The sequence below is a fragment of the Rhinolophus ferrumequinum genome, chromosome 6, assembly GCF_004115265.2.
Source record: "Rhinolophus ferrumequinum isolate MPI-CBG mRhiFer1 chromosome 6, mRhiFer1_v1.p, whole genome shotgun sequence".
In the NCBI taxonomy this organism is placed as follows: Eukaryota; Metazoa; Chordata; class Mammalia; order Chiroptera; family Rhinolophidae; genus Rhinolophus; species Rhinolophus ferrumequinum.
The window spans coordinates 72034072-72095019 of NC_046289.1; the positions used below are offsets into that span (position 1 = coordinate 72034072).

At 37.0% G+C, this 60948-nt stretch overlaps 1 protein-coding gene across 10 annotated transcripts; it reads right to left on the bottom strand.

Annotated features, from left to right (window-relative positions):
* Positions 1 to 9641: 9641 nt before the first annotated feature.
* Positions 9642 to 60630, bottom strand: HNRNPC (heterogeneous nuclear ribonucleoprotein C). Of its 10 annotated transcripts, XM_033107957.1 has the most exons (11): positions 60479 to 60629; positions 59815 to 59860; positions 55942 to 56102; positions 55589 to 55614; positions 32134 to 32412; positions 27390 to 27504; positions 26750 to 26797; positions 10924 to 11084; positions 10292 to 10405; positions 9892 to 10052; positions 9642 to 9792 (listed from the first exon to the last, which is right to left on the bottom strand). In XM_033107957.1, exons 5-11 carry the CDS (start codon positions 32372 to 32374, stop codon positions 9709 to 9711), a joined length of 924 nt encoding a protein of 307 aa, XP_032963848.1. In that variant the 5' UTR covers positions 32375 to 32412; positions 55589 to 55614; positions 55942 to 56102; positions 59815 to 59860; positions 60479 to 60629; the 3' UTR covers positions 9642 to 9708. The 10 variants fall into 10 exon arrangements, with proteins under 10 accessions (XP_032963848.1, XP_032963850.1, XP_032963854.1 ...); XM_033107959.1 differs by lacking the exon at positions 59815 to 59860 and having other exon boundaries at positions 60479 to 60630; XM_033107963.1 differs by lacking the exon at positions 55942 to 56102 and having other exon boundaries at positions 9892 to 10049; positions 60479 to 60630.
* Positions 60631 to 60948: the final 318 nt, after the last annotated feature.

The following is a 60948-nucleotide window of genomic DNA, read 5'->3' on the forward strand; positions in this document are numbered from 1 at the left end:
AAACGTGCTCTAGAATGTTCATAGCAGCTTTATTAATGATAGTCAAAACTGAAAAGTCCAAATGACTATTCACAGAATGAATAAATTGCAGTATATTTATATAGTATAATACTATACAACAGTATGAACAAACTACATGCAACAATAGATATGACTTGTACAATGCTGAATCAAAGAAGCCAGACACAAAAAACTACATAATATTCCATTTATTTGAAGTTAAAAAACAGGCCAAAACAATCTATTGTGTCAGGATAACAGATGTAGTTGGTGCGGTGATATAGCGGTGGGAAGAGGGCATACATGCATGGGGCTTCCGTAGTGCCGGTGATTTTCCAGTTCTTGATTTCTTGCAGTTTTTTGCGTGTTCGGTGTGTGAAAAGTAACAGCTGCACACATGATTTGTGTACTTTTCAGTATGTAAACTATACTGCAATAAAAAATTTACCAAAAAGAAAAGAAACATAAAATGAGATACCACTACACACCCATTAAAAAACCTAAAATTAAAAGGACTGAAAATAGTGCTGGCAAAGATGAGGAGTAACTTCAAATTTCATTTACAGCTAGTGAAAATACACGTTAGTACAATGGCTTTGGGAAAGTGTGTGGCAATGTCTATTAAAGCTTAATATACACATACCCTATTATGCAATTTCCATCTGACTGTATACCTAACAGAAATTGTACGTGTGTTCTCAAAAGACATGCACGAGAATGTTCATAGTATTATTACGAACTGAAAACAATCTAAATGTCTTTCAGTGCTGCTGGAGCCTTGTAAAACCAGTTACAGCCCAGAACCGTAGGGAAGTTCATCTTGTGGCGTCCCTCAGTCAATGGGGAGCAGGAGCAAGTAGATAATATCTCAGCTTCTTGTTCTCCCCTCCTTCAGACAATTCTGGGAAACACTATATACCCAGTGTCAACAACAAACCCTTATATTGCCTTTTCCTCCTTAACTGCCTCACTCCTCCTACTTCCTCACTCCTGTCTCCTGGAACCATCCTGCTGCATCCAAGTGTTTCAGGCACAGCCCAAACTTCAACAGTGCAACACTATCCCACCTGTATAGAGCACAAACACAGGCAAAACCTACCTCTGGTTGACAGGAGTAGTGGTTACCTAGTGGGATAATGATTGGAGGGGGCATGAAGGTTTCTGGGGTGCTGGTAATGTTCCATATCCTCAGGAGGGTGGTGTTTAAACAGGCATGTTCACTTTGTAAATCTTCATCAGGCTGTATACTTGAAATATATGCATTTTATAGTATATATGTATATTTGAATTTTAAAAATTAAAGAATGCAGGTGTTGAGAGGTAGGCTAGCTAAGGGGAGAGTGGGCTCTGTAAGAAAAACTGGACTTAAATGTATTGAAAGACAGGTGAATTGCAATGGGTACATCCATCTTTTTCGGATAGTGCCCCTTCTCTCACCCTTGGCAGATTATTGAGGGATTTGTTGGAGGCTGACAGTGAGAAAGAATTGTGCAATTACATTACAGTGCAAGCAGGGCCACTGACATTCACCTGTCAGAATGCACCCCCTTGAGGCAGGCACAGGCATTACAACACTCCTCCAGGTGTGGTACATGAGTTGAGCCTTGGCATTCCTGCAGCTGGTTTCCAGGACTGCCTCACCCAGGGCTACCATTCCCCCACTTCTTCCTGTCCCTTTCTCATTCATTCATATGCTTATGTTTCAGACACTATGTTAAGTACTTGGGATGTACTGGTGAACAGTAATAGATATAGTTCCTGCTCTCATTGAGTTCTACTCTAATAAGAAAAACGTATTAATCAAATAATCACACAAATTGTTGTGTGACTAATTAGTGCCACAGAGAAGATTCCTGGTTCTATGAGAGCCTACCAGACTGCTTAAGAGAGACAGGGTAGGCTTCCTGGAGGAAGCGGCACTTGAGCTCAACTCTAAGGATGAATAAAAGTTGACTAGGAAATCATATGGGCAATGGTGGAGGGGGAGAGAATGGGGAGGAAGAGGGACAAAGAAGAGTCCAATATGGCTGTGTTCAAAAGTTTTGTCATTATCCTAAGGGCAGAAGGGTTTTGGGCCGAGAAATGCCATGACTATATATGTATATATGTATGTTTGAAAGGATCACTATGGCTGTTGTGCGAATTGATTGAAAAAAGATCACAGTAGATGTGGGTACACAGGAGGCTACTGCAGTAAGTCAGGAACGAGGCGATGGTAGCTTGGACTGGAATGGTGGCAGTCAAGATGGAGAGAAACCAAACACTTGAACAGATATTTAGAATGCACATGAGCTTTAATCGTAGCTATACAATATGGTGTTATCTTTATTTCTGATCTGAGCAAATAGTCGCATTTATATCAGCTAGATACAGGAAAATGCATTTTGGTTGTCAGTCTTGTTTCACTAGCACATTTCTTCTTAGGAAAAAAGGTGTGTGGCCATGTTGCAACTGAATCGTGTGTGGGATATTCTGAGCTGCTAAGTGCAACATTGCTAAAGGACAGAATTGAAAATTCCCATTAAGATGCAAAAAAAGGCAGGGGTGTGTGTGTAATATTTTGAAGGAAAATGTGTTTCCTTACACTCAGGTGGGTGCTGAAGAGGGCAAGTCATCATACATTTCAGAGTGCTGCCATGTGCCTGATCCACAGACTGAGGGGGAGATACCGGTAGTAGAGTCAAGGTTATGGAGCCAGGTTGTTGCTGGGCCTCAAGAGAATGCATCAGGTTATATGCCCAGGTAAGAGGAAATACAAACACTGACAGCAAACACCCCGGCTATCTCCAGAGGCGGTCAGGTAACAGTGAAAAGGTGAGGATACTTCTAGACTTCCCTGGGGGAGCAGCTTCTTGCACGGGCTGCTTCTCCCTCTGACCAAGGCAGAGCTGGAACACCTGTAACTGGAACATCCCAGCCCAGGAAGGGGGACCTGGCAAGGACAGAGAAGGCCACCACAGCATTTCCAGCAGTTACGAAGACTTTCTGGCAACTAAACCCGTGGCTCCTACACCTTGGGGAATGACCTAGCTGCCACAGAAAAGCTCTTGTGGAGAGGTCAAGTTCTGGGGAAGGGGCAGGTTTGGCTGGATGAGAAAACTAACAAAAAATGGTAACAGACTCCAAGTAAGGAAATATGGTGGGTGAGATTGGGCCGGCAGTTGGCTCCTGGCCCCATCAAGGTACAAGCACTCTGTTTGGGAATTTCCCCGACTAGGGCCAAGAGGGGCTTTGAAATATCTCATACCTCTCTGGAGCAAGTATCCTTTAGGGCCGGGACAAAACGGGGGGGAGGGGAAAAAAAAAGGCATCAAACTTTACGTTCTATTAAGGAAGATTTCGATTCTGGATGGGTCCATTAACCAAGGACCAAAATAGAAATGGGTGGGAGTTTCGGAGTCATTGAAGAGGTAGATTTTCAGGCTCACCTGTTTTCCTACTCATATCCCAAATTCATACCAGATAATTCATTACCGTGGCTTGTGTGCGTCTGCAAAGGTGACTCAATCTGTCACTGAACCCCTTTCACATTAATTCTTTTGGCAAAGAGCAGTCTTTTTTAGGACACCTGACATTGGCAGGTGCTTCTAATGGGCCATGCAGGTGGCAAGATGCAGGGCCAAAGTTGTGTAATCAAGAGTGATTTTTACAAGATATTTGGAAAGCTTATATTGTTTTGAGGTAGAAGAAATGGTTTAAAATAGGGTGCTCCAGGAAGAGGTAAGGAAAATTGGTGGGAGTGACAGTATTCTGTTTTTGCTACACTTCTAAAGCCCAACCATGTTGTATGAAACAGCAGCATTTCAGCTCTTAGCTGGGCAATTTTCAATGTGCTTTTGCAACTGTTAGGTCTATCTAGTGAACCATTTTAGCACACACGAGAGAGAAAAATGGTGCGACGCTTTCCTCTGTTAAGACGGAACATGCTGGGATCCTAGTCTATACTGTGGCTTGGAAATAGTTTTTGTCATTTTCTCAGGATGTGGGTTCAAAGACACCATTTCCTCTCTTAAGGTCCAAAATCCATGGATGTTACATCAGATCACAGGTTGAAATGTTGGCTCTACCATTTAATGACTATGGGGATTTAAACTCTCTCTGAAACTCTTTCAAACAAAAGAATTACTACTTCCATACATATGTAATAGGATTGTGTGAGAATCGCGACTTTCTGTTAATTAAATGCCCAGCATCATCATGCTGAATGCATAGAAAACCTGCTGTAAATGGTAGTATTTGCCTTGGGCTTCAGGCATAACTGACAAGATAGGTTTCCAACAAAATGTTTCCAACAAAAATGTATTTTATCCTGCAAGAGGCATTGCTAAAAGGATGTGACCAACACAGACTAAGCCTGCAGTTGAGGATATTCTCATACTCAAGAAATCTTCAGTGTTCTAAGGCACGTCTTCAACGTTAGGTCTAGGGCCTAGAAATGTTATTTTCAATGAACTCAGTGGATAAAATATCTCAGAAACAGTCACAGTTGCTCATTGAAGGTTGAATTGGTAATCAATCTGTGCTTGCTTAGAAACTGCTCAGTATTCTCTAGTATACTGTCTAATAAGGTCTCCTCATGCTATTAATATTTAAACAGACTATTTAAATTTAAAATCCAATTCCTCACTCACACTAGCCGCAGGACTACTATACTGGTGGATGCGTTATGAAACATTTCCATCATCTCAGAAAATTCTATTAGACACTGAAGTAGTTTTAAGAGTGGTAGGCCATGGTTTTCTGCTGCCTGAGAACATTTCTTTCTCCCTCAACCTAGCTTTTCTCTCACCTTCCAACCCTACTCAGATGCCTCCTTTGGTGCTTTCTGTATTTTGGCCATAGATTTCAATACAGGTACACTCTCACCCTTTCACCGGATACTTTTCTTAAAGAAAGCATACCACTGTGCTTTCCCTTTTACTGTAAGCACTCGTCTTAACCCATTTAACATATTACATGGGCATTCTTTTACTAACTTCCGAGTTAGCCAGTCACCTGGAGACATGCTCTCTGAAAGCCTCGTCTTTTCCTAACCCTTCCCCCCTCCCCATGTTGGCAGCAAATTGCAATTACAGCATCTTGAAAAATATTGATGCCTGAGTCCCAATAGCTGAGATTTAATTGGTCTGGAATGCACACTTGGGCACCAGGATTATAATAATTACAGGATTATAATGCTCCTAGTAATTTTAATGCACAACCAAGGTTGAAAACCACTCACCTGCTAAACTGATGACGTACTAGTAATCATTCTATTGACAATTATTTTTTTAGGTTTGTGAAAGGTTTATAGGATTTATTTTTGCACAAGCAAATTTTTGTCAGACATTCAAAACGTATTTCCTCTCGAGCTTTTATTCCTGTGTGACATCTTAAAGAATAACCTGGCATGCTCAGAACTGGAACTGAGAGCAACATGCCTTCTTATCCCCATTCATCTTAGGTTTCAACTCCTTCCTATTAACTACTTTTGTTTTTTTGGTAATAACCCCGTGACACCCTTCCTTCTCTCTTCCTGTTGTTTTGTACTCCTAATTTAGTGGGGGGAAAAGTCCCAACCTAGCTTACAACAGGACTAACTCTAACACACTTTAAACAGGTCCTGCGTTTCATAATTGGGGTTAATTTTTTATTAACCTGAAAGTTACTAATACAACCACACTGTTTCGAGGCCTTCTCCTTATTTCAATAGGATTAATTTGATTAACAAAAATCCAAACTTGGAATTTTCAACACAATTTAGTCTCCTCTCTAAATATGTGGAATTCTCTCATCCCAGTTAAGGTTATATATCTTTATCAACTTGCACTTTTTCTCTGTAAGTTTCACTGGTCGTATTTTTTACTTGTCCCAAGCTCTTTCTAAACACTAAACATTCTTCAACATAGTGCCCCTTATTAGTCATTAGTCAAGTAAACACCATGCCTGCTCCCTGAGGTACAGCATTGATAAAGTAAGTGAAGTTCTTTTAAGTTACTTAGTAGCCCATACTCTGCATTTTACATGTAACTCATTTACTGGTTACTCTCATTTCCCCCATAGCTGTTTTTTACTCTTGTTAACTGATTTCTTCCAGTTATCAGGGTGCTTATTCATTTATCCCCCTAAACTCAATCGAAACGCATTTTTTGGTCAAGGTGGTTTGAACCAGGGTGCAGAAATTCAAACCCCATTTGGCATTGGTGTAACTGATTTTTCCTCATATTAAATAAAATGGTCAACTATCAGCAGAAAAGACCGGCATTCTCCCAGGCCCCAGTCAACAGTGAGGCTTCCTGGTTCTTCTGAAAATAAAATTAGTGTATCGGTGGTCAGTCAGTAAAATTAATGCATCACAGGCCAGCCACATATTCTCAGAACAAAGAGCATCTTTCAACCGATCTCATTAAATATACAGCTATTTCCTATTCCCCAATATTTCCATAATGCGCCCCATCATTTCATCTGTTAACACTAAACACACTAGTACCTGTGAAGTAGTTTGTCATCTGTTTACTCTCCATTGGGCTTTGCTTCCCCTAGACACTTCTTTTGAACAAACACACTGCTGTTAAATTGTTCAGTACATTCCTTCATTGATATTTTATGGTTACTTTATGACTTGAATGATGGTTATTTTTCTTCTACTCCTTCCATTATTCTCAATCCTCATTTGACTAGTTTATTCCCTTACAATTTACCATAATCTTGTTGTTTTTATTTGCATTATTATCCTTTTCTGTTACACCTAGATTCCTCTGTAGAGTCTTTAAAACAGGCACTGACTAGCACTAATCTTAAATCTTTGCAAGCTTCATGTTGGGGTAACATCTGAACTGAAATCTCCTGGGAATGCTCTTTTCAAGCATTCCAAATCTATCATCCATCAAGCATTCCAAATCTATCATTCACTTCAACCTGACAGCTTTAAGTTAGCAGCAAATTAGAAAGTACCCTAGCCAGACCTCCAAAGAACAGTTAGTTTCTCAATGAAAAATGATGTAGCATCAGAAACAAATGTTTCGAAGGAATTCCTTTTTAAATCAATCACCTTCTCTCTTGCTTTTCAACCGTGGCCTGGAAACTGTATTTTTAAAAGATTCCAGGCAATTTTCTCAGATTTCATGGCAAATTGAGAAAACCTATTATTCTGAATTTTACACCCCAAAAATGCATCACCATTTTTTACTTGGTCTTAAACCTGTCACGAATAGTGAGGAAAAGGTCCCTGTCATTGAGATTTCATGTTACCCAGAATTCAACACTCATTAGCTTACTCTAAAACTATCAAGCCTTTCACCCTTGCCCTCACTGCCAAACCTACTGCTCTGCCTCTATAATTTTTATTGAACCTACTCCTATCTCATTTCCGGGTGCCCAGGGTTAAGTAATGTAACAGTGACTATAAGCCTACTAATAAATGGTCTTTAAGAACACTAGCCTCTTTTTTCAAAAGTCTGTAACATCTGCATTTGATCAGATTTGAAAAGATTTGAAAACGTCATTTTAATCATGTTTCCTTTATGTTTTCCTCTGCTACAGTTATCACCTAGGAGCCTGAATTTAAAAGTATTAAAAGAGTAAACGTGTGATTATGCAAACCTAGAATATTCTTAGTTACATGAGGACATTTAATTCATAGTAGTCTGAGATCTAGAATGTAAAACGACACTTTCCCATAAGACAAACTAAAGACATTTTGGTATTTTATCAATCCAGCGTGTGTACGTGTGTAGATTTTCTTTGAGTACATGATCTCATTTCTCTAATTATTAAAAAGGGCTTTTCCTCAATTTCTTTCAACACTCAGTTTCATATGGAATTAAAAGTAGACACTTTCATGCCTAGACTAACTAACTGGTCCAGTACACCTTGTACATATACTGGTGGCTAACAATCTTAAGAGCATCTTAGAACTCTGACCCTTCCTAGAATCCAGTTTCTTTCTTGTCATGAGTTACATGCTTAAAGTGACTCTGTAACATGAAATCACATGATCAGAAAACAGAGTGGGTAGAAGTATTTTTGATCAAATTAATACAGAGAAAATACTTTTAGACTGTGGATCTGAGATCCAAGCGTAGTCCATAGTTCAGTCTCTTTCTATTCTGTTTTGTCACCTGTTCTATAAGATGACTTATGAGATCCTTATAAATTGGACATGACTTCTGCCCATTGTAGGCTGGATGTAAACGCCTTTACTGCCAGCTATTAAACAACTATCCAGGGAATTCAAGGTTTGTGTGAATAACAGCCAAACCATGATTTCTGTCCTGCTCTACTAAAAACAAAACTAAAGTATAAATCATAAATAAATTGGACCTTTCAGGACGAGGCAAGTCATCCCAAATCTGAAAGCTGTGTAATAAATCTGTCCTTAGAATTTGGGTGCTAATAACTAGTACCATGCCTAAAAATCACTGCAATTAATCAAGTTGGGAGCAGTGGTGGTACAAAAATTAGTTGATATGTATGGATTGACCTGAAGGTAACATAAATACATAACCTTCACTATGTTCTCAATTACCTAGGAAAGCAGACTATAGAAAACCAGAAAACAAAACTTTTCTCTTTTCAGTAACACTGAGGCACAGACTCAGAATCCAGAAGGTAACTAGAGCTATAAATAGCAATTTTAAGGACAAAATGAAAGAATACAGGTTTCATTCTCCAGTTGTTTCAATTTTCATAAAATCTTGACATGTCTGAGCCTCTTCTATTTAAGGATGAATTTAGCACACAATGAAAATCTCAAAAAATGGGTGCCAACTGGACCACAAAGCATTGATAAAAGGGCTTAATGTATTTCCCAAATTTTTAAATTAGAACATAAAAGCCATTTTTCAAGACTCTACTCCACATCAGTTACTTGTCTCCTTAATGCAACACCCACCCCCAATGAAATATAATTTGACTAGTGTATTGTATGTTGGTATGCATAATGATTATGACTGAAAGAAAAATGTATCTAGTACGTTCTAGAGGTTTTGTAGAAGCCGCTGTGAAACAAAGAATTTGAAATAAACACTTAAAAAATACAAAAATAAAAAACCAGGTTTTTCCTTCAAATTCCTGGTTTAATAAGGACGTGTTTATTTTGAGAAAAAAGGTCCCAAACATCAGGCTGTTCACAAAAATAACCCACAATATCAACTTTAGAAAACAAATCTTAAGACTATTACACTAATTATTTTCCTAGAGGATGCATTTGACATGCCAACTCTCGTTCACAAAAATACATTGTTACATTTGTGTTGAACAGCCCCACACAGCACGCTCATGTGGGGTATAACACACATACCTCTAACTCAAAGCTGCTCTCAGGTGCTACTCAACTAATGAGACTGCCTTTGCAGGTAGGGAAGCAACTAACTACTGAACTCATGTATGAATGGAAAGAACTGTACTCCCTGCATAACAACAGATTATTTTGGAGACAGTTGATAAAAACCATACATCCTTTTTATTGTTAAGTCATAAAGAGGTATCAAAATTAAAAGCAAAAATTACAGGATAAGACTTAACATAACTACTGGGAGCATCAAAGGAAGTGAGAATGGGACTAGGCGCAGGGCAGTATGAATGAATGAACGTGGGAAGGGCAAGGATGGGGTAACAGTGAGCATGTGCTGAAGATACTAGGGGAGAGGATCTGGTGAAAATTTTGATCTTAGACAAGCGCCTAGGTAAAGAAATAATGGGACAAGATTTCTAAACCCCACTATGTGCTTAAGAGTCATCCTCGCCATTGGCGCTGTCTCTGTCATCCTCTCCTTCCTCAGCCTCTTTTTCATCATCCTTGATCAACTCCAGCTGTGAGAAACAGACACAAACAGGATGGAGTTAGAGGCACTCCATGTGTCCCTGCTCCCCCCTCCACCACCTCTTTCTCTCCTTTCCCGGGGTTTTCACCTGGTCATCCCCCCGATCTTCATTATCATCATCATCCAGTAGGTCCCCCTCCTCAGCAGAGTCATCTGCACCCCCCTCAGACTCCATCTTCACATTAGTCTCATCTTTCTTCAGGGAGCTGCTGCTCTGCTCCTCTTCTGACTTATCATTCTTCATCTCTACTGGGGATGAGAAGGACAAGTCTGTCTAGGGGCACGTCATGTCCACGGGACGTAGACAATCCCCTCTAACACTCAGAAGTGCAGCACGAGTCTAAATCCTCCCACAAGGTGCCCTTCCCAATTCAGACTCCCCAAGGCTCATAATCAATTGCTTTATATCCCACTGTTCCAACCAGTATTTTCAACTATCTTAGGTAACTAACCCAACTCTACACAAAACAAGCAGCAGACCCATTTACCTCCTTGTTTGCTCTGTTCCTTTTCAATTTTTTCCAGGCTTTCCAGTAGAGAATCCACTTTTTGTTTTATCTGGGTCAATTCCTTCTTAATGGTCTGAAGGTCATCTCCTTTCACTTTTAATATAAACAAAACCCTAGATGAGAATCAAATGTACCAGAAGCTACCAGTTATCAAACACATTCCCACTAGACTATACACCGTAGGCAACAGGAGCTGCCTGGGGGGAAATGGGGACAGTATCAGACTGTCCCAATAAAGGGGACCTTCAATCTTTTTGTTGGTAGCTGAAAACTGCAGCTCATGTGCCTACTCCCTTAGCAGTAGATTCTGACTTTTATAGGCCTGATAAAGACCTCGATTCCTTTTTAAAGTATTTTCTGTAGTTTTACTGGCTTCCATATTTCATAAATTGAACAGGTGTCTCTACTCTCTAAAGTCTGATAACTTTATTCAAATTACTGAGGATAGAAGGCAGTCACGAGTTGGTCCCTCGATCACTATCTTCTCCTTTCATTATTTTGATTATGCAAAGGCATTTGTACAAAAACGGAACATAATTAACTCCATTAATTCCCCTATTTTGACACACAAGAAATAGCAGAATCACAAAGCTGTTAATAGTAATACATACACTTTCCAGACTTGGAAGAAGATCCTCGCTGTCCACTCTTAGAATTGAAGCCACTTTTGCCCCTCCGTGAGGTGTTTCCTGAGACACGCTGGCGTTTGGAGGGCACTACAGCCCGAGCAATAGGAGGAGGAGGAGGAACACGTGCTGGGTAACTGTACATCCTATCGGGGAAATGGAAAACAGGATTCCTTTACCACTAAACCTAAGTCAGCAAGATCCAAACAATGACCTTACAAAATAATAAATTAATGTCCACTGTCTCTCAATCATTTCTTTTTTACTAATTTCATCCAAAAGGCCAGTAAAAACTTTTCTTTTAACACCATAGGTACTTTTCTTTAAGGAAATAGTACATACATATACACAAATATATCCAATGATATTACTGGTTGGCCTTAAAAGGTTCCTCTGTACTACGGCAGTAATTAATAAAGCATTTTTAAATAATGAATGGCCTTTATCTTGACTTTATTCTTTTCATATATATGCTACAATAAACAATTTATATAAACCAAACATAGTACTCTCAAAAAAGGATTGCATTTAACTGGGTCTGCAAACAGAGGTACGTATTTATTTTTAGCTAAATCCCTGATCTTTTTCACCCACAGAAACATACAAAATCATCACTACTAATGATACTAGGTTGAACCACATAAACTCACCAACATGAACCATTTTGGGCCTACAAAAACAACCATTTCATATGTGTTAGCTGGGTGTAAAATACCACTACCAATTCTAACAACATTTAAGCATAAGCTCCACTCAGAGCTCCAACAGGGCAGAGAATATTGTCTATCTTGTTCACGATTCACTGCTGTGTAAACTCACTGCCCAGCACACATTTAGCTCTCAAAAATCACTGGTTGCTCAACTGCCACTTCCACTGGGTAAGTATCCCAGTGATTACTAAAGAGACACCAAAGTGATGGCATTCTCTGAAAATTCAAAATAACAAAACTTCTTACACGGACATCAGTTCTAGAAAGTCTCTTGGCAGCAGCCTAAGATAAGTCACACCAGCAAGGGGAAAAAAAACTTACAATTCTACCTCTGCACCTTTGTAGCAACTAACTTAACTCCAAGGCCCAGGTATTCTTCTATTAAAAAACCCGCCAACTACTGCTCTAACTTCAAAGGATTTAAGGAACAAATGGAATGTATTACACATTGAAATTTTATAATTCATATATAATGTGAAGTTGAGTCTCCTTCTTATATATCTTGTTAATGGCTAATCTTCTATATAACATTATCCCCAACCCTCCTGACAGTGAAAACAGATTTTACAGGCTTTCAGAAAAATTCTTCTACTCAACCCAACTTAACCAAAACTGTTTCCATCCTATTTTAACAAGATCATATCTTGTCTTTTCCTACTATGACAGCAACATTTTCCTTTCTTTCCTAAGAGCATAGATACACTGCTAAACAAGTGGGGGAATGACTTACTAGTCTTCACTTAGCAGTTGTTAGTCATTGACCACTCACCACCTTCCGTCTTAAAACACAGAAATTGATTTGCCATGATTTGCCAAAGAATCAACAATGTGGTAACAGTAAAGTGCTCATATTATGTTCTTGTTTTAAGTAAGCCACAATAAGGAACACTTTTAAGTTTGAGTCCAGGAAATAATTTTCCTAAGTATAATGATTCAGATACTAAAAAATATCAGCATTCAGAAACTACTCTCCTTTGTTCATGATGATACATCTCAAATAATTTCTGGAGTAAATGAAAAATGAGTTATCCGTATCTTTGGGCATGAAACAGCTCATGCCCCAACAGAGATCTAACTTACCTCCCAACCCACTCGCTCTCACTGGCACCAATATCCAAATCAATGAGCTAGTCCTTCCAGGTTTCCTGTGTTTCATGGCACTGGAATTTCCTTTTGAACCCTACTATTTAATTTGACACTGGTAAACAGCCATGATTAAAATGAGGCAAGAAATGCAGTTTGTTTTGAATCTGTGCAATGACCCCACAAACATAAATGGGAGTCAAATGCTACAGTTCTTGGAAAAAAAATATATTCAAAAAGATCAACTGGTAATCCTAAAGGGCTCTTAGTGCCATAGAACTTAACTGCTGCTCAAGCAAAAATGGACTCTGAAAAAACTCACAAAGATCCCTTCAAAGAAGTTTTAAGTTGACCTTTCCTTGAAAAATGTTCAAGCGCATGGTTGTTACGAGAAAAAGCACATCTATTGTGGTAACTCTTAAGGGATAGCAAATAGGAAACTCAGTATGACAGCTTCAAGAACCAGCTACTGTGTTTCCCTGAAAATAAAGACCTAGCCAGATAATCAGCTCTAACGCATCTTTTGAAGCAAAAATTTATATAAGACCAGTCTTATTTTACTACAAGACCTGGTATAACAAAATATAAAACAAAACATAAGGGCCGGCCCGGTGGCTCAGGCGGTTAGAGTTCCATGCTCCTAACTCCAAAGGCTGCCAGTTCGACTCCCACATGGGCCAGTGGGCTCTCCAACCACAAGGTTGTCAGTTCAACTCCTCAAGTCCTGGAAGGGATGGTGGGCTCCGCCCCCTGCAACTAAGATTGAACACAGCACCTTGAGCTGAGCTGCCTCCCGGATGGCTCAGTTGGTTGGAGCGCATCCTCTCAACCACAAAGGTTGCTGGTTTTGACTCCGGCAAGGGATGGTGGGCTGCGCCCCCTGCAACTAGCAACGGCAACTGGACCTGGAGCTGAGCTGCACCCTCCACAACTAAGACTAAAAGGACAACAACTTGACTTGGAAAAAAAGTCCTGAAAGTACACACTGTTCCCCAATAAAGTCCTGTTCCCCTTCCCCAATAAAAATCTTTAAAAAAAAACACAAAATATCAAATTTAAAACAAACAAAAAACAAACAAAAAAAACCATAATACCGATAAACTGATGAAGCCCAAGTCATTAAAAGTCTTCATGAAAATTTCATTATCACCAAAGGAACAAATACTTAAGACTAAAAGAATTATGACTGCACCCTAAATCAGAAAACTGGACACTAAGTGTTGATAATAAAATCTAGTCAGAATAAAGGTAATTAAAATACCATTAAAAAGAACACCATTTTGAAGAAATTAAAACATTTCTGAACACACATTAGCTAATTGTCTCAACAGATAAGACACAGGACCTCTATTAATCTCCAAACTAAATCATAAGCATCACAAGGCATTTATTAAAAATAAAGGTTTTCAAAGGCAAGCTTCTTAAATGATTAGATGCAACACAATGAACTTTGTTGGGTCTCAAAAATCTCGAGTACTAATAATCACTACCAAAGTAAAAACAATTAGAATACATTAGGAAAAATATGTATTCTTCTGAATTCATTTATTTAATGTACAATAGATGTTCCCTGTCTTAAAATTTTGGATATATTAAAAATAATTTTAAGCATATTATCAAATAGGTAATTCAGGAAACAGACTAGTTGTCAGATATTGTTGCCCACAAAAAGTAAACAGCACAACGTGAAATAACTTGTAGGTGAGAGCAATCTAGTAAGATTACTTCCCCCCGTATAATTTTATCAAATTCAGCTTACATATGCAATTCCATTATAATTTCATTAAAGTGTTAGGAGGTATCATCTTGTTTCCCTTCGTTCTTTTTTATCTACAATGGAAAATTTTCAAGATGAATTTTATTCCAGCTTGCCTTTGATTTTCCTCGAAAAGGAGCTTATTTTCCAGGCTGATATTTGAGCTTTAGAATGTCTGAAATCCCTGAAATTGCTAAAATTCTGTGAATGTACTCATTCACAAAAAGTTAAAAAGCACCGATCCAGAAACAAAAGGAATATACCATTCTATTTGAGCTAATCAGGACCAAATCTAGAATATTATGTGCTCATTTCTGAGTAACATGCTTTATATTTAGAAGGGTGCAGAGAAAAACTAGTACAAACCCATGTTACACAAACTGATTTTAAGATAAACAAGATCCCAATGAATAAATCAGTAAAATGTAGTTTGTGAGACATATACACAGAGAACCATGGAAAATAATGACACAATTGTAAAAAATATGAATTTTAAGAGCCAAAAGAGCAAGTCTTTCCCATCCAGCTCCATTCATTAGTAATTAAATAAACCCCCAAATGAAGACAGAGCCCTGCCCCAAATTCTGTAGCCACCAGGACTACCTGTAGATGAAACCAGCGTACTAACAATTCACTAGAGTTTAAATTAAACCAAAGCACTGAGTGAAGATCTGCGACTATAACTGTTTTATAAAAGTTTGGTCCCTGCCAGTGTGCTCCAACGTGTGACAATCTACAACTTCAACTATAGGTTTCCTAACATTATCACCCAGAACAAACCTTCAGAACACACACCTATGTAACATTCTTCTGTATTTTGCAGAAAAGGACTTTGTCTATCTTTAGCCTTGTGTGGATTGAAGCTAAGCAGTTATATTGCATGAGCAGAGTATCAGCTAATGATATTCATAAATGCCAGAATTTTTATAACTGTTCAAGAACTAAGTCCTTCAATACCTGGTATGTTTGAACAATATAAAATGTATTTCTGGATATGTCTTTCTTGGTCTTTATAAAAAAGACTTCTGTAAAACCATATTTGGATGATTTAGATAACCATTTTCCAATCTTTTTTGAAACTACCAAAACATTTTCATTTTCCATTGAACTATATAGGTGGTACAACCCCTCAGTAGACTTTTAACATCTTGTCATCTCTTTTAATGTGGTAATTAACACAATGAAATTATCTTAAATGCATTAAGGATAATGCAAAATTCATTTTAACATATAAAAAGTTATTAAAAGGCCCAAAATTTTAGAGTTCACCCTAATGTAATTTTTATAGTATATATTTCGTTAAATTTCAAATCTTTATTTTACAAGTAACTATTGCCTTTGCTTTAATTATGTAAGAAAAAAACGTGCCAAATGACAATGTAACATGTTGAATTCATATTTACATCAAAATATAAATATGAAACTCATCAAAAAAATGCCACAAAACCCCCATTTTCATGATGTAGTTGGAATTCTTGTTTTGGTGCTTAAAAATAAATCATCTGGCTTAATTTGTATAAATTGTGTTTGTCTCTAAATGTTATTTGGGGGTACTCCTTCACAAACATGCTGCCATGGTGAATCTGGGGGAAGCCAAACTGGATACAACTGTTAATTTACGCTTGTTTTGCTAATGTAATTTATGGAGAATGCCAATTCCCAAGGTAAATCTGCATACTCGCACTTTAGGGTCCTTAATTTTCTTCCTGTTGCCTTTATCCAATGGTCCATTAAGGCTACAGATTATCTGTATGACAGTTAAAATTAAAAACAGCAAGCACTGCTCTTTTTTATTACTTATTAAATGATAAAGGGAACTAAATAAACCAGCATGATGTTCAGGATCATTCAATATACATGGGCACGCAAACTATTAAATTGTAAAGAAAAAACAACTTTGCAACTAAAAAAAAAATATGGAAACAGATTACTACCCTTGGTAGCTTTAAGAACCTTTCCCAAGAACAAAGATTAAAGGTGAGGAACACCACATGCATTTCTTAAAAGAGCAGGAATCAATAGCTCCTGTATGTAGAACCAAAGGTGCCAATTACCAATAAGTTCTGCAATCTCCTTTCAGCAAGAATTGTTGGTATTAGTACTGAGAGGTTATTTTTGCAAATTCAAAGACACATTGGGTTGAAAATTTATTTTTACAACAGCTTTCCAAGAAAGGAAAAAAAAAATTAAATGATAGATTCATTCGAGAGCTATGTTAACAAGAAACAAACTTCCAATTGTTTCACTGGCGACAATTTGAAAATTCACCCCCAAACTTTCTAAAACAAAAAATAATCTAGGTGGTAATATGTAAGGTGCTTTAAGTCCTAGATCACTCCTTTCAGAAAGGGAACTGGATCCAAGACTATGTCAAGAAGCATAATTTTTAATTCCTGGCTTTGTTTCTGTTCATAAAGCTTTCCATTCAGGTGATAATCTCTTCTAAACTCCTCAATTTCCAAAGATGTATAACATCAGAATGTTCTCAACATACATCCTCCAAAATGTCAACTTTGGATCTTCTCTGAAGATAATGTCTTAAACTGTTACTGTGGACCAATTTGTATTTAAAAGAAAAATCATAAAAGAGTATTTATGAAGAATATACATTAAGAACATGTAATACTATTCATTCCTATAGTCTCATATGTTCATCAAGCCAGGTCAGAAGCGTCCACTTCTCTCGTTTCACTTACAATAAAATTTTTTTTAAGGTGCTGAGAAAACAGATTTGTAGTTGCCAGGGGACAGGGTGGAGGAAGAAGCTGACTTCAACAAAGGAACTTCTTGATGAATTTTTGGGAGATACGGAACTATTTGTATCTTAATTGTACGGGTAGGTACATGGCTATGCATGTCAAAATAGTTCACCAAAAGCATAAATCTTATTGTATGGAGAAAAGTTTTCTATACTGTCTCCAATTTCTCTTTCCATTCTCTTCTCTTGAATCTCCCTGTAAAGTGTCTACCCCCACCATTACCAAACCCACCCCTGCCAAAGCCACCAATGTTCTCCATGTTGCTAAATCAAGTTCAGACATTTCTAAACTTTCATTTATTACTTAAACTACAAAGGCTTGTCAATCCATCCCTCTACTCTTTTGACATATATTCACACAGCTTCCAGGACACTTCATACTTCTGGTTTTCTGCCAATTTTTTTCTCTGTGGCATCTCAATCATCTCTGCCCATTCCTCCCCTCCCCATTCTTTAAAAGTTGTCGAGCTACAGGAATCTATTTTTATCTCCACTCATCTAGTATCAGGATTTGATGACCTAAGAGCAGAAACAACCGCCTACTTAACATCTCTCAAAGTAGATGTCTAATAAGAAGCTTAAATTAGCATGTCCACAATGATTCACCCTAGTTCCTCTTATGTCCCTTATCAGTGTCTGTAAATTCCAAATCTCTAATTGTCCAGATCAAAACTTTGGTGACTTCTTTGATTCCTCTCTTAGGCTTCACATTGATCTGAAAGCAAATCTGTCTCCAATTAACTTCAAAATTCAACCGCTTCTCACCACTCCCGCTTCCCTGGTCCTCCCACAAACGATTTACCCATCTGGATAATTTCATCAACCACTTTTCTATTCTCAGAGTAAGTAACCTTGTTAAAATACAATTAAGATCCTCACTCCTATGCTCAAAAATCTTCAATGGTTTCCCATCTCATTCGGAGCAAAAGCTAAAGATACACAATGCCTTAATATGCTCTGTATGTGTTCAACCCATCCATCTATTCTTACGTCATTTTTCACTATAGTACCCCTTGTATATACAACAATTCCTCATAATAAGATCTTAACAAATATTTGTTGAGAAAATAAATGACTTTCCTAAACTGGCTTTTAGGAAAGAATTTATCACAAATCACATGACCAACAACAGATAACAACCAAACCTGTCCTTATAGCTGGAAAACCAGGAGGTCTAGTCTGCCTTTTTTCTAGTGTAAAGACTAGTGGGAGTTTTACCTTAAGAAAATTAGACAAAAGTTAGTTGAATAATGTATCACAAAATTGAACTGTTTATCAAGTACTTATTACAAAATAAAAACTAGATCTTGCACCTATAACAGATGTGATGACACTATCACAAGTCATGCTTACTGTGAGGAAATCACAAACACAAATTTCCATAGGTGAATTTCTCTTATATTTTTGTACCCTAGTAATCTATTCCCCTCACTAAACTCCACTAATCTCACAATAATAATACAATGATCATTGTAAATTTATAAAGGTCCTGAAAAAAAGTTTATTTGCCTGAAAAATTAAATTCTATTCGGTAGACTTTATTTTTGTGTTCCTTGGATTAGTTATTAAAAGTGTTTTAACAAAATAAAATCTTATCCTATTTATCAAAAGCATACCTTCTCTTTCCCTGAAAAACAACATTAGTTTCCTGGATAAGTCTTTGAATATTCCTTGCCATCTTTGTTCTAAACTGCTGGGTTCTCTAATTTCGTGCCTGAAGAGCATTCATTACAATTCTCATACTGAACATTATTCAAAATTCATTCACCCCATTAAGACTGACTTTGCCGTATTCTAGACCTGCACGTCCAACTGAGTCACTAGCTACATGTGACTAAATTGCATTGAAAATTCAGTTTCTCAGTTGCACTAGTAGCCACATTTCAAGTGCTAAACAGTCAAACGTGGGTAATTTCTACCATATTCACATTGTAGATATAGAATATTTACATCATTACAGAAAGTTCTTTTGGACAGCATTATTCTAGTTTGATGTTTCCACAGATACCTATCTACTGCCTATATATAATTTTCAAAGAAAGCCTAGAATTCTGTACTTTTTCAGTCTATAACAAAACCATAATCCTCATAAATCAGCCAAATGTTCTTAGTATAAACTGATAAATTACACATCTACGATCACAAAGCAGAATGGTGAAACTATAAAAAACTGAGACCAGTAATAAAACTTTAAAACTGTCCATATAAGATACCGTATCCAGAGACATGTCTAGAATATGTGAATAAGCCTTACACCTCAATGACAAAAAAACAACCTAATATAAAAATGGGCAAAGGACCTGAATATATTTCTCCAAAGATAAACAAATAGCCAATGGGCACATGGAATGTTCAACATCATACTTTTAAGAAAATGTAAATCAAAAATGACATCATAAAATTACTAATCCTCTAACTAGAATGGCTTAAATAAAAAAGATAATAAAAAAAATACTGGCAAGGATGTGGAGTGATTGGAACCTTCATACGTGTATGATGGGAATGCAAAAGTGGTATCGCTGCACTGGAAGACAGTCTGGCAGTTCCTGAAGGCCTAACACAGAATTATTGTGAGACCTCACAGCTCTACTCCGAGGCACATACTAAGAGAAATGAACACATATGCCCATGCAAAAACGTATATACAAATAAATGTTCACAGCAGGATTATTCAAAAGGTGGAAACATCTCAAATGTCAAATAACAGATGAATAACAAAATGTGGTTAATATCCACTCTATGGGACATAATTCAGCAGTAAAAAGGAATGAAGCACTAATACACAGTACAACATGGATGAACTGTGAAATATTATTCTAAGCGGAAGAAATCAGTTACAAAAGACACGGACTGTGTGATTCTACTGATATGAAATGTCCAGAATAGGCAAACCTACAGATAGAAAGTGGATTTGTGGTTGCTGGGCCTGGGGAAAAAACAGGGAATGACTGCTAATAAGGTGTTTATTTTGGGGGTGATGGAATGTTCTAAGGTTAGATCATGAGCATGACTGTACAACTCTGAATATAAAAAATTAAACTGTATACTTTATAATGAATTTTATAGTATGTGTATTATATCTCAATAAAACTAAGTTTTAAAAAGGGATGAGAGAATGTCCTCTTAAAACAGCAGAGGCTACCTTTTGGACTAGATAATACAACCAGTATACGACTTAATTCAAAGTCATATGGCAGGTTCTCTCATCCAGGTTCAAATGCTCATTTATTATATACCCCTCAAAAACTCTCAAACTATTCAACTAGAGTCCAAAAAACAGCCCTAAGTAAAATAAAGATTATTGCCAAAAGTTAAACTCCAATAAATATCAAGTTCATGTTGAAAGTGTATTTTTACTAATCTGTGTCCTCATCTAAAATCCTCCTGGTAACTATAACATGATCAGATTCCCACAAGAAAGATACAACCAACAGAGTGACTCTGGGCAAATACAACATTTCCTTATATATCTAAAATGTCACTTTAGGTGATACCTAAAAAGGTATCTCTTAGCTTTTCCGAGTAGCCAAGAACCCTCTTGTACTCTGAATCACATGCCCTTCCAAGCAGGTAGTCTCACCCAATTCTCCAAAATATAAGTATTTCATGTACTGTCCCTTCGTACACATACATACATACATACATACATACATACACATCCACACCCATCTCTTAGGTCCAGAGCTACGCAAGAATATTAGAAAAATGGAAAAAAAGAAGGGAGGCAAGATGACAGCTCCTCTAGCCGCCCTCGAGGCATAAGTTTCGACGCACTGCTTCTGGTATTGAAGATCCCTGCCTTTCCATTGGATGGCACTTGACAGCAGCATTCACGGTATTTTGTGATCACAATGGAAAGGCTCACACATCGCTTCTGGTACAGAACTTTCTGCCAAATAAAAAATTATGGTGTGTCCTCATCTACCTTATTCACCGGATCTGAAACAGTTTGACTTCTGGTTCTTCTCCCAAGTCAAAATAACCATGAAAGGTAAACGTTTTGAATCAATTCAGGACATCGAGGCAGGCACAACAGCGCAAACATACAAAGAGGACTTTCAGAACTGCCTCAGAAAGAGACAAGAACGGGATACGTGTGTTAAAAAAAGAGGGGTGGGTATTTTGAGAGGGATTAACGGCAATGTGTCTTTTATTGTAATAAATTTTAATTTAAACATTCACCATTTTTGATCACCCCTCGTACTTCTCTCCCCACAAAGCACCTACTTTCATAACTTTAAGCCAATAAATCACAACAAGACCAGCCTGCCTTACCCCTCCATTCTAACATTTACAGTGGTAACTACTTACATCTTTTTGTCCCTCCATTTTCTTTTCTAGCCATTGGGTTGTTTCTAAGATATTCTGCATACAGGACACAACTCCTTAATATGCCATACAAAGCCCTTTACAACCAACATTCTTTTTAATTGCAGCTGGCTGTTTCCCCAAATACACCAGAGATATTCACAACATGGAATCTTGATTAGAGCTGCACCTTCACCCTACCTGCCTAAAAACCTCCTACTTATTATGAAGGAAAATTCAAATACAGCCCTTTGTGAAACCAAATGGGGCTCTTCAAATCTTAACTGGGGAGCAAAGGGCAACACAATTCATCTTTTTGTAAGATAATCCTGTACAATGCAGGGCCAATAAGAGCCCCTGTTAATTCTAATCATGGTTTGCTGGCATATTTACTTAATGTACTACCTATTAATTATACAGCTTTCTAATGATCAATAATTTCAAAAGCAAATGAATGAAAATCAAGGTGGAAAAAATTTGAAATAAATTACAGAAATAAGTTTAAGAGCTTGAAATCACTGCAAAGTATTTCAAAAGAACTGCTCACACAAATAAAGTCCTCTTGAAAGAACTCCTCCAGCAACAATTTTCCTAGAAGCAACAAGATTCTCAACAGGACACAAACGGAAGTGGATCTTTGTCAGGAGCTTACAGGTTTATCAGACTTTCATTGTTGACAAATAATGTTTTGCATATAAAGATGACTTACACAATATGCCCTAGTTTTCTACAGACTCCATGAATATTCATCCTAAAAGAAAAAGCTGCTATGGGGCTTATTTTCCTACCAGAAAAAAAATGTGTTATAAAGAATCTTTTGGTAATTATAAACTATCTCTGACAGAGTTTACAGCATATTAGAAACAGTTGACAGTGCATCAGTGTCAGATATTAATGGTAGTTTCACGTCAACAATTTATATTAAACTTATCTAAGAACTTCCACACCTACAATATTAGCAATGGGCTTAAAAATTGGAATAAAAATTCTGTAAGAACAAGATGGCAATAGCAAAAACTTGCACTAAAAAGTCTTTCAAACTAAGGTAATCTTTAATGACTGCAGTTGGACAGTTCTTAAACTCCCAACCAATGAAAATCAATAACCTTACTGCAGTGGAGGCAGCAGCATTAAGGTCACAGAATCCAATCCTTTATTGTCTCTTTCTCAGAATAAGGCGTATGAAAACATAAGACTCATCAAATATATGGTGATGGAAAGAGAACTGACTCTGGGTGATGAACACACAATGTGATATATATAGAGGATGTATTATAGAATTGTACACCTGAAATCTATTAACTTTACTAATAACTGTCAGTCCAATAAACTTTAATTAAAAAAAAGACTCAGTTGTTTTTATCATGATTATCCTCCAGTTTTAGAGTACTTACAATCTCTAGGATTTGATCGCTTAACACCCATGAACACCCAAGCAAAGATACAAACCACTATAATTCTCCTAACAAAACATCGATATCACTTGTTTCCAGATATTTAAAATGTTTCCCCTTACAAAACACAGTGTCTACATTTCTAAAGTTTTATCAAGTCACGCTAACCAATGTCACCCCAATAAATTTAATAAAAAATATATATTTTAAAAGTCAGGGCTGGCCCAGTGGCTCAGGAGTTTGGAGCTCCGTGCTCCTAACTCCGAAGGCTGCCGGTTCGATTCCCACATGGGCCAGTGGGCTCTCAACCACAAGGTTTCCAGTTCAACTCGAGTCCCGCAAGGGATGGTGAGCAGCGCCCCCTTGCAACTAAGATTGAACACAGCACCTTGAGCTGAGCTGCTGCTGACCTCCCGAATGGTTCAGTTGGTTGAAGCATGTCCTCTCAACCACAAGGTTGCTGGTTGGACTCCCACAAGGGATGGTGGGTTGCGACCCCTGCAACTAGCAACGGCAACTGGACCTGGAGCTGAGCTGTGCCCTCCACAACTAAGACTGAAAGGACAACAAACTTGACTTGGGAAAAAAAAAAAGTCCTGGAAGTTCACACTGTTCCCCAATAAAGTCCTGTTCCCTTTCCCCAACAACAACAACAAAAAGAAACTACAGAATCTGGAAAAAAGGAAAAAAAAAAAGTCAGGCTAATCGTGTCTAAAATGAATAATACCATTATGGAAAGGAAGGTGGATTAAAAAAAACAGGGGTGGGGAGAAAACAAAAACAGAACCTGAATAATGCATCAAGCCTTCTATAACCGAATTACCTACCCATAAACAGGAAATATAGGTGGCAGAAGAATGTGCTACCAAAATACAAATACAACCTGGGAAATAAAGTCTGCAAACTGATGAGATTAAGGAATTCTATTATTTTAAGTATAAATGCTACTGTGGTTATGTTTATAAAAGCAGTCTGTATCTTCTACTGACATACTAGTCGTGTGTGTGTGTGTGTGTGTGTGTGTGTGTGAATTGAAATGTTCCATAATACAGAGTTTTTTAAAAAGTTGAAATAACTATTAAGAAGGACATCTAGAAAACAAACACCAACCATCCTTCATTTCACTATGCATTAGAGTTTGGAAAACTTGACACACATAAATAAATAAAGAACTAGTTAAGCTAGGGAAATTATTTCCTGGGGTGAGGGGTGGAAGAGTACCCACAAGTCCCTTCATTTTTATATTTAATATAGTGTCAACAAAATAATGCAGTAGTAACAATGTATGTCAATATTAACAGGGTTAATAAAATACTAATTGAAAAGTGTAATTTTAAGTAACATTAGAATATAAGAATCAGTGGAGTTTGATAATAAATAGGGATCTTCATGCTCTAAAAAAGATTCGGAATTCTTGATTACAAACAGTTATAATAATATTTTGGGGTCATTTATAATGAAACTTCCTACGTTTTATGTTTCGGTCTGTAAAACTATTATTTCCATTTTAGGGGTAAGAAAACTGAGATTACATATATGACTTTCGGTCATGACCTTCTTTGCTAAGTGACAAGTCTTTGGATTCCTCAATTGTTCTTTTCTCTGCTCCTTATCAGCTGCCTCCTCTACGATAGCAATCGATATTAGGTTGGTGCAAAAGTAATTTTAAGTTTAAAACGTTAAAATAAATTGCAAAAACCCCAACTACTTTTGCACCAACCTAATAGTAGACCTCAAGATCCCCAAAGGCTGGATAATAAAGAAATGATCTAAAGAAATGCCAAATCTGTATTGAAACATTTAGGATGTGATTTCATGTTCTTAAGGGCATGACTAAAGTGACTTAAGTAAACACTGCTTTAACTCCCATTTACATAGGAAACCCAGTTTTTAGCACACCACAGAGCCAATTTCCCATCTTGTTTTAATAAAGAATACAACATCGTTGATTTAGGATCACTATGTTACTAACTAAGATAATAACAAAAATCTTAACCTTGCAAATAAAGTACCTCCAGAATGACTTCTAAAAAGAAACCATTACCATTTTCCTTAGTAGCTTTTCCATTCTTGACTCTAAACCTGTTCACTTCCCTACACATCTCAGTACTATACTTGAATCAACTCTTTACCAGCTACTATGTACTTGCACCATTTAGTTTTCAGCAGTCTTTTTCTATTTGCTGAGATTAGAATGAAGAGGAAAGACACTACTTTTCATTGACATTCTATAATATTAAACAATACGGAGAATAACTAAAGGTATCGTCTTGCCAATTTAAAAACTGAAAAGTGAGGCCAACAGTGGGGTTGCCTAAATTTTTAGGATCAAAGAGCAGTAACCAGAAATTTGAAGATATTTCTGCAAATATCTAAATTTCTTCACTATTCCTTGCTCTCTGTATCTCTTTGTATCAGTTAAACCTTGTGAAATTACTCACTTAAAGCAATTTTTATCAAACATATTTACAGTGAGCTGATAGGGATGGTCAAAGTTTACCTGCCTCACCAACACAACTAAAACTTGAGCGGACTATTCACATGAAGGTAGAATTGTATTAGGTTGGTGCAAAAGTAACTGTGGTTTAAAGGGTTAAAAATAATTGTAAATTATTAAACATAATTGAATGACTTCATTCCTTTACCCAATTCCCTTTGCATAATCAATCAACCCAGACCAAATATTTCTCTTCTGCCTAATATTCTTCACATCAAGAGAATTACTTTTATTTCAAAAGCAAGGACTGATCTAATTATAACTTTATATATATATATGTATGTATTACATATATATGTATGTAACATAGACATACTCATGATTAAAATACTGGAATTCTAAGATGAGAAACAGCAAATAAAAATATCGATTTTCATCATGTCCAATGTATGAATATTCTCAAACACATATAATGCATAATTTAAAACGCAGAAAATCAAATAATACTTAATGTTTCCTTAACATTCACTAAGACCAGTATCAGAACACCAATGTGATACTAATATGTATTCTGTGCATAGCATACCATTCCACAATAACTAATTCCTACACCGGATCTAAACCCATCTTTCAAACCCATCCATAACCTACTCCCCTACCCACATGTTCCAATTTTATTTCTCGTGACTCTCCGATAAAAACTAATGGAGTTCTGAAGGCACAAGAGGAAATCATAACCATTATTCCAACCTCCTTGCTTTTCAGAACTTTCCTACAATCCCCAATCTTTAACACTAACTCCTAGAGCAAACTGATTCATTATATATGCTGACTGAATCCTATTTTGTATTAGTTGGTTTGCTTACAGGTGACTATAGGATTTTTAAGGTTTGGGATCATTTTTATACTTTTGCTGTAATCCCATACAATGCAAAGTCAAGGGCAAATATGCAATAGGGAAATAATAAAGAGAACATGGAATGGCAAATTAAGTTCCATTTCATCATTAGGCAAACCAGTTATCTTTTATTTGGCACACAAATTACAACACACACACATAAAAATCTGACTTGTCTCAAGAAAAGCCATTAGTCCAGAAAATACTGGTCATGTCCCCATATGCCCTAAAGATATATAAACTGATTCCGTGAAATTAAGAGAAATGGCACTTTATCTAGTTAACCTGACAATTTGCGAGCAGGAATTTTTCATTATGTTTTGGCAGAAACAGGGGACTTTATTTAAAAATGTTTGTTGTTCATTACTACAAAAGGGAAAGTTCATCACTACAAAACAGAAAAATAAAATGGTTCTCACTGGACAGCTTTTTACCAGAATAGGCAAAGCAAAACACCTTTAACATACCTGTCATAATAATCCCGTTGAAAGTCATAGTCCAAGTCAAAAGAGGAGCTGAAAAATAAATACCGAAGACTATTAATTTGGAGCTGTTAATGTAAATTCACTACAGCAGACGGGGGAAAAAACCCCAAAACCCATGCCAAATCAACCACAAAATATATCGATAGGTTAACATGGAATAATCCCCAATCATTCAAACAACAGATCACTAAATTTCAAACATGTCAGGCCACTGAACATGCAATGGCCAAATTACAATTTTAGGCAAAAGTTTGCGAAAATTTCAACATACAGCATAATAGTTAAAATAAGAGCACTGAATATTATAACAGTAAACTAAACATTCTTACGCCATCCCCTCTTCCTTTTCTTAATCCCCAGCTTCTTAGAAGCAAAACAGCTCTTGAAGGATTTAAATTTATGCTATAAATACCCAACTATTCTTTAATAGGAAAAATCTCAGGGAATTCTAATAATTCTCTGGGAAATGGGAGAAAAGAAGGCATATTAACACAAAATTAATAAAGCTTTACTCTTACACAGATAAAACATACTACAGTTAACCCTCCCCACATCCAGAAAACAGATAGAGAAGATGCCCACTGATGGACACAATGCAGTTATAAATAATAAAGTTCCGGACCTGAGTAGAGGGGACGGAGAAGGGTGTTCTGGTACTGACCCGTACATCTCCGCTGCAGATCGTTTCACACCTGCTTTTCCTCGGTTCACTTTTGGCTCTGCAGCCAGATTAATATCTGAAAAAACAAAAACAAAAATTTTTATGACAACTCTGTTGGGGGTGAATCTCAAACTACAGCTTTTAAAAGTATACATAGTCATGTATATCAACAAAGTTCAAACACTGTATCTCATCTTGTCATATAAAAATGCTCAAGAATTTCTATACAGCTGACTTTCTTTTATTCCTTTATCCTCTGTTCTGTACCAAAGAAGTGTTCATTACATATGAAACATCAGGTTTGTCTTTGGTACCATCTATCTTTAGCTCCTACTTCAATGAAACTCTTATCATTCAAAGGACCCACTCTGCTCACTGAGTTACTATAGTAGGAGAAAAGTATCAATGACTATTGGTTGCCTTTCCAGGAATGATTCTGTACATTTTAAATTAGCACAAATATATCAAAGATACACAAATACACGGCAATTTATTAATAGGGTTGAAGTTCCCCCTTACATATAGGATCAGCTGTAAAGTTGCACCAAAAAATCCTTGTTAAATACTACGCAGACAGTGAATTGCTTAAGTAAACAACCTTTACATGCCGAACATAAACTCACACCAAAAAAAGGGAAATAAAGGAGCAAAATCCTGGTTTCCATATACAACATATTTTAAATACCTGTTCCAGTGGCCAGCTACCTACCTTGCCACCCAATGCCTACCAAATAAGACTCCATGTTCTCTCTTGTTAAAAAAAAAAAAAAAAAAAAAGAGCCAATTTGCCAAAAACCAATTAGTCAAAGGCTAGCTCTCTAAAACTCAGTTCATCAAATGACCATTTAAAAAACAGATTTTTAGTACATGGTCTGTTTGCTAAACCCTACTATATTTATGAATAATCATCAGAATCCTGGGTTCACTAAACTGATTTCTAATACTTAACATAAATATAATGTTTATGTTTATAACAACCTTGCTTGTACAGTTTTGACTTTGGAATCATAAACTTTGATGTAGTTTAGTTCTATTTATTTTAAAATTGCTTTTTAAAAATTTTAATTCTATCTTTAGTTTTATAAAAGTGGATTACAGAACCTTATTAAAGAAGTAGTTCGTGTGATTCTAAACTATAGTACTGAGTTCAATATTCAGAATATGTATTAATAAAATTACATTTAGTAATCTTAATTTTAGTAAAAATACAGGTATGGTTATTTTCAAACTATGGCACAAAATGCACATAAAATTGTTTTCTGTTGTTAAAAAAGTGCCCCTACTGCCCACTGAAACTAAACAGAAGCAATTAAAATTCAATAATAAGGGGCCGGCCTGGTGGCTCAGGCAGTTGGAGCTCCGTGCTCCTAACTCCGAAGGCTGCCGCTTCGATTCCCACGTGGGCCTGTGGGCTCTCAACCACAAGGTTGCCAGTTCAACTCCTCGAGTCCCGCAAGGGATGGTGGGCTCCGCCCCCCCTGCAACTAAGATTGAACACGGCACCTTGAGCTGAGCTGCCTCCGGGATGGCTCAGTTGGTTGGAGTGCGTCTTCTCAACTACAAGGTTGCCAGTTCGACTCCTGCAAGGCTGCGCCCCCTGCAACTAGCAACGGCAACTGGACCTGGAGCTGAGCTGCGCCCCTCACAACTAAGACTGAAAGGACAACAACTTGACTTGGAAAAAGTCCTGGAAGTACACACTGTTCCCCAATAAAGTCCTGTTCCCCTTCCCCAATAAAATCTTTAAAAAAAAAAAAAATTCAATAATAATAAACATTCCAGGGACGGCCAGTTAGCTCAGTTGCTTAGAGAGCAGTGCTCTTAACAAGGTTGCTGGTTCGATCCCCACATGGGTCACTGTGAGCAGCACCCTCCACAACTAGATTGAAACAACTACTTGACTTGGAGCTGATAGGTCCTGGAAAAACACACTTAAATAAAAAAGTTTAAAAAATAATAACAATAAACACTACAGATATACAGATAGTGGTTTCTAAGTAATTCCCATTAAAAGGAGCCAAGGCTTTTAGGAAACAGTGGCAAATTCCAGGATTAGGTCAAGATATACACCAGATGACCTGTAATATCTTGTGGTTCAAAATATTATGAACTCTAAGAATTATTTCCAACGGTCTAAAAACACACCAATTTAAAATAAAGCAATGATTATATTTAAAGGTTGACATGGTGTCAACTATTTATACCAAACTTTGAAAAAAATTTATCCTGCCTTTTCAGTGTGAACAGTATTGCAGAAAAACCAAATATTAAGGAGCTCTCTGTGCATTTTAGAAAAATTACTTATGCGCAGAAGAAATTAGAAAACCCACTCTTTTGCAACCCCTAATGAATTATCTAAGCAATGATCATCAGTGGATGATCACCATAAGGTGAAAAATTGATGGTGAACTTGATCACACACAGATGGATCAGGATATAAAACTTAAACCCACAAATTATTCTTAATATCACTAAAAACGGGACAACCGTTAGGCCATCTGATGTGATAACAGTATGAAGTACATAACACAATCCATCAAATATTTTCACCAAAATAAATAGAATCTGAATTAAATCAAGCCTTTAGATCTACACAGTCCAAGATGGTAAGCTGCTAGCCAAAAGTGGCTATTGAGCATTTTAAATGAATTGGGTCTGAATTCAGATGTGTTTTAAGTGAAGAATACACACTAGAATTCAAAGATTTTGTATGGGAGAAAAGTAAAATACCCTGATATTTTTATATGATTACATATTGAAATGACAATATTTTGGATATACTGGGTTAGATAAAATATATTAAAATTTCAGCTGTTTCTTTTTACTTCTTTTAATACATCTATACATAAATTTAAATCACACACATGGTTCATATTCTATTTCTGTTGGACAGCACTGCTCCAGGTCATTACACAAAATAGGCGGTAGAAAAGAACGATACAAGGAAGCTATCAGTACAGAGTGGGAAAATACTAGCGATTTCTCCAACAAATTAAACGTGATGAATTTTTTAAATGGGAAAGGGATGGAGAAACCCAAATTTAAAGACATGTAATTACATACATATGTGAACATGGACTGAATTCTGATTAAAAGTCCTTTGTCTGCTAGGTATACATGGAAGTCTTAAAAATACTCAGCAAAAAGGTAAAAAACAAAAACAACACTGACAGATAAAAAATAAAATTAGTCGGGGTTGGCCCGGTTAGAGCTCCATGCTCCTAATTCTGAAGGCTGCCAGTTCGATTCCCACATGGGCCAGTGGGCTCTCAACCACAAGGTTGCCAGTTCAATTCCTCGAGTCCCGCAAGGGATGGTGGGCTGCGCCCCCTGCAATCAGCATGGCAACTGGACCTAGGGTTGAGCTGCGCCCTCCACAACTAAGATTGAAAGGACAACAACTTGACTTGGAAAAAAGTCCTGGAAGTACACACTGTTTCCCAATAAAGTCCTGTTCTTCCCTAATAAAATCTTAAAACAAACAAACACAAAAAAAGACTGAATACAAATGTTGAAAACAAAAATTTAAGCCACCACAGGAATATTCGAAAAACTAAAAAAAATCTCATTCAATTATGAACTGCTTATAAATCTAAGGTTAAGTAATTAGTTAAACTGGTAAATACAACATATTATCATCAATGGAACTAGCCATTCTTGGCACAAAACATCTGTGTGCTTTTTCTTTTTTATTCATAAAAAAGTACAAAGAAATGGACTTGTCTTACAAACCCTTCAGCTTCCATTAATTCACCTCCCAGAAAATATAACCATATCAAATTACATGATTGACAGCAAATCCTATAAACTGATAATTAGAAATCCTATAAACTGTTAATAGCTGTCAAGGAAATGACATTCTACAGTCATTAGGAACATACTGATGAGTTCTAACAGTCTTTTAAAATATAATAATATGTAATGAGATCTTCTCAAGTTTATCTTCTCAAGATCTTCTCAAGAATATAAACCGTTATCTGAGCGGTGCTCAGATCTCATTTCTCAACATTTAACATGCTAGATCACAGAGAAGACTCCTATTAAGAAAATTAGTATCTAAAACAACATAACCAGAGTTTACGCTGCTAGAAACAGATGTAACAATAAGTACCTTTTATTGAGTTAAGTAACATGCTGGACTTCTACTAGAAGCTTTTCATGAATCATCTCAATTACTCTTCAATTTATCTAAATTCTCTTGATACCCCAAAGTACTATTACTTCAGATAAGAATAAATAATAAACTGAGGTACTATTACCTCCATTTTAAAATATGAGAAAATTTAAGGCTCAGTCAAGCTACATAGGCTGTCCAACAAACAGTTGTGAAGCCCCAACGCAGAGCCAAGCAATCTGACTTCAGAGCTCATGAGTGACTAAGCCATGCTGCCTTCCCTCAGTGTAAGCAGTAGGCACAACCATTTAGGCAGTAAGTGCACCTTATGAAACATTCCTACCTCCCCTACCTTACTCAAGACTGCCAAATGTGGGTTATCTAGTCTCAACCACACAAAGCAGCATAGTAAGTAACATCCTTATTTGGCCTATTATACCTATAAACCCAACATATTTTTATTAGGCTGAAATCAGTCATATTCAGAAAATCTAAGACTATTCGCTTCATGGAGAGGAGAAAGACGAACAGAAAAATTCTCGTATTTGAATCATGTAATCAATGAAAAAATTAAATCAACCCAGACCTTACCTAAAACCTGGCCAGCAATCATTCTGCCATCCTCTCCTGCCACAGCAGCCCGGGCATTTCTCTCATTAACATACTGAACAAAGGCAAAGCCCTTATGAACAGAGCAACCCACAATTTTGCCATATTTTGAGAAGATTGCCTCCACATCAGATTTCTTGACCACAAGAGTATTGAGATTTCCAATGAATACACGGGAGTTCATGGAGCGAGGATCTGTCTTGTTGGTAACATTGCTGGCCATTGTCTTTGAAGATAAGGTTCCTCACAAAGCCAAAAAAACTGCAAGGAAAAAAAACCGCATTTAGGTGAAAAAATGGTAAAGACAAAATATTCCTTGATGAAACTTCTTTTATTTTGAACCACTATGACTACATAAAATGGTTGTTATCAGTCAACTTAAGCAGATCTCACGGCATTAGAACCCCTAAATATATCCTTATTTCTTCTTCTCTATTCCAACAGCACTAGACTATAATTTCAATGGAGGGGGAAAAACAATCTTCAAACTATTGGCAACTTCTTGGACATGTTTAAGTGACCCCTCTGTTTTAAAGCAAATTAGAACCCCCTAAGCTCTCCACCACCAATTTCTCATTTTTCACGTTCCTAGCTGTGCGAATCTAATCATTGGTTGCTATCAATTTCACCTTCTTGCATACTGCTTTTACTAAAATGAGTCTCACTCATTTCCCCAGATATTAAAAACTCCAAATTATAAAAAAAAAAAAAAATAAAAACCCACTCCAAATTCTGCCAACAATAGGGGCAGCCAGTTTGCTCAGTGGTTAGAGCGCCGTGCTCATAACTCGAGGGTCTCTCCAGTTGAAGTTGCACAAGGGCTCGTGAGCTGTGCCCTCCACAACTAAATTGAACACAAAGGCTTGAGCTTGGAGCTGAACCACCGGTGGGTTGGTGGCTGGCCGGCTCAGTGGTTAGAGAGCTGTGCTCATAACACCAAGCTCACTGGTTCAATTCCCACGTGGGCCAGTGAGAAACAAGGGCTTGACTTGGAGCTGAGCCGCCGGTGGGTGGGCAGCCGGTTGGCTCAGTTGGTTAGAGCGCAGTGCTCATAACACCAAGGTCGCCAGCTTGATTCCCACATGGGACATTGAGCTGTGCCCTCCACAACTAGACTAAAGACAATGACTTGACCTGGAACTCAGCTACGCCGTCCACCCACAACTAGATTGAAAAAAAGACTGGACTTGGAGCTGATGGGTACTTGGGAGCTGATTGGAAAAACAGTTTCCCAATTCAAAAAAGAAAACTTCTGCCCACAAACCATTCTTTTAGCTAGATTAATGTGGACAACTAATACTCTGCCCTTCAAGTATAATTACCCTTATTATACAAAAACAATAAATAAAACCATTGTCTCTGGAAATATCTATTTCCAGGTACGTCAACTGATTTATAATATGCCAGATACTTTAAGTATAACACCATCTTTTTATAGAATGCAATGACTCTTTACTTCCTTTTTACGTGATAACCCACAAAATATAGCTGGGACATTTAATAATACTGGATGGTGATGATGATAAAACTACAAGGTAGAACACCGCATGAATCAAAAGAGGACTATAGGAACTTTCCTCAGATTATTATTTCAAAACAAAAATTATCTTTATGTTAGAGAGGCTCAATCCTATTATAATTGCATGAAGATTCACAATGTCTTAGGTCTTTTTAAAGTGAAAATGTTTTGACATTAAATAATAGTTTTTTTAATCATCCTGCTGCCCCTTACCATTCCAAGCACCAAATTTAAACAGTTACTATGATGTACCTACCTTAGGTTTAGAGTAACATTATTAAGATTAACTTATCTCCCATTCATCCCTTTGAAAGGTACTGAAGAACCTCATATCAAAAGATACCAGTTTCTATCGTGTTATTTTTCCAATCCTATTTTTCCAATAGAAACATGAGACTGTAAAAATGTCTTATATATACATATGTAATAAAACATGTAGTATACATCATTTAAATATGACCACTACCATTCTGACCCTTAAAATACCTCGTCGGTATCATAAGCAGTACCAATTTTAAAGATATTAACTGCTTTTCACTCCTAGCCTTTCTGAAATTCGTAACTATCTGTCTTTATTATATTTTGGTTTCTAAATTGTATCTTTACTAACAGTAACCAATGAAAATTTACCAAATAGCAGCCACGGAGAATCACCAAGTCTTTCAACTGTAAGTGTGAATGCCAGAAATCCTTGGAACACTGAGAGGAATTAAAATAATAAACCTACTAAAAGGCCTAATCGGTTTCAAGTAGTACTGCTGACTATTAAGGTGTGCTATTATTATAAATGTGGACATAAACCAGTTTTCAGCAAGTGTTTTTCACCAACAATTAGCATCAATAATAATTAAATATAGGTAAAATCTCCCTGGGTTTCATAAGAAATTACCTGGGGGGGAAACACGGTGGTTCTACATGCCACCAGCATACTGACTATGAGGTGAAAACACAAAATAAGACATTAATGTCCCTTTCTTGTATATTCCTTTAAACCACAGAACAGAAATGGATTTTAAATGACTTTTTTTCAATTTGTATAAGGATGATACGTGTCTAATACCATCAAGATATACAGAATTCATTATATACAAAGAATTCCTTAGGGTATTAGTATGGCTTAATTTTCTCAAGGAACCCCATTTGAGAAAACTGGTAGAGAAACATCTAGGTACACAAATAAAAAGGTGCTGAAAATAGTTGTCACTTTTGAGTTTAAAGAAGTGATTTTATTTCTCATTTTCTTTGATGTGTGGTTTTTAAATTTGATACAAAAATCACGATTGTTAATGGTTAAAATAACAATGATGGCCGCTCCAAAAGCCTGGCTAAGATAAATGGAATAGCTTTCAATGCTCATACTTTAAGGATTTAACTAAGGTATAAGCAACAGTAAAAACAGGTGAACCCACAAAGAGCCATTAATCCCATTCCTAGGAACACATCCTAAATAATTAACAGTAACTACAAATTAATCCATATTTTCATTAAACATTTCCTGAGTGTCTGCTAAGTACTAGGCACCAGGGATACTTAAAGGAACAGATGTGATTCTAAATGGTACTGCTGTGTGAATCTCGCATAAAAGCAACTAGATAATAAAGCCAAAAACCCATGGACAGCATTTACAAAACTTGGTGTCAAGGTATCCCAATCAAAACTCCCAAAATGCATGTTGGTTGTGGGCAAGCCACCATCTAACACGGACAGTCTCACTGAGAAAGAAGCAACTGGGAGTCTAAATGATCTAGAAATTAAAGAATCCCAAAATATCCAGCCGGTATTAACTGGAAAGCAAAGAACCAACTTTAAGAAAAGCAGCTGAACTGAAACTGGGAAGGTTTTGCTTGCTCCAACAGTGAGTAGTACAAGGTACTGTATTTAATAAAAAGGTCTGAAGGGTCTAGAAGCAGCTTGTCTAAACTCAGAAGCCCCATGTGCACTATTCCATCCTCAGTCTCTCTCCCCCAAAAGCAACTACTCCACAGTAATCACTTTCCTTTTAAAATAATTCCATTACCTAAACGTGTATTCCTAGACAGTATAGTCTTACCCATTAAAACAAATTTGATGTCTTTGAAGGTTTTTAGATAAGTTCCCCTTCTATCCCTGTAACTTAAATTTTGTGTTGAAGAATCCAGGGCATTTCACCGGCAGTTTCCCAGTCTGGACTTTTTTTTTTCCCTTAAAGACGGCGCAGCTCACTGTGGCTCATGCAGGGATCGAACCTGCAACCTGGGTGTTATAATGCTCTAACGAAACTGAGCTAACCGACAGTCTGGATTTTCTGAAATTTCATACTCAGAACAATTCCATATATTCTTCTGCCCTCTGTATTTCCTGAAATTGGAAACTGGGCCAAAGGCTTGATTAGACTCATGCATGACCCTTTTGCAAGACTATGGGTAGGTAGGTGGCATTGTCTTTCTGCGATGTTATTAATGTTTAAATTCTACCTCATCTCTACAGTGTTCCAAGCTTATCGTTAACATATTACTTAGAACTCATAAGAACAGTTTCTCAGTTTTTGCATGTTTACAGTTTCCCTGTGCCCTTCATATTTATTTGTAAGTCAGTTTTGCTGGGTATAAAATCATTGGATCACACGTTCTTTCCTTAAGTATGCTATGCCACTTACTTTTGGACTGTCACAGGATCATTCCAAAGTGTAAACCTTGCTGGCAAAGTTCTGTTTTTCCCAACTTAAGTAGTAGTTACAAGGGCTTTTGCTTTGTAACTCATTAGTGTTTTTTGGAAGACCAATATAAATTGAACAGGTCTAAATGAGTGTATTTGAGCTTCATGGGTCACAAACATTTACACTTGAAAATAACCTACCCTCACAGAACAGGCAAATTTCTCTTAACTTTTTAAAGGCAAGTACTAGGGAAGAAGAAATGAGAGGGTTGCTGACCAGCTTAAAAATCCAATCCAAATGGTCTAGTCTTAAAGAACTACATCAGATTTCAAGTGTAAAAATTGCAAAAAGTGTGCTCGCTTCGGCAGCACATATACTAAAAAAAAAACTGCAATAAGAATGGGTCAATTTTTGCTTTTTACCTTACACAGATCTGTGGCATTGTTATAATCTACATGCATTTTTTAATGGATCTTTAACAACTCAGTATTCAAATTATCAGCAATTGCAGCCTTTAGAAAACTTATAATCACTTTAAGTGCTGTAGAAATTATGAAAAAAATGTTTAAGTCAAAAAGCTGTATACACATTTATTTAATACATAACAGGAGGTATATATAAACTACATAGTATATACATATATAGTGTATGTGTTTAGGAAAGATAGGGCAGAAATATTTTAAAACATTGTGTGGGTAATCTGCTTTTGGTTAATTAATATCAATTAATAATGCAGGTCTTAAAAATTTGTTAAATAAAACCATTCAAATGTGCTAATAGATGTACTAAGAGCCTAATAATACTGTTAAATAAATGATGTTAATCTGCATGAATTAGTTTTAACTTTAATAATACAGTTTAGGGTATCGGGTGGCTCAGTTGGTTAGAGTGCAGGGCTCATAACACCAAGGTTGCTGGTTCGATTTCCACATGGGCCAGTGAGCTGCGCCCTCCACAACTAGATTGAAAACAACGACTTGACTTCAAACTGAGCTACGCCCTCCACAACTAGATTGAAAAACAAGACTTGGAGCTGATGATGGGTCCTGGAAAAACACTGTTCCCTGATATTCTCCAATAAAAATTAAAAAAAATAATTAAATTGGGAAATTTTATTTAAAAAAAAAATTTAGTCTAGTATCGTGAAGGAGAATAATTCATGAAGTTCCAGTTTATATAAATCCCAACATCTTCCATTTTTTTGAAAATCAGAAGTTTCTGGCACATCCTAAATACTCCGTAATTCCTCCAAGATGAAAACAGTCGGGTGGCTGGTTAGCTCAGTTGGTTAGAGTGTGGTACTAATAACACCAAGGCTGCCAGTTCAATCCCCACATGGGACAATGTAAGCTGCATCTTCTTTAAAAAAAAAAAAGAAAATAGTCTATCACAGCCTTTAAAAGTTTTCTCAGCAGAATAATTTGAAGTCAGGTTAAGACAAATTGTTTCTTAAACTCAGTATTGAACACTACACTACAGAAGATCTAAGAAATAAAAATACATGAAATTAAAAATAATGTTCCAGGGGCTGACGGTTAGCTCTGTTGGTTAGAGCGTGTGCTCTTAACAAGGTTGCTTTGCTGGTTCGATCCCCACATGGGCCACTGTGAGCTACGCCCTCCACAACTAGATTGAAACAACTACTTGACTTGGAACTGATGGGTCCTGGAAAAACAAACTTAAATAAATATAAGTTAAAAAAAAAGAAAAAAAAAGAAATGAGAACTTAAAAAAAATAATACTCCTAAAATTGGGTTCAGAGTAAAGCCAACAGGGAAAAGATTTCTTTTCTCTCTTTTTTTTTTTGTAAAGAGAATAGTTTATTAAAAGCAAAGGGTGAGAGCTCCCAAGTGGGAGGGGGTCCCGAATAGGGGCTCCCCAGATTTCTTAAATTACTATGTTCCCAGGCTACTCTGAATCCTGTTTAACTCACTAGGGGAGATCTAGTGGATCTGGTTTCCAGACAAACAGAATTCTACCAGAGTAACAGAAAAAGACCAAATATCTTCCTACAGGTTATTTATTGGGTGGCAGCACTCAAGTCTCCACTGTATGGATGCATATGCTTGCATGTTTCTGTATAAATTTATTTCATCCCAGGTTATTTCCATGATTTTTATCATCAAAGGATCACTAAGGCTTGTGTTACCTGGTGAGTAAATGTCAAAACCAGGAATACTGAATTACTTTTGCTTCCTTACACCAAAGGATCTACGTGTCCGTTTAATCATATGTTTTATGCTGAAGCAATAAAAGCAACAAGATTTTGATGGCAGTGTAAAAGAAAAGCAATGCTGAAGATTTGTGGATACAGAAATGTATTTCTACTTCTACCACCCTGGTCATACATATCTTAAAACCAAATAAAATCTGCATCTGGTTGGGATGCAAGCACACTGTCAATTTTATTTCCATCTGTTAATTTTACTCGTGAAGTCTGAGCTATCATAACTCTGCCCTCTTAAGAGAGGCAAACCTACAGTGGATTGTCAATCTAGATAAAAATCTGGGAGATGTTTACACCACGTTTCCCCGAATACAAGACCTAGCGGGACAATCAGCTCTAATGTGTCTTTCGAAGCAAAATTCAATATAAGATCCAGTATTATATATTATATTATATTATATTATATTATATTATATTATATTATATTATATTATATTATATTATTATACTGTACTATGTTATATAAGACCCGGTCTCATAGTAAAGTAAGACCAGGTCTTACATTAATTTTTGCTCCAAAAGATGCATTAAGAGTCGACTGTCCAGCTAGGTCTTATTTTCGGGGAAACATGGTAACAACTAGTCCATTTCTTAAGTTCACATTAAATCTCAAGAAAATTCTGCTGGAAGAAGTATACCACGGTAGAAAAGGCAGACTTCACTGACAATTATGAGAAATACAAGGTTCAAGTGGTCCAAAAACACAGGTTATGAAGGCCCTGAAATTTGCTGGGAGCTGGGCCAAAATCAAATTTACAGTGGAATCAAGCCTTCAGCTCTCTTGCCTGTATGTCCTGGCCCCTAAAATTCCACCTTTAATGGAAAGGAATCGAGGGGATGGAAGATAAACATTTTTCAAAATAGTGCCACTCAGACTGTGCTCAGTATAATATCTAGGCAAATTACTGCCAGAAAAGGGGAGGGGGCAGAAAATAAGTAAACAAGCCACAAGATGATTCTCTTGGGCATTTCAGTCAGTCTTCTAACTGTTCACCCTATTCACGTAGGCTAATCATATTATACTTAAGCATATCACATCCGTTTATCAAAAAAAAAAAAAAAGAAAGAAATCAAAGATGGCACCAAGTATAGCTTATCGGATGTCAAATCATACAAAGAAAAGAACGGACTAGGAAATTCAGAACCCGACCTTAGAATTTTCTTTATTATAATCCCTAAAACCCTAAGGTAGCCTCTACGTTCAATTAAAATTAGATAAAACTGTCATGCCTAATCTGTTTCTCATGAATTTTAAAGACAAAAATGTCACTAGATGGCAGCAATGAGTTGGCAATTTCTTAAAATGACAATCTTGAATCCAAAGGTTTTCTATTTCAGTCTTTCACAATTTCTTGTCAAGTTTCTCAGTATCTTTTTGATACTATGATCTCAAGGTAAAGACTATCATGTGAAAACTACAAAGCATGAGAAAATAGTACATGGTAGTATTTTAAAGACATTTTCAGACCATGAATTAACAAAGTTGGCCACTTTTAGATCAACTATGCTAATTCTAAGTATTAAAACTAAGACAATACTCAAGGTATTGTAAGTAAATATGGAGAAATGAGTAATTCAACAAAAGGTAGTGTAGCCATCTAAAAACAAAAACTAGGGACCAAACTCACTCTGTACACAATTAATTATAGATGGATCAAAACTTAAATGTAGAGGGACAACCCAGATGGCGCAGTAGGTCAACTGTTTACCTTCTCTCACAACCATATCAAAATTACAACTCATCTACAAAACCACCATTATTGAGAATCGCCTAAAATCAAGCTGAACTGAAGCCTTTCAAATGACTTGCAGAAGCCACCTACCAGAGACCCGCATCAGGCTGGTCCCACACTCACATGTGACCTTTAAAGATCAGGAAGGGTATTTCAGCTGTGCAGACCACCACCCCCCCAACCCCTAAAGGAGCGAGAGATCCCAGCCCAGGGTTTCCAATGCTGAGGAGAGAAGTACCCCTAATTTTTAATTGTGAAAACCAGCAGAGATTGTAACTGAGTGCGACTGCACTCACAGGTGCTCCTCTTAAAGGGACTGCGCGCAGACTTACACACCAACGGAATCACTTGCTCTGAGCTCCAGCGCTGTGGCAACAGCTGGAAAGGCAGGACCAATGGGGAATTGAGTTGTCTGGCTTGGGACAGGGGCTGGAGATGAGGCTTTCTCCTGGATGGGGAGCTAGTGGAGGCCATTGTGTTTTTTGTTGAGACTTCCCCCTTCCCTGCTTGTGCTGTTCATTCACCCTGCCCTGGTGATTGGAGACCTGGCCCCGCCAACTTTTGGACACACCCAGGCTGCTTTCAGTGGCTTTTTCGTGCAGAACCCCTGCCTTGGCTCAAGCTTCACTTTCCTAGAGTCTCTCAAAGGTTTGCGGAACTGAGACAAACAGCATCTGGGTGAGCAGCCCTAAGCTGGCATTAGAAGCAGCCAGCTTTGGTTTGCGCCTTGCCCTCTCAAGGTGCTTCCAAGCACAGCACAGGCAGCAGCAGCCATCTGCAGATTTGTTTCTGGCTACTGCTAGGTGGCCCGAGGTGGGGCATGGGCTGTGGCTGAAGTAGACCTACAACAGATCCACTCCGAGGTGGTCCTGGGGCTGGCGCCCCCAGTGGCCAGCTTCAAAATGAGCTGGAGCATCACCCAGCAGCCTCCAAGTAGGACTCACCCAAAGGGCAGATTGGGAAGGCACAAGAGTCCTGCTGAGGCAGATCCTGTTCCATAGGATGAGACCCTGCACAACTCTTCCCTGTGTAGTCAAAGCCAGTCCTCACAACCAGTGATCCCAAGGGTGAGTCCCTCCCATTGATGTGCAATTATCAACGAAGGCTCAATTACAAGAGGAGGGCACACACAACTCACACAAGGGACACACCTGGAGCATGTGGCTCAGGTGACCCGAAAGACTGCGCCACTGAACCAACCCCACTACGCACCTACTACATAAGGTCATACCATAGTCAATGGTATTTTTAACAGCTATATTTAAGTTGTCAGAAAGGTAGTAGTTTGGGAGGTGGGTTATCACTTTATGAGGGGTTTAAATGCCTATTACATTGCTTTGAACATTTGTTATAAACATTATATCAATTTTGATATAGCATGTCATGTAAACACTCAACCCTCCTCCCCGCCCAGTCACAAAGCACCTGCCCAGAGCCTTCTTCCAAAGCAAAAATACCCACTTTTTCTTTTTCCTTTCTGGACAAGTTTGAAAAGAAACCAGTCTAAGTAAAAATCCCACCAGCCAGTAAGTCCCCTCCCTCCCACCCAAACCATTTTTATTGCTTTTTGGGGGAAAAACACCCACAAACAACAACAAAAAACCCACACATAACACACAAACCAACCCACAAACTGCTAACCTGAATACCAGAGAAGACATTCAGTTGAAGGGGTGTGGGGAGCAGGTAAGGAGCAGTCTGCAGAGGAAAGGGGAGAGATGCAAGGGCATCACCAAACACCAACAACTAAAAACTTAAACATAAAAAAATTACACAGGCAACTGTCAAAACCTAAATAAGACAAAACTCAGTTGTCCCAAAAAGTGTAACAGAAAAAGGCAAAAATCCAAACCAAATAAACATGAAAAACTGTTTCAAGAAAAGGATAGTGGGCCGGCCTGGTGGCTCAGATGGTTGGAGCATCGTGCTCCTAACGCCGAGGTCACCGGTTTGATTCCCACATGGGCCAGTGAGCTGCATCCTCTACAGCCAAGATTGTGAACAATGGCTCTCCCTGGAACTGGGCTGCCGTGAGGAGCCAAAGATCGGCGTGTGCAGCCAGAGGCGACCGGTGGCCAGCGTGAGTGGCCGGCAGTCATTGTGAGCGGCCAGCAGCCGGCGAGGGCTGCCTGAGCTGCTGTGAGCAGCCTACCGACTACCTCAGCTGGGGGGAGCGCAAGGCTCATAATACCAGCATGGGTCAGGGACCTCTGTCCTACACAACTAGACTGAGAAACAACAGCTTGAACTGGAGTGGGGTGGGGGCAGAAGAAGGGAAAAAAAGAAAAAATTAAAGAATATTGACATTAAAAGATTTAAAGATACCACTTTTTAAAACTGTTAGATTGGTGAAAATTACATCAATAGTAATTCAGAAAAATGTCAATGTATGCTAAAAGCACTGAGGAAAAGCTTGTTGGGTGGGAAACAAATTATATGGTCTCAAAGTATTACCCAACAGATTACCCACTGATCACAAAAAGATAAATGCTATGTTTACAATGGAGACATGGAAGTCACCACTTAAAACAAGTAATAGGACATATGTCTCCTGATGTGACAAAATAACATACATCACCCATGCAATATTCTTGGTGAAATCTGACTTGGTGAATATATATACAGGAAAACAATCAGATTTCAAGTTTGTGGGGACATCACACAATCGGTTGGGACTCCAAAAAAAAGTAGGGGGCCTTTTCTAGATTAACAATGTGTGAGACCTTGACTAGATACTGGATTAGTGGAGAACTTTTTTTGTGACAACTAGAGAATTTTAATGATGGACTCTATACAATATTAATGTTAATTTGCATTGTTTTGATAATTATTGATAATACTGATTACCTTTATTCTTAAGAGATGCAGCCATGTTGAAGTTCCTAAGTAAAGTTCTTACCTATAACTTTAAAATCATTTAAGAGGGGGGAAAAAAAGAACACAGACCTAACGTGACAATGTAGACAGTTCCTACCAGAACAAGAACAGGAAGGCTGAAGCACAGACGATGTATTTTATACATGCACATATCACCTGTTCATTTTTAAAAAGACCCTATTATAGCAAATTGAAAAATGATATATGCCAGGTTACACAATTTAACAGGTTTCCAGAAAATAGAAAAATTACATTTTTGGGGGTCAAATTCGTTAAAAGGACAATCCCATAAGGACTGTCCTTGCAGGAGGGAGGGAACTGACACTTCCACTGCTGTAACTAAGCAAAACCAGTAAGTACATGTTTCTGTAGGTTCATTTGAAAATTATTTAAAGTAAGTGCTAAGCAATGGGTAGATCTACGTATTTGTATTAATCAAGCAACTGAAGATGTTAAATAAATTTCAAGTCATCCTATGTTTGGCACTGAACAAGAGACTCTGACCGTCTATTATAAGTTTTATAAATCCCTGTGGCAAAAAATTAGAAAGCCATTTAAAAACATGTTGTAGGGGTGGCCGGTTCGCTCAGCTGGTTAGAGCATGGTACTAATACGATACCACCAAGGTTGCCGGTTCATCCCCACATGGGCCATTGTGAGCTGCACCCTCCTTAAATAAATGAATGAATGAACGAACGAAAATAATTCCTACCATCTTCTATAAAAATAAGAAATTGTGTCTTATAACAAATACAACTTAATCTGTCAATGTCCCTTTGACCACAGGAGTCCAAATTTGGTTGCTCTTGCAAGAATGGAACACACACTGCATGCTCTCCAGAAGCTATTATTCCCACTAACTTTGGCACTGTCAATTCATGCAGAATTCACTGTTAAGTAAAACTGCTAATTCCTATTCACTCATTAATATGATGCTAACTTCCTGTATTTGGACAACTATTTCGTTGGTTTCTTTACATTGAGCATAGGGCTTTCCATTTTATACTACTTCATCCTCTAATACCTAGTTCATATTCCCTGGTTTCAGCCTGAAGAAAGTTTCATTGTGTGAAATGTTAACAATCTCTCCCAGTTATATATCTGTCACTGATTTGTTCAATATACCCTGAGTCGTCTCACCAAAGTCACTTTAAAAAATGTAATACTGTCAATTTTCCTTCAATAGCATAAGATTTTTTTCATGTTATGTAATAGTTTTTGAACAATAATTTGTAAAATCAATCTCAAGTGAGCAGCCCTTGTACACATTTTCGGTACACTGAAAGGCTCTACCCTGATGTAGCTTTGAGCAAGAGCCAGGTTAATATTTAAAAAATTCTAAATCAAAAGTTTCAGGAAAACCTATTGAAAAATTAAAGGTATATACAAAACTGCCTATTCCCACAAATTCATGCCATGTCCATCACTACCAAACTTCATTTAAAATAGTGACTAACCTTAAGATGAAAATTTCCTAAACAGAATACAATATATCTCCACACTAAAATATACCATAAATAAAAAAACAAAGAACTGACTAATGTCTGCAATACATTCGTCCATAATAATTCAAGTCTTTAATACTACATATAAAAATGAAAATACATAAATACATCCTAATGGTTAAGGGCTCAGAGGCTTTGTTTGGAGTCAAGACTGACCTGTTTCAATTTCAAGCTCAACCACTTGTGTGCGCACTTCCCTACCAAAAACCAGATTCTTCAACTGTAAAATGAGTATCACTGATACCATCTGCCTCATGGATAGGTCTCAGGCATAAATGAAGCAAGATACAGAAAACACTGACATGGTGCCTGGATATCACAAGTGTTGCTGCTATAGCTGCTGCTGCTATTACATCATTTACTATTACTGGTACATACCACAAAAACTGGGCCAGGGACAAAAATCAGGTGATTAACAAGTAATATTAAAGCTTTTTAGAGATTTAAAGAAATTCAACATCAGTATAAAGAAAATATAAATTAAGCCAAATACCAAGTTCACCTACCAAATAAAAATACTTTCAATTGAAATGGTCGTTTTCATACATTATTTCTGACAGTATGAACTGGTGTATTTTCAAAGGACAACTGGCCTATTTTATTAAAAGCCTTAAGACTGCATATTCTTCAACTCAATAAATCTCACTTTTGAGAACTCGTGTGTAGGAAAAAAGGATGCAGACATATTAACAGTAAAAAATTAGAAAACAAATGCATGACAATGAGACTGGCTAAATGAATTTCAATACATCAATCCAAGCCGCACTGAATGACGTATTAACATTGCGAGATGTGTAAGATGTTACAGAGCATATGCAAACAGGTTATCTAGATGATTATACACTAAAGTGTGAGACAGCTCCAGATGTGATAGGACTGTGAGGTTTCTAAGTATTCTTTTTTCCCATTTTTTTAGTAACATATTGCTTTTATAATTTTATGCTACCCTAGAATGTAGTGATTATGATATACAGCTTGGCAAAGAGTCAGCGAAGCTTTTCTATAAACTCCTAAACATAAGCTGGAAAAGTTGAGTACTTCTCTTCCATAAGAGCAATTCAGAACTATATAAAATCAAGGAAATGGGCCATTTCCAAGGCAAAAATTTTCACTGGATATTCTGTTCGGAAATTTGGGGTTATTATTCTCATTCATTGGAAGTCCCAACAGATATAGTTTCTGTACATTTCTCTCTACATTCTCAAATTTCAATCAGCTGTGCCATTAATTAAATGTTAGTCCTGCTTTAAGAGTGTTGCATCATACTTAAGGGGAAAAAAAAACAGCATACTCATCATACTCTTACTACAGCAGCTTCTACCCATTAACGTTTATCTACTCTCAGAACATTTATGCCATCTGAAAAAAGAGATTCCTGCAAGTGTCAAACAAGCATTAGAAATATGTAAAAGAATGCTTCTCACAGGGATAAACTAAAAATCAACATTTCAAAATTATTTCAGTAAAGCAATAAATCTTGACTGGGAACTGAAACATCAAGGGCACATTCAATATGCAATAATAATCAACAAAAAATATACAAAGTATTTATTATTTCTAATATAACTAAAAACCTATGTTAATGTGGGTAACAAAATGGTTAGTGTATAAACCCCTGGTCAGGAGAAAAGCAGTATCTCTGTACTTAACTGATTCATGCTTAAGAATTTAGGGGGTCTTTGTCTTAAATCACCAATTGCTATTATTTATCACCATGGTCACATTATACCAAAAATATGATTTGCCAAAGAGCACAGATCATTCAAAATACACCTATTTCAGGATAGTGTGTATTTCTGATTACCTACTTAAATGGCATTACCATTTATCCAGCCTACCTGTTCAAAATACTTGATTTTTAATTTTATTTGCAATTTGGGGGAAGTCATTAGTTCAAAACTTGCACATAAAATGGTCATTTTTAAATATTTCAAATTTACAAAAACTATGGCTACACTGTGATCAACTACCCCCCCACCAAAACATCAAAAACACTCGTCAGAAAGTCCACCAAAATTTCTAATTCCCAAGGAATAAAAAGGAGTAAAATGGTACTGAGCAGTGTCTCTTTATGTGTACTCGTATGTGCCCATAACAGTTCTAGGGTAAGCTGCGAACTTCTGTCTTTCTATGAAGCTCCACATGGTGATGATGCTGCTGGAGCACAAACCATATTCTGAATAGCAAGAGGCAACAATAGTTATTCACAAGACTTCCTTTCCTCACTATCTTGTAGAAAGCTTCAATTGCATCCGTAAACTCAAACTGAGTTCAAAGTATACTTTTCAAAATATACCAATATCCCTTGGAAATATGTGTTTGGAAAATCAGGATTTTTCAGATTTTACACAAGTAATACTGTGCTTTTTTGCTGTAGTACCCTAATGGGACCTGGGGAAACACCCAGCTATCAAATCAAATATATTAATATTTCTGCAATAATACATATGCATAGTCACTAAATATAACAGATACTGGGAACAATCTCATGTCAATTGAGGCCAACTTTTGCCACCAAGTGAGTCTGTCAAGTTAATGAAAACCTTTCATATATTTTTAAATTTCTGAATTATGAAAAGACTTTGGACCAGTATTACAAAAATTTTATAAAGAAATAATTTTTAATAAGGAAATGTGACTTAAAGCTACTATGTTTTCCATCACTCAGCCCTAAACAGTAAGGTATATAATTATACCCTAAGTTTGAGAATTTAACAGTAAAAAGCATATAAAATAGAATCCCATATTTTGTTATCCTGAACTTGATTTTTATCACAAATGAAGATAAACTATGCCAAGATTCTATCTCAATTTTTTAAAACCTTATCTCTAATAAACAACTTCCCAAATTTCAGAAAGGACTAAGCAAAAAAAAAGTAAGCAAAAACAACCATCCATGTTACCACTCCCAAAGAAATAAAACACAATTGGGTAATACCTCAATAGCATTGCAGGGTCTTAAGATACTTTTGTGTGATGACGACTGTGGTTCTTTTTAAGTCCTTATCATTTACAAATACTAAAATATAGATTAAATATATTAAGGATTTATTTCCAAATAACAAGGAAGAGGATAGATACAGGTATAGATGAAAGAAAATTGATTACCCAAGGATTGGTGAAGCATGGATATATTCTCTTTTGTGCATGTTTGCTATTCTTGCACAATAAAATTAAGCACCAAATATATGCGTACACATATCTGAAAATAAAAATTCCATGTGAATCTCCAACTATACACAGAAATATTCAACAAGATAGTAATTTTTCACTCAGCAAATCTGTAACTCTATAAATATTCCTATTCTTTCATTTATACTTATTAAAACATGACACTGAAACTCAGTGTCCAAGCCTTAAATATAATACTAGCAAAAGATCCAGGTAATTCACAAAATTAAAAACTAATTAGTAGTCACTTACACTGACAGAAAGTAGATAAACTGTTATCACCTTTTGGAGAGCAACCCAGATTGAAAAGTTTTTAAAACATGCATGTCTTTGAACAATTGTATTTCTGGGGATTAATTCTTTTAAAAAAATTTTTAAAAATTAATGGTATTTTAGTTCTAAGAGCGCTCAATTGTTTATAAACCTGTTATAAAAGAGAAAAATTGGGCGAAACCCTAAGGACCCAACCACAGACTTTTGGTTAAGTAAAATATTTTATACATATGCAAGTAACACCATGAGCCTATTAAAATTTTTAGATCTTTATTTACTAACATCTTATGTTCAAGTGAAAAAACTTAAAAAATTACTACTTAAACGTATGTGATATATGTTACGATATGACTTCTTGAAAAGCCTGCTTATACAAAAAAACCTGGACACACCAAACTTTCATTTTGACTGGTTGAAGTATGTCTTTGGCAGGATAGGGGTAGGGCTGGTTTGCATTTTCTCTATGTTATATACCCGGGAGCCAAAAATGTATACGTGACTTGTATTCATCTTTTGTTATTTGTATATATTGAGTATTACAATTTTAATAGTTTTTTCTTTCTTAAAATGTATATACATATTTTGGGCACCATGTTTCTGGCACCCTCTGTATGAGCATACATTGCTTAAATGGATTAAAGGTAAAAAACAGATGGGGTACCTTCTCTTAAAAACCCACATCAATTAAATCATGTCATTTGTCTACCTTTTTAATTTCAATAAAGCTACATCTTAAACAGCACAAACAAATGCGTAATTCCAACTTAAGAAGCCAACAAATTTTCAAAGACAAGGGAAAACATTTCTTTGGGAAGCACACTTTCCTGTATCAATTTTAGCCATAAAGTTTTTTAAGTTAACACCAAAATCACATTTAAAGGATTAATATAAGGAATGACGGTGTGCAATAAATGTTGTTTTCAGAATACAGAATTTTAGTTAAAAGGACTAGGGGAAAATTCTTTAACATGTATTCCACTAAATTATTCCTAAATGTTATTCTGCCCTAGCCAGAAAAACCTAAGACCAGTTTGATTAACTTCCAGAGTTATATTAATTCTAAAATCAACTCAAAAGCCATAGGTTAATCTAAATGGGAAACAGGAATATTTCAGACTGGTAAAATTGGAATCAGATTAGGTAGGAAGAAAAGTCAGATGTCCTCTAATCTGTTAATGGCTACCTCTTAAAAATAGCTTCATATTCTCACTGGAGAATAATAATGTTTAGAAATGATAGTTTTTCCAAATTTTGATTACAGCTCTATCACAGGCAACATGGACGCCTACGCCCTCAAATGCTAACTCGATGCATTTCATCACAGCCAAACCCATTTTAAGGCTGATTTTTCAACTTATCAAAACTTATTAAACTACTCCACAGGCTGTAGTCATACCATACCCAGACAGTATTAGAAGAATTGAAATATATCTACAATAAGTTTTATTAAATTAGAGACCAAATAATACTGTGTTGCTCTTTATAATACTGTCTTTAAGCACATAGAACAAGTTTCCTTCCACCTTCCTAAATCCCTCTCCCTTGCCCAGAGGTGATCAATTTTGTTTCGTATGTATCTTTCCAGATTTCTCTATGCCTTTACATAGTAGAAAATAAAGTTCTATAACAGATGAGCTAGTGAAAGAGCTAGAGTACTAAGGCGGGGAAGTGCTTGAAGGCCTATGAGGGAAAATATTACTGAGGTAGTGGCTTTTGAGTAAACACCTAAATGAACTGTAGAACCTAACCTTATGAATGCCTGGGGGGAGAAAAATACAAGGAAAGGCTTTGAGGTAGAAACATCTAGGATATTGAAGACAAACTAATAAGTCCAGTGTGGCTGGAGTAGAACGAGGTGTGCTCCAACAATGTTTAAATAAAAAATAATTTATTACAGTAAGACACATTGCCATTAAGCACTCTCGCTTCTAACATTTATCCCATCGTTCTTGCCACTTTCTGAAGCAGTTCTGGAAGTCCTCTTTCGTGTCTTCAGTTGCACTGCTGTGGCTGCCTTGATGTCCTGAATCATTCTGACTTTGGGAAGAGTCAGAAATAGCACGGAGTCAGATCTGGTGAATAAGGACACACTGTAATTTTTTTTGACAGAAATTACCGCATACCAGAAGCGAAGTCTGACACAGTGGAAGATGATATACAGCACACTTTAAAACATCTCAACCGTAGCTCATACCCGGACTGACTGCACCGAACAAGCTGAAATTTGTCAGTTACTAAAGTTTGACATGTGTTCCAACTCTTGTATTCAAGATTTCTGCTTTTCCATTGGATGGCACTCGGCAGCAGCATTCACCATAGCAATCACAATGGAAAGGCTCCGTGTCACACCACTTCTGGTACAGCGATTTCTGTCAAATAAAAACATTATGGTGTGTCCTCATCCACCTTATTCACCGGATCTGGTACTGTGCGACTTCTGGCTCTTTCCCAAAGTCAGAATGATTCAGGTATCCAAGCAGGCGCAACAGCGCAACTAAAGACACTCACAAAAGAGGACTTCCAGAACTGCTTCAGAAAATGGCAAGAACGATGGGGTGTGTTCGAAGCGAGAGGGAGTATTTTGAGGGGTCTTAATGGCAATGTGTCTTTTACTGTAATAATTTTATCACATCGTGTATTAGTAAGGGAGAGGGGCACAACAGATCACAAAGGGTGTCTTGTAAGTAACAGTGAAAATTTTGGCTTTAATGCTGAAATAGGCAGTTTTAGGTGAGCTTCAAGCAGAAACTCAGGCAATACAATTTTCAAGCATTACATTTTTTTTTTATTAGGAAAGGGGAACAGGACCTTACTGGGGAACTGTATTTCCAGGGCTTTTTCCAAGTCAAGTTGTTGTTCTTTCAATCTTAGTTGTGGAGGGCGCAGCTCACCTCCAGGTCCAGTTGCCGTTGCTAGTTGCAGGGGGCACAGCCCACCATCCCTTGTGGGAGTCGAACTGGCAAACTTGTGGTTGAGAGCCCCGCGCTCCAACCAACTGAGCCATCTGGGAGCTCAGCGGCAGCTCAGCTCAAGGTGCCATGTTCAATCTTAGCTGCAGGGGGCGCTGCCCACCATCCCTTGTGGGACTCGAGGAGTCAAACCGGCAACCTTGTGGTTGAGAGCCCACTGGCCCATGTGGGAATCGAAGCAGCAGCCTTCGGAGTTAGGAGCATGGAGCTCCAACTGCCTGAGCCATCGGGCGGCCCAAGCATTCTTTTTTAATAGGAGCTACCACACACTGATGGGGAGGGGCAAAAGAAACAAATCTATTGTAATAATGCATGAGACGATGGTGGCTTGAAACTGGAACAAGTGTTGGCAGTTTGAGTGGTACATTCTTGTTTTATTTTAAAGGAAAAACTGACAAGATTTTCTACAAGGCCAAAGGTGAGGTATGAGAGAAAAAAAGTCTTGGCTAACCAACGTCTGACCTAAATGACAGGAAAACTGGAGTTTCATGAACTGAAATGGGCAACATTGCAGAAGAACTTGGTGTGAGGGAAGAATAGCAGGAATCCCAGTTTTGGACTTTAATGTGTTTACTTCCCTAAAAGAATGCTGTCACATCCAAAGATTCTATAAAATTATACCACAAAGCTACATACAACTACCTAATTTATTACCTTGGACACTTCATGTCATTTAAGGTGTTGTGAATTAAACAAATATATAACAATATTTAGTATAAAACACTTTAAAATACATTTTTAAAAACCCAAAGTCCAAAGCAGTTTCTTCTTGGTACTTTAACCAAATAATTAAAGTTGTTTTTCTGAATACTACACGTCAAGTAGTCAGTCTAGTATAATTAAGAGCTGAAATCTGCATGCATGCTTAACAGCCTGGATTGGAATCCATAGTCCACCATTTATTAGGTATGTCTAACTTTAGGCAAATTATTTAAATTCTGTGCTTAAATATTCATATCTCCAAAGTGTGAATATTATTTACAAGGTTATGTATGATGATTAAACAAGTTAACAGAAGAACTTTAACAATGAACACATGGTAAAGTGTCCAGATTATTACATCCAAATGGAATTTCAGGTTCTTCATTTTTCCTATCAAATAGGAAAGTGATTATTCTATACCAGACCCAACAGGGGTATTAGAGAAATAACCAGTAATTTCCTAAAGCCTGACAAACCTATCCTCTTCAAACTAATTACCGTTGCTCACTAATACACATGAGAAACTCATTTGAGGGCAGTCGGTTAGCTCAGTTGGTTACAGCGTAGTGCTCTTAACAAGGTTGCTAGTTCGATCCCCACATGGGCCACTGTGTGCTGCACCCTTCACAACTACATTGAAACTAGTACTTGACTTGGAGCTGATGGGTCCTGGAAAAACACACTTAAAATAAAAAAAATAATAAAAAAACAGGGCAAGTACCCTCAAGACTAGGATTACTACTTTTTTCCCAGAGATTAACAGATAATGGCCTACTCTAATAGGTCTTCTAATTTATTGTCCTACTTGAACTTAGTCCTCATTACTAACATTCCCCACAAAACAGCCAGAAGGAAATTCCACAGAAAGCAATGAGATCTCATTCTCCAAAATCCTTCAACAGATAATCTAGATCTTAAACATAGCCCTACAAGGACCCATTATTATGTTTGGTACTTGCCTACCTTTCAAATTTTGTTTCTTATCCTATGTATTCTTAATGACTCTTCTGCAGTAGGTAGTATTTCTTGCTCAGAGGCCTAATTTTTCCCCTTACTATCTGCTTTCAGATGTGGCAATCCATTTACAGATCTCAATTTCAACATCAGTTTCATTAAGGTCTCTTCACTAGCAGAACCTGCACTTTCATATTCTAATTTGGTTCCCTCATTACCATCTCATCCTGCCTGTTCTTTTCCTTCAGGAATATAGATTACTACAGTGCTAATTGTTCTTTATCCCCTCAATGGTCTATAATATCCAAGAGGGCAGGGGACAGTATGTTTTGTTTATCCCTATATGCCCAAGTCTAATGGTGATTTTCCGAATAAGCACTCAAATGTTTAACAAACATCTCTATTTGAATGTTCCACGAGCACCTCAAAAATTAATACTTAAATTTTTTTTCCTACTCTCAACCCTAACCCTTTGTTTACCCATCATCTATCCCCATCCCAGAAGCTAGAAACCCAGGGGTCATGCCAAATCCCTCACTCTTCATCACATCACAAATTTAAGTCCTCCTAAATTTATCCCCTCCTCTCTAATCCCAATACCACTGCTTTTGACCAGTTCAGGTCGTATTTTTCCTTGTATTTTAATATCTTCGTTATTTATCACCTACTTCCAATCTCATTCTCCTCTAACCCTAGTATTCCACACCATCAGAATGACATTTCTAAGAAGGAAAATTTGATGTCACTCCAGTTTATAATCTTTCAACAGCTCACCACTGGTTTCTGGATAACATACAAACTCCTTGGCATGGCATTAAAATTTTTTACATCTGGCCTTACCTCTCTAAGGTCCAGTTCAGCTTCCTTTCTCTTAGAAGCATTTCCTGACCTCTGAAGAGTCAATTAGGTACCCATTCTTGCAGGTTCCATGCTTACCTCTAATCGCATCACATAAGCTCATCCGTCTCCCCGCATGAGGCTGAAGAACTATACTTTTGTTTCCCCCAAACCAGAACATGACCCATACAATGAATTTGTAGAATTAGCAAGTAAGAAATAAATTAAACTCAACCTCTAGTGAACAGCAGCCACACAATGACAGCAACCAAGTAGAAATAGCTGTCACAGAATAGAGCACATCAGTAAAACTTGGTCCAATAAAAGAAAAATTTCCATTCCTCTTCCAGATAACCTAAGGACATTTTACTTAACTTTTTCCCATTGTGTTTTCCTCCGAGGCTGCCTGCAGTTTCACTTGAACTAGATTTTACCATTTCAGTAGGAGTAAAGGAAGGGATCAAGTAAGTAATTTACCCTAGCACCACAGCACTGAATATGCCTTTAAAAATCATTCTACTTTTTGCCCCAGCTCAAAATCTATTAAAGCAATTCTAAATCAATTTGTCAAAATTTTCAGCAAAATACAAGTTGCAAAATTCTTAACTCTGACTATCCACATCCTTATCTCTGCATTAATCTTGTGATTAGAGCAGATTCACTCTTTCATTTACCACCTTTGGAAAATGACTGGATTCTCCAACATATAGCTGGGCCACAAGTCATTGAAAAAGCGGTCCACCCTAGATCTTCCCTGATGTGCATACAAAGATTAAGAGGATTTCCCTGCTTTGAGGTTAAAAAGGCTACCTATCCTTTTCTTTTTAAAAACCTTCCAGAGAAATAGTATTTTAATATTACAACAAGCTTCTTGTGGTTTGATTCATGTTAAATATCAATGATAAAAATAGTCTAAATAAAATACAACCCAAAATTGTTGTCACTAACCCAAGGAAGACTACTCCAAATGACATTTTTTTACTAATTTGCAATAGAATTACTAAGAAAAAGGACCACCTTGTTGCTTGCTAGTCATTAAAACAAACCATTTTCAAAGTACTGTATATGTAAACTTCAGCTATTTTCAATTATCAAAAATTCCCAGGCAGCACAAGTTAATTAGGCATAATTCCATTAGTTTACCAAAAAAAAAAATAAATAAAAAAATAAAATATATATGAAGTGGTCTCCCTTGGGAAATATCTCTTGAGATACACACAAAGGATTAACCCTAACATTTCCAGAAGCTATCACCTATACCTCATCAACTAAACTTTAACTGGTGTATTTCCTAGTCTTTGCAATGAAACTAGTGGACCTCACACCTCTTACCATCACCCAGGAAGGGTGTGCATCTGTTCCGAAGGCCCCCCTGGCTCCAGGTCATCCTGGCTGCCGCTGCTCCAGGCTGGGCATCCATGTTGCTGCAGCTTGTGGTTTGTGAGGGGTAGTGTACAGGAAAAGCAGGATGGGATTTCAAGGGAAACAGGAGAAAGATGGCTTTCTGGGAAAATGCCACCACCATCATAGGTGTTAAGTAGTACCACACACATTTTATTGCAGCACAGTTTAAAAATTTAACAAATGAAAGATTAAAAATAAAAAAAAAACAAAAATAAAAAAATTAAAAATACAGACGTCCAGAGATGCTCTAAAACAGTTAAGTTAAAGATCAGGAAAAATAAGGTCACAGACTTAACAGCCAGTAAAATTCTTTCGAGCGTGGGGAAGGGGATGAGGGCAAGGGTGGGGTTGGGAGAGAAAAGGTTTATGTGATCAATCCACTTAAAAATGCTAATGCCTTCACTTTCTCTCCCAAGATGCAAAACTTCAAAGTCAATTAGGAGGCCGGAGAAATTCTTATGAACATTCAGAAAAACTCCATTTTAATCCGGTTAAAAATCATCAGTGTCATTATTATCATCATCATCACCATCATAAGTATAATAATAAATAATAGTAACTAGTAACAACAATAAAAAGGAAATCAGCGGAAAGTCAGGAAAAATGTAAAAAAAAAATTGGAATAACTTACTGTAGCTGAAGATCAAAAAAATCTCACTGTAAAAAAACAAAAATAAAAATAGCCCAGATTAGAAAAACGGGAGGTGCAAAAATGTCAAGTCAGTAAAGTTCATTTCTTTTCTCTTTCCAAAAGCAGTTTCCTCAAAAACCGCAAGGGTAAAGTTCTCAGTAGCAGACAAGCAAAGCCCTTTCCACATCATCAATCAATCTTAAAAATACACGAGGAAGTAGAGAGGTCAGTTTATGAGAGGCTAAAAGGCTCCTCCTCCTCAACCCAACTGCTGCAGAAAAAAATAGAAATAGAAATTTTAAAAATTACAACTTAAATCCAAGTCCCGTTTTTGAAAACAAAAAAAAAAACACCTGTAAATTTGCTGTAGTGCACACCAAGTTGCATTATGTTTAAAATGTCTTTATAAAATCAGTTTTGGAATGGGAATGTGTGTGTTCTGGAAGGGTGGGGAAGGGAGGTTAAAAATCAAAGCTGAGCTCCAGTGAGTAGGGATGGGGTTCGCCTTGCTGCCCTGTGAAAGGAGAAGGGACAGATTGAGTCAGAGTTCCTCAGAAATGTTGTGCCATAAACCCCCAAGACAGACACATCTGTCCATTGCATCTAACACATTTTGGTAAAGCATAACATTCCACTGGGATGGGGAGAGCCTCTACAGAATCATTTCTACCAGTGACTTTCTTCACAATTCTTCAACATCAGTAGATAACTAAAATTAAAATACACGCATGTATTCCCTTAAGGGTCTCAAAAAATATCTAAGTTCAAACATTCATCTTGATAACCAGCAGTCTGGGCAAGGAAAATATAGAAAAACCAGGCCAACAGAGATAAAGAAGTGAGCAAATGTGAAATATCAAGATTATGAAGGTAAATGAATTCATGGGTTTTTAAATTTTTAAGTCCATGTAGTTTTTCCTGTAATACAGACTGAAGAATGGTCTACCATGAAGGTACAAAATAGAAATGATATCTGTTCTCAAAGCCAAAGACTGATAAAAGTATAGGACCTAACAGATTCTACAGTAACTGGGAAAGATGCTTTAAATAAGGAGCACATTATTCCACTCGTTGACAAAATGAAAAACCACAGATGAAGGAAAAAAGATATGGCTACTGACTATTCAATGTCATAAAACAGGTAAAAAATTATAGTCCTTAAGAAATTTGTGGTCCCACTATTTATAAACTAGTATATGTAGCTAATTCCAAGATATGAATTCTAAGGATCGGATACATAATATCAAAAACATACAACAGACTGACTGCCTCATCAGTGAAAACATTTGCAATTGGACTGTACCTAGGTGTTTGAGCAAATAAGAATGAACTGGTTGCATTCACATTTCAATATTTAGCCATGAGGTTTGATTCTCATCTCCAAATGTCTGTAAACGAAAACATTTTAAGCTGAGTTGTTTTTAAGAGTGTTCCATGAATCAATTATGTATGAACACTACAGCAACAGAACAGGTACTATAACTTAAACTTTAACTGTAAATTTTTAAAAAGTAGACCGGTTTAGAAATGACATGTTACTCTTACACTTGGATTCATATGTTACATTGTACAAAATGTACAGCCAATAGAAAAAGTTGTAGAAAATATAAATTCTCCTGAATGTTATCTCCTTTGAGTCAGTGTTTGGGATGTACAGTAATGGTGAAACATTCAATTTTCTTTCTTGCAGTCACAGCCTGAACCTGGTACTTAAAATTTTCAGGATATGTTAAGTAACTTTGTGACTCATATACAAACAAATCCTTTGCACATGTATCACAAGACATAAGCCTAAAGAGAAGTGGTTAACATCAAAAGCATTTACATCTTTCAAAGTCAAGAAGGTATCTCCCAAGATGTTATATAAATTGATGCACTATCACTCATAAAAAAGACCAAACTACTTTAGCACATAATTCTAATCCTCTGTAATTAAGAGTATACCTACATTATACTGTCAATCCTCTGGGAGGTTTGAATCCCTTCTTCTAAAAGGGTATTCTCAAAGGGAGGTCTGCCAACAAGCATCACTGGCACTTACTGGAAATACAAACTCTCGGGGCCCACCCCAGACTGACTTCATGAGAAACTCTGGTGGAGACCCCAACCATGTTTTAACCAGCCCTCTTGCTGATTCTGATGTCAGCTCATGTTTAAGAACTGTGAAAAGTTTAATGAGGAACCTCTATCCCCTAGTTAAGATCAAGTCTTTATAAACAAAGTGCCTCATCCTTCCAGTGTACTGACAGCAGGTGTGAGCACCAAGGCTTCATTATGTGTTCCTTACACTATATAAAATTATTCCAAGAAAATTATAACCTATAATAGTAAGCACACCAAGATAATTTTTAAAACCCTATAGTAATCCTTTTCCTTTATAAACCCCAAATTTCCTGCATCTAAGAGACCACGTGCAGTTATGCTACATCTAATAGTTCTGGATATCAACAGTCAATAATTCTCTAGTAAATCTAACCATGTACAAAACCATTATTTTCCCTAATCCCAATGAGAATGAATACGAGCAAATAAAGTTCCCCAAAGACAACTACTAATAAAATTATTTGACTGAAACACTGATTAAAGGCAGTTAACATTAATAATATACAAAAATGGCTTTTAATAGTAAAACTTCCTGTACACTTTCCAGCCTTCTGACAACAAATGAGTTATAGAAATCAAATTAAAACAAAAATCTAAGCCCCTTTATAAGTATAAAACTGAAATCCAGGAAGTTTAACTGATTTGCCTGACATAGCCAATAATAATGGGGAGAATAAAATCCAGTTCTCTTAACTGCTAAGTCAAGATTCCTTCAACTGTTACTCTTGCAACTGTTACTCTCAACATCTCACATTCACCACTTAAAATAATCTTTAAGATTAGAATAACTAGCTATTTTGAGTTTATTCTTTGCTTGTTTCTAACAGCAATTCCATCTAAAACAAGGTCAACATGCTATGTGAAACCCTCTAGAGACCTAATTACAAATATAAGCTATGTTTCAATTCTCTACAGAAGGAATAGCAAACATTCGACAATGCATGAGCATGGGAAACAGTAAGGTCAGAAGACCTGCAACTTAGTCATCTTGCTTAAACCTTTCCTCTCTAGCCAACATGTTGCTAATGCCTACTTACATGAAAACACATCATTTCACCCCAATAAACTTTAATTTAAAAAAAAAGAAAAGTAAAAAACATACACCTGGAATTGTTTCAGGTATTAATTCTGTGGCCAAATTATTCCTGATGGATTAACTCAAAGAAACTGTTACCTTGGTACATGCTGATCCCAAGCAACCCATATTTCTAACACCTCAAGGCAAGAAAGTGCCCTTCAATTAATCTCACCTCAATAATTGTTCTTAAATATTAATTCCTGACATTTATCTTTATTTGCCAACAATATTTTCATTAGGTAGGTGATTTCCTAAATTAATCAATCACTGCCCTTATTTCATTTCTAACAATTCTGCAGTGACAAACTTTACTTTTAAGCCCATGTATATTAATACGTGTTTAGACTTTAAAAAAAAAAATCAATTCTTTTGATCCCAATTACATACATTTTCAATTATCTACATGGTGAGGAATCAACAGATGTCTAGCTATCTAGAATAAGAGTGCTTTCACTTCCTTTTAGATAGGTTTCCTAAAGGATGATTCTACCCTGCAGTATTGGTTTACATTGGGCTTAGTAAGTTTTTGTGAAATTAACACATTGTAAAAATTAAGAGCAACTAAACCTTACAAGAGGATTTAAAAAAAAAGCAATTTTTTGGATAAGGGAATGTAATTCTACTTAGAAACCTATGTATGATTTTTATAAACTTATCAAAAATTTTTAGCAAGTTTCAAGACCTAGTAAATAGTGGGCACTGTAACACTTGCTTAATAAGAAGTATGTAGGTATACATTTTTGCCAGTTTAGATAGTCTGGAAAATTAATGTCAGAATATCCTGAAATTTATCTTAAGACGTTATAATAAATGCATTTCTCCTAATTAAATATTTTTCCCAAGTGCAGTTGGGAATTTCCAGTTACTGCTAGTGCTTGCTGTAATTAGGATCCCGTAAAGATTGAAATATAGTATTTTTAGTGCCTAGTATTCCAATAGCTAGCTAAAACCACTTGACTTACTAGTTCCGCTACTGATTTAGTATGATCCTGCCACCAACACTCTTATGCCTGAGTTTCTGTCTGAGAAAGATAGTAATACCTACCTCAAGCAAAGTTCCACTAACTTATATATTTCAAGTGATTTGTAACCTGCAGATAAAAAGTAAGCCAGCTTTAATTACTGTTAATATGTAAATGAAATTACAATCTTTTAAAAAACAGAATTGAAAAGAACTACTTCCAGGTCCATCATTTTCTCAGAGAGAAGATAAAAAGTAATCAGTAAAATACGAAATAATATCTATTATTTTTATGCCCTGCGGTACGCTCCATAATTTAGAGGCTTGCGGTACTATTACATCTACTTGGTAACCGTTCCCCATCCCCCGCCCAATTTTTAAATTTCATAGGAGGCATCAGCACTACATTAACTTCAACTATACTGAGCACCTCGATCTTCCCTTTCATTATCTCTTCGAGTCCTCATGGTCGTAGAAAATGAAAGGAAAGCTGCCGTTAGCATAGAAAGAGAACGAAAAAGAAAAGCCATTTTCCCTGACGATCGTGGCCTAGAGCACACCAGGATAAATCTACGGAAGGGCTGAGGCCTATAAAACTCGCTCCTGCATAAGATCTAATCCCCCAATGCAAAACAGAATAAATGGGGGCCTGGTTACTCTACCGAGGAGAGAGCCCTCCACTTCTCTCCCACCCCCTCGCGAACTTCGAGGAACCCAGCCATCCCCTTCTTCCGCCTCCTCCACTTACCCGAAGGGGGAAGGAGAAGAGATTCGATTCTGAATCTCCTACTCCCGGGTTGTACGTGAAGAAGCCGACTGCTCCCCGAGGTCGGCAACGCGGTCGCAACCACTCAACCTTCGTCTCTTCACAAAATGGCCCCCGAGTCTCCTCTGCCGCCGAGGCGAAGGCCTATCCCCGCCCCATTCCAGAGAATCTTCCTATTGGCTGTGATTTTTCTCGCTTCAGCTTCTAATTAGACAGTTCTACCGCTCTTCACAATTTTGCCCAATAACAATCAGTAGTGGGTTAGACTAAGCAAAAGAATTTCCGCATGCGTGAAAGAAACTAGTTTGTAATTGGTTACTTTTCCTGTCATTTATCGCCTGAGAAATGCTTATTGGCCACGGTACCTGACGAAGCGCTGGGTAGAAACTCGCCTTTGTATCGCGCACAGCTTCACATCCGGGTACCCGGGAGGTCTGATTGGCGGCCGCTGT

Coding starts and splice junctions, on each gene's coding strand:
- HNRNPC (XM_033107959.1), bottom strand. CDS start 32,374: ATGGCCAGCAATGTTACCAACAAGACAGATCCTCGCTCCATGAACTCC. Junction 10,406..10,923: donor TTCTTCCAAGTCTGGAAAGT/GTATGTATTACT, acceptor TTATATTAAAAG/TGAAAGGAGATGACCTTCAG. Junction 10,053..10,291: donor GGAACAGAGCAAACAAGGAG/GTAAATGGGTCT, acceptor TCTCATCCCCAG/TAGAGATGAAGAATGATAAG.